General features: G+C 49.4%; 1 protein-coding gene and 1 long non-coding RNA gene across 4 annotated transcripts; one reads left to right on the forward strand and one right to left on the reverse strand.

The window, feature by feature from the left end:
• Positions 1-6,186: 6,186 nt before the first annotated feature.
• Positions 6,187-8,609, reverse strand: ID2 (inhibitor of DNA binding 2). 3 transcript variants are annotated; one of them, XM_061433376.1, is made up of 3 exons: positions 8,135-8,609; positions 7,750-7,813; positions 6,187-6,951 (listed from the first exon to the last, which is right to left on the reverse strand). In XM_061433376.1, the coding sequence occupies exons 1-2, from the start codon at positions 8,480-8,482 to the stop codon at positions 7,757-7,759; spliced, it is 405 nt and encodes a 134-aa protein (XP_061289360.1). In that variant the 5' UTR covers positions 8,483-8,609; the 3' UTR covers positions 6,187-6,951; positions 7,750-7,756. The 3 variants fall into 3 exon arrangements, 2 of the variants coding, with proteins under 2 accessions (XP_061289360.1, XP_061289361.1); XR_009739566.1 differs by having other exon boundaries at positions 7,750-8,606; XM_061433377.1 differs by having other exon boundaries at positions 6,187-7,813; positions 8,135-8,604.
• A 3,178-nt stretch (positions 8,610-11,787) lies between these two features.
• LOC133257474 (uncharacterized) lies at positions 11,788-31,174 on the forward strand. The gene is made up of 3 exons (XR_009739567.1): positions 11,788-12,049; positions 12,310-15,860; positions 30,476-31,174. It is a non-coding gene; the product is annotated as an uncharacterized LOC133257474 (long non-coding RNA).
• The last annotated feature ends 39,635 nt before the right edge of the window (positions 31,175-70,809 follow it).

Raw genomic sequence — 70,809 nt, forward strand, 5'->3', positions numbered from 1 at the left:
GGATGGACTGGTTGGATCTCCTTGCTGTCCAAAGGACTCTCAAGAGTCTTCTCCAACACCACAGTTCAAAAGCACCAATTCTTTAGCGCTCAGCTTTCTATATAGTCCAACTCTCACATCCATACACATCACTGCAGATGGTGACTGCTGCCATGAAATTAAAAGATGCTTGCTCCTAGGAAGAAAAGCTCTGACCAACCTAGACAGCATATTAAAAAGCACAGGCATTACTTTGCCAACAAAGGTCCATCTAGTCAAAGCTATGGTTTTCAAACTGCTAAGTTTTATTTATTAATTTTTGGCTGCACTGGGTCTTCATTTCGGCTTTCTCTGGGTGTGGTGGGCGGGGTCTCACTTCGGTGGCTTCTCTTGTTGCAGAGCACTGGCTGTAGAGCCCAGTCTCAGGAGTTGTGGGGCACAGGCTTAGTTGCCCCTTGACATGAGGACTCTTCCCTGACCAGGGACTGGATGCATGTCCCCTGCATTGGCAGGTGGATTCTTAACCACTGGACCACCAGGGAAATCCAAGCTGCTAGGTTTTAGAAAGCTTACTCACCCAGCAATATCGGATCAGTGTAGCAGTAAAATTCTATTTTGTTGTTTTGCTATTTATTTAGTTTTATTTTATATTGGAATATAGCTGATTAATCCTGTTGAGTTAATTTCAGGTGTAGAGCAAAATGATTCAGTTCTACGTATACAGGCAGGTATCCTTTTTCAAACTCTTTTCCCACTTAGGTTATTACAGAATATTAAGCACTATTCCCGGTACTATACAGGAGGTCCTTGTTGGTCATCTAATTTTAAACACAGCAGTGTGTACATGTCAATCCTAAATTTCCAATCTAGCTCACTCTCCCCCTTTGCCTTCCCTCGTGGCCCTAAGTTCATTATCTAAGTCTGAAGAAAATCTGCCTTTGCCCATTTTTGAATTGGGCTGGTTTTTTACTTTTTTGGTGGTGGTTGTTGAGTTTTAAAAGTCCTTTACATATTTTGGATATTAATCCTATGTCAGTTATATGACTTGCAAATAAATATTTTCTCCCATTCCATAGGTTGCATTTTCACTCTGTTGATAATGCGTAAATGGATGCACAAAGTTTTAAGTTTTCATGAAGTCCAATTTGTCTGTTTTTATTCATCTGTTTTGCCTGTGCCTTTGGTGTCGTGTCTGAGAAGCCATCGCTACATCCTGTGTTGTGAGGCTTGTGCCATGTAAGAGTCTTATAGTTTTAGGTCTTATATGCTGTTGCCTTTAGTGCAGTTTGAGTTAACATATTTGTATATGGTATTAGGTAAGGGTCCAACTTCATTCTTTTGCACGTGACTATCCAATTTTTCTAGTACCTTTTGTTGTAAAGCCTGGCCTTTCCTATTGAATGGTCTTGGTATTCTTGTTGATCATTTGACCACATATGTGAGGGTCTGTTTCTGGATTCTCTAGTCTGCTCCATTGATCACTCTGTTTGTGGTCATGCCAACACCACACTGCTTGGATGACTAGAGCTTTATAGTAAGTTTTGAAATCAGGAAACATTAGCTCTCCAATTTTGTTCTTTTTCTAGACTGTTTTAGCTTAAGGATCCCTTGAGATTCCATATGAACTTTAGGATGGATTTTTCTATTTCTGCAAAAAACATCATTTTGATTTGACATGGATTGGTCTCGAATCTAATAGACTGCTTTAGATGGCATTGTCATTTTAACAATATTACGTTCTCTAATTCATGAGTATGGGAAATCTTTCCATTTCTAAATGTCTTCTTTAATTTTTTCAGCAATGTTTTATACTTTTAATTGTGCGTGCCTTTTGCCTCTTTGGTTAATTCCTAAGTATTTTATTCTTTTTTGATGTTATTGTAAATTGAATTGTTTTCTTAATTTCCTTTTCAGATTGTTTGTTGTTAGTGTGTAGAAATGCTCCAGTGGTTTTTCATCTGGGTTTTAACTTTTGCATCGTTTTCAATTTCAATATCTTGGGATTGTCTTATGTTTTCAATTAGTTCTTTGATTTCTTTAATCATTTCAGTCATTCTCATTCTTTATAGTTCTTTGGTTCCTAATCTTTCTCTTCATTGTATCTATTGACTCTTTCGCTCATAGTAAATTGTTTTCCAGTGGTTTAAAAAAAATTTACTTTAAACTTTCAGCGAGCCATTAAATATGAGAATTGTATGCGGTCTATATGGAGGGCTTTTCCATCCAGAGAAGTTTTGCACTTGCTACTGCCAAACACCCCAGAAGCATCACTAGATGGGACCCCACTTTATATTAATTTATTCGCATTAGCACAGTGGGAAAGAAACTGCCTGCCAACACAGGAGGTGCAAGAGACACAGGTTTGATCCCTGGGTTGGAAAGATCCTCCAGAGGAGGGCAACTCGCTCCAGTAGTCTTACTTGGAGAACCCCATGGACAGAGGAGCTTGGAGGGCTACAGTCCACGGGGTCGCCAAGAGTAAGACACGACTGAATGTCTGAGCACACACACACTGGCAGTAGAATTTCTGAAACTAACTGGGTAGTATATATTTGAACCTGAGGACAGATCTACCTACATGAATTTTCAAGGGAGCTATTTCTTTCCCAGCCTGAGCTCAGGCTGACAAATAGACTTTCTCAGGATCTAGTGAGCAATGTATTTTTTTAGTCTATACTTCAGCTGAGGGGGCCTTCAAGGGTTCTGCATGGTGGTCACAGCCGCAGCGTCCTGCTTCCACATGGTTTCCAAACCTTGATCCCCATCCCCGTTGGGCCAGTGCCCCTACATTGCTGAGCCTGGCGCCCCCAGCCAGGACGGCCACAGCGCTGGGCACTCCCCTCCTCCCTCTACTCTGCTTCAGCTCTGTCTACACGTGTCCTCTGCAGCCTGCCCTGGCATTCTTGTGACCTTGGGCTGGTGCCACTCAGAGTGCCTGTGTCCGTGGTTGGCACTGAACACAGTATCTGCGCTGAGCTTCTCAACCCATCTCATGGCCCCTGTCCCAGATGATCTTTATGATGAACCAGAAAGACATCCGAAGTCTTGGCAGCGTCATCAACCAGAACAAAGACACTCAGAGCCTGGAGGCGCCTTCCCATCAGCACAAAAAGGGAGGGTGGGTGGCAAGTCAGGCTACTGACTCTCCGCGTGGTCCTGGAGCCGCATGCCCACACTGTGGAGAGCAAGCCCCATAAATAATTAACACTGAAATTTTTTTTTTTTTTAAAGAAAAGCTCCACAGTACAAGCATTCTTTTTATGGACAAGAATGCTATTTCCTTTTAAATTCAAAAGCCCCTTCTCCATTTCAGTAGAACACTGGGCCGAGTTGCTCTGTCTGTGAACGGCTGTGCATCTTTCCTCACTCAAGTCACATCTCTGAACCCAGTTTCTACAGGATGGAAGATTTACGTCTGCTTACCTAAGAGGATTTATCCATGACTTTGAGGACTAAGAGTAAATGTAAACTGACATTTATTGTTTGAGGTTAGTGTGACCTTGATTCCAAAATTAGATAAGGTCTGCACAAGATACCACAGCTCTATTTCATTCTCAAAAATTCCAAGCAAAATATTGGCTGACAGAACGCGACAGTGTCTATAAAAAGTAACAATACATCGTGTTCAGGTAGGATTTTTTTTTTTATCTCAGTTTTATTTATTTTACTTTACAATATTGTATTGGTTTTGCCATCAGGTAGGATTAATTGCAGAAATGAAAGGGTAGTTCACATCAGAAAAATCGGTATCATATACTAGAGAAATAATTTCAATAAATATGGTAAAAGTATTTTACCAAATTCACCCCCCAAATTATGATTTAGAATTCTCAAGAAATCCCTAACAATGGAAGGGTTCTTCCTCAAATGGATAAAGACTATATATTACAACAAAATCCTAGAGTCAGGTCATCCATAAGGGATGGAGGGTGACCTGTGCTCCAAGGGCCAGGATAGGACACGAATACCCACTCTCACTCACCCCTATTCCTTTAACACAGCATTGAAGATTCTGGCTAAAGTGCTTAAATAATTCAGAAAAATAAATAAATAAGTAACATTCAGTTAAACAGAAGCTTAAGGTAAGAGAAGGGAGAACGTTCAGGCTTTCGTTGGACTTGACAATCCATTTTTCTCCACAATCGCCTTATCATCTATTTGAGGCCAAGGATCACACCTGATACTTTTTTAAAAAATCCAGGACCCCACCTGGTGTCGAGTCGGTGGTAGATACTAGTTTGCAAAAGGGATCTTATCCAAGTTATGAAGTAGTAAAGATGAAATGAGTCGCATGTGGAAACCACTGTACATGTGCTAGAGAAGTAAGCTTGCAGGACATCATCCTTCGTTTTCAAAAGGCTGCATCTCCCTTCCACTTCTAAGCCTCAGAGCCCCCGCGCCCGCGAACTGCCCTCCTCGAGGCGGCCAGCAGGTGGCGCCCGGCCTCCACCGGCAGGACCCGGAAAGGCCCACTGGGCTCCGACGTCCCAAGTCCCCTCGGAAGGGCGCCCGTTTCCCGGACGCGGCTGCTCCCTTAGGTCTTCGATCGAAAGGCGCGAACGGCCCGCGGCTCCCAGCGACGGTGTGGGCCCGGCTCGCCCCACGCTTCCCTCGCAAAGTCAGGGAGCCCTCGCGCGAGGTCCCCTCCGTCCAAGACACTGTCTCGGTCCGAGCCGACCGCGGGCGGGGCACCGAGCCTGGGGTCTGTGCTCCCCTCCCCCCGGAGAGAAAGGCCGCAGGTGGGTAGAGACCTGGCCTGGCGCTTCCCGCCCTCGCCGCTCCCGGGTGCAGCCCCACGCGGGGTGGCCGGTCGTGCCGGGCGCTGGAGGGGCAGAGGACGAGTGGACCGACGGCCTAGGCCAGTCCTGAAGGGCGGCCACGGTCGGAATGACCGGCTCCGCACGGGGGCCGCCGCCGGAGCCCGCCTCCCCGGGGGTATGATGATCCCCGACAACGGCGACGGCCCCTGGATCCAAGGACAGGCCCACCTGTGGGCGAAGATGCGGTCCGGGGGCGGGGACGATGCGCAGCGCGCGGGTGATGCGCAAAGCTGGCCCGGCCGGCTGCACGGGCCCCCCCCCCCCCGCCCTGGAAGGGTGCAGGAGCCCGGCGAGGCTGGGACCACCGGTGCCCCCGCCCCCGCCCCGCGCTCGGGCGCGATGGATTCCGTGTCGGGCCCGGAAACGCCGCAGCCACCCGGGACAGACTCGCCGGCGCCACCCTTACACCTGCTCGGCTGGGCCTGAGACGGTAGCCCCAGGTGAGACCCTCCCCCCACCCCCCCACCTCACCCCCTATCCTCACCGACCCGTCCTCCCCGCTCCTTCTCCAGGTCCCGTCCACCCTGGATCGGCCTTACGAGCATCCCACCCCCACCCTCAAGCCACATGCCCTGGCGGAAGTGTCTTCCAACGTGAGAAGGTAGTATCAATATACGGGGATACAGATGATTTGTAAACACGTACCTACACTAGCTCTGCATTTTAAAGCCAAGTCCCAACGTTGCCACGTGAGGGATGCGGTGGACACAGCACTTGGATCCTTCCCTGTGGTTCCCTCTCTCTCCTTCCCTGCGCAGTCCAGGGTGAAGGGCGATTTAAAGATTTAAACAGAAACCTGTCTCGGAGCCCGGGCAGGGCCCAAGCCTCCTCCCCAGGCTGGGTGAGCTACAGGTGCAGGAGGGAGCTCGCGGCCATATTACAGCTTCATCCCCAGGGCGAAGTGGCCTTAGGAGTAGCATGGAGGGTTGTTTGTTTTTTTTTTTTGCCCCACCTCTAAATCTTAAAATCAGGTTCAGAAATTCTGTGGATTCTGTTCTTTCCTGATGAACAGCAGTTTCATTTGCTGCAGAAGTGTCTTATCCACTCGACAGGTCGTCATCCAGATTCCACATCTAAAGTGCTAGGAGTCCTCACCACAGTAACTCTTGGGTTGGAAACCCCACCCCAAGGCACAGAACTACTTTTTTCTTGGCAGACTAAGAGAAACTTCTGGGTCTATAGACTCCCCAGCACAGTCAGCTTCCCTAAAAAGCAGCAGCAGCCCTTTGCCCCAGAGTGCTAGCCCTGACCACACATCTATCTGATAAGGGCCTTCTCTGAACTGCAGATTCCAAGACTTAGGGGTGGTAGAAGTGATGAAGGAGGAGGGATTAAATAAAATGGCGAGACAGAGACAGAATCTTAAAAATCATTCAGAATTCAGGCATTGACTTCAGACATGTTTTATTATAATCTTATACAGTCTACATAAATTTGAACTTGTATTTATTTGGGTTCAGTTATAACATAGCATAATAAAAATCAAAGCACTGGTCCTCTGAAATAAAGCAGGCAATCACCATTCAATAAACACACTTGATTTATTTTGTATAAAAGGGTTAAGTTTACAACTAAACTTTTATAAAAAGTTTAGCATGAATAAGTACATTACACTTTGTATGCAGAAATGTACATTTCTGCCACTATACAAGAAAACTCTAATTAAAGAGTTCACAAGGTTTCACTCAATATATATATATATTTATATATAAATATATACACAGCATTCAGTAGGCTTGTGTCAAAAAAGGTAATTTCTGACCAAAAGACTTCATTTAAGTAACTGAATACTGATCCTTCTGGTATTCACGCTCCACCTTTGAAAAAAGGCAAAGTCTGCTTAAATTGGGCAATTCCTTGTGATTTTAACGTTTTCGCTCCCCATGGTGGGAATAGTATATAAAGAAAACCTTCCAACTGCAGAAAGGGCATTTAAAAGTCTTTTTCATAAATAACTAATATCACAGTCCAGGTCAGAAAACACCCTGGGGAAGTTGATCATTCTTAAGTTTTCCTTCCATTTTTTTTTTTAAAGGTCCATTTGACTTGTTGTCCTCCGTGTGAAATGGTTGAAAAATAAGTTCAGCGCCTTAAAAGAGCCTGTGGATTTGTTGTTGTTGTTGTGCAAAGGGAAAAAAAAAGTCATGAACACCTGCAAGAGATCGAGAGAGAAAGGACTGTTTAGGAGGTTTTACCCTAAGGGCAGAGTCAGGCAGACTGGCGCCAGGAGGAAGCCGCAGTTTGAACATTTAACCAAACACTCAAACATTGGGCAAACCCTGGCGTCCAGATGCAGCGCACACACTCGGCCTGGACAGCGCAAATTAAACATTAAAATAGCAGAGGCTCCGGGGAAAACTTCCCAACGCAATCTCCTATTTGGATCTCCAACGGCAGTGCTCACAGGCGCCAGTCTGCTTCTTGTAACAATTATTTGATTGAAAACAGCCCTTTAGTTAACAGATAGGGAAGTCGGAATCCCACATCACAGGGTCTGAGACACAGGGTAGCAATGCTCAGCTGGCCGATCCGAAGGGGCTGGAGTTTTGGGGAAGGAGGATCCCTATGGAATTTGCGGTGATAAGATTAATTATATGGAGGTTAGTACCTCATAGTACCAGAGCAATAGCAGAAAACAGCCGGGGCATGTTACAGGCGCACGAGAAGCCAGTAGGTATTCTCCTTCACCACCTTGGGAGTGAGTTACAGGCATTGATTTTTTTCTTTTTCTTTCTTTTTTTTTTTTAAGGAAAACGTTCTGGGATTTTGAGTAACAGGAGCTAGATGACTCTTCATGTCTAGGACGCGTAAACAATGTACTACGTGCAACCCAACGCAGTACACGTTCATTTACCAAACCCCCAAATTTTACAGATACGCAAGTACCCACGCGCGCACACACACTCTCCAAGCGCCAGTTCACCAACGGGGGACACAAGCAGACACTCACCATTTATTCAGCCACAGAGAGCTTTGCTGTCATTTGACATTAACTCAGAAGGGAATTCAGAAGCCTGCGAGAGAAAGGGGGGGGAAAGGCACAAGACGTTAGACAACCTTAAGGAGAAAGAACCTTAAAAAAAAAAAAAGTTTTATTTTGAACAGCAAGTTCCAATAACCCACGTTTATACTGAATTCAGACTCGGAGGCATTAATATGTCATAACTTAACAATTTCACGCACACGACTCTTTCCACAGCAGATTTGTTTTTGTTTTAAATGACAGTAACAGGGATAGTGATGATAAAGTTATTAGCCTATCTGTAAGTGAGCGACTAGGGCCCGCCGCCTGACAACGGCTCTACCCGAGCATCGCTGGGGGGAGCGGGTCTTACCTGCAAGGACAGGATGCTGATGTCGGTGTTCAGGGTGGTGAGCGGCGTCCTGGACGCCTGGCTCTGTCCGGGTCGCTGGTGGTGCAGGCTAACGATGGTGGGGTGCGAGTCCAGCGCGATCTGCAAGTCCAAGATGTAGTCGATGACGTGCTGCAGGATTTCCATCTTGCTCACCTTCTTGTTTTGCGGGATGCTGGGCACCAGCTCCTTGAGCTTGGAGTAGCAGTCGTTCATGTTGTACAGCAGGCTCATCGGGTCGTCCACCGGGGTTTTGCTCCGGGAGATGCCCAGGCCGTGGTCCGAAAGGCTGTTTTTCCTAACGGACCTCACTGGACTGAAGGCTTTCATGCTGACCGCGGGGAAGGGAAGCGAAGCGATTGGGAGGAGGGAAGCGGGCTGCCCCGAAGCTCAGGCCGCCGCCGTCGCTGCCGCCGCCTCCTGCGAAGCTCGCTACGCTCGGCACCGCGCTCGGCTCAGAATGAAGCGGGGAGCCCGGCCCGGCGGCTTTTATACGCGCTCGCCGGGGCCACACGACCCGGCTTCCCCGCGCCCCCATTGGTGGAAGGCGGTGCGTCCATCAGGCCGGGCGGGCGCGCCCATTGGCAGGCGCGGGCGCGAGGGGAGAGCTCCGTCCTTCCGCGTTCGCAGCCAATCGCCATGGGGGTGGGCGGAACGGGCGCCAGCCCAGCTGAGGTGGTAAATAGAGTACAGTGAGCGCCGGGCCCAGGGGGACCTGGGGGTGGGCAGGGGCCGGGAGAGGGCCGAACACCGGGAGCAGGGGGGCGCGGACGCGGTGGGGGCGGGGACACCCCGGGAACGTAAGCGTGCACCCCAATTCCAATCCCGATCACTAGGCGGGACCCTCCCCCTAAAGGTGCCCCCCGACGGAGGCTGCTACACCTCTAGGCTTTCAGCATCACTAAGATCACAGCACCCGCGACGGGATCTGCACGGCAGAGGGGGAAAGCCACCACGGTTCCCCGCGCCTCCCGGAAAGTCATCAAGACGTTATAGAAAGCATTTCCGAAAAAAGGGAAAACGCAAATAAGTTTGCCATCGACAACTGATGTTTGTAGATTGAGATCGGCCTCTTAAGATCAGGAAAAGCTTTGTAAAAACAAACCCCAAAACACCCACGCGCGCGCATTTCAACGACAGGTTTAAGTGTGGGATCGTGCAACCCAGAGCAACGTAGAAGGCAGTATTGTAAACTCTGTGAAATGAGTACTTACTGGATAACCGTGCTGATCGCTAAGGAGCTCCGAGACGCGCGGGACCCTTCCTGGGTTCCTTCTCTAGCACTGGGAAGGGCTATTATAATAAAGCTATTAATCGGAAATCATTAGGAGTATTTGCATATTGAAGCTGTATTTACATACACTACCCTTGAGAGGCTGCTGGTCCGCTCTGCAGTGTCGGTGGCAAAGGAAGGTGACTAGCTATGCACACATCATGATTTCTGGTGTCACATTTCAGCGCCTGCTGTATTTTTAAAGTTCTGTACAGGTAGGTGGCCCTAGCCATGGTCAATATCTTCACACTGTTTTAAAAAAAATCTATCAGGTACCAGGATGGGAATCTTCTCAGCACTAGTACTGGAGGCAGCTTCAGGTTGTGTCCCCGCCCTCAACTTTTTAAAACTTTTTCTTTCTAGAAATCTTTTAAGAACTCATTCCTGAGGTCTAAATAAAAAACGGTTTGCAGTTATTTACTCAAATCCTTTTCAGTGAATTCACACATAATTCTAACTTAAGGGAAGACTACAGTAAATTAGTTGTGTGTTTTGAAAATCATTTTTCTAGAATACAATAAACTAGGAAGTCTGAAAAAGCATTCTATTTTTAAGTGTCTTTTACTTTATCTCAATCTGCATCTCTTTGGCCTTTAAGAAGGAAAAGGAGGGCAGAACTGGAGAAAAAGTAAAGCTTAATAATGGGTAAACAGTATATTTTTCTTCAATTAATGATTAATTCCTCAGCTGGTGGACCAGCCGGTCTGGTCCTGGACAACAACTACAAACATGTGCCTGCACTACAGCTGCTCTCGAGGGAGGAAAAGTTGGTGGCGCTAGGGTAGATATCACCTACCGAAAATCCAGCCACCTCAGGTGGGAGGATGGAGGTGATGGTTTCCTGACCAGCAGAGACATCTGCTCAGGGCCTGCCCAGCAAATGCTGCCTGAGACTTCTTTGCGAACAGCAGTGGAGTCCCCACCTCTCCTCTGCTATTAAGTCTGGAAATGATTTCATCCTGAGTCCCCACAGTTCGAACCTTTTGATGTACTTTGCGTGCATGTGTTTCTGTCACATACGTGCCACAGTGGAACAGATTTTGTTTTGACACTATTTTGGTTCATGATGTTATACTTTGACTATTTTACAATAATAGCCAATGTAAACAAACATCTTTGGGATTCTCAAATTATTACTTGTGATTCTTGGACATTGCAGCTCTGAGATACTGACGCATTCCTAGCTTTTTCCAAGGACACCGTATGTTAACATCCGTGCCAGCCTCATTATCCCTCCAGCCGGGCTCCGGGCTGCTTCCTAATGAGCGTTGTGTGGGATTACTTTGCACACTCGCAAAGTTGATGAAGGCACTGCCTTCTCCCAGGCTCGTGTGTGTACCCTGATGCAGTAAAACTGCTAAATATGGTGAAAGTGTTCTGGTGTTTCTTCCTCTATCGGCCATGTCAGAGTCCAGTCAGCCTGGGTGAGTGGAATTCGATTCGACTGGCAGGCCAACCAGTTCTACATTCATTTAAAGATCAACTTAAGGGGACTATGAGGGTAAGTTCATGATTTTTTTTTTTAAAGGCCTGAGTTCCTAGTACGTTCTGTCTCAGCAAGCCCAATACGCCATTACCTTTAAAATTATGTTTTCATCGGGAAAACGGTGAGGTGAGTTACAAAAAAAAAAAAAAAAATCTGTCCATTGGTGTCTCCGTGGGCTTGAATTTGAGGCCTCTAAAGCTACAGATGGGCCCTGGTTCTGCTAGATCCGTGGGTGGTGGGAAGGTGTGAATGGTTTCCGGTGGGGGGGTGGGTGGAGATGCATGCCCCCCACCTCCCCCACTTAAAGTCACACGCCGGCCCGGGAAGGTCGCCTAACCTGGTTCCAGGGCTTCACTCCCTCGGTCTCCACCCCGGCCCGGCCGCCGCCGGCTCCCAGCGCGACTGGCCCCTCGCGGTAATGAGAAGCAGCTCCGGGCCGGGCGCGCCAGGCTGGCCGGACTGCCTTTGCAATTCCAACCCCCATCCCCCGCCCCGCGTGATGCAACTGGGGGCGGGAGGAGCCTGCGGAAAGGCGGAGGTGGGGTGCGGAGGAGGGGGTGTCTCAAGGTCCTCCCGGCACATCTGGCGCGCTGGGGAGCGCTCGCCTCTCTTCCCCCCGGTTTTGTTCTCCCAGCTGTGTCCATCCCGCCCGTGACCCCCCGAGCGAGCCCTGACAGGTGATGAATGCGCGGCGGCGGCGGCAGCGGCGCGCGGGCCGGGCCGCGGCGGGGCCGGGGCCGGAGCCCGGGAGCAGACTCTCTGGCGCCAGGCGCGTGACGCCGCCCATTCACGCCGCCCGGCCGCCTTGTCCTCGCGGCGCCGCTCAGGCGGCTGCCATGGCAACCGCGCCGTCACTCAGCGCGCGCGCCCAGCTGATCAATGCCTGCGAGGCCCGGCCGGCCCCGGCGCGCCCCAGCCCCGCCGCTCGGCCTGCGCGCACCTGCAGCCGCCGCGCGTCTTAAGTTTCCAGCGATTTGGGGCAAGGAAGGAGGACCGAGAAGAAAAGAAAAGGGGGGCTGGTTGGGAGAGAAGAAAAAAAAAAAAAAATACACACAATAAAAGCCAGGAGAGGGAGAAGAAAGAAATCTTCCTTGTGCAGAGGAGGCGTCATGTGGCTTAGAGGTTGCCAAAGCAAAAGGTTTTGCTTTATTTTGTTTTTGCAACCGAGACGCTCAGGGTGGGGCCGGCGCGAGGGGAGGGCGGATGGGGAGAAAGTGACTGTCTCAGTGGAGGGCAAAAGTGATTTATTCCTTGGGATCCTCACGAGGAGGAGCTGGACTCCCCCAAAATACCTTTGAAGGGCCCCCCTCCCTCCCGCCCCCACATACTGCCCATCCTCGGAACCTTGGGAGGTTGCCCTAAAGAAAAAAAAATCAGATTTTTTTTTTTTCCTCCCAGGACGGCCCCCTCCCCTCGCCCTCCGGGAGGCTGGAGGATGGGCAGCCGGTTCCCGCGGCTCCCAGTCTCTGCGCGCGGCCGACCCGCGTCTGCGTCCTCATTACCACTACAAAGCCGGGCAGACGTCGCCTCTTTGCAGAGCTGCGCTTTCAGCTGCGAACATCAAGAGGCCAGAAAACATCCAAGTGGGCCCGAGGACGCAGACGCCGCCTCGGTCCTGGCTTTATCTCTAGGGAAAGTTCCATTTTAAGAACCAGATGCCAACATTCCCGGACAGTTTATGGTATCCGGATCCCTCGGGGTGCGCATCCGCGGCTTAGAGTGTTAGCAGCAATTATTTATCGTCTGCCCTGGAGAGGAGGTCCTGAACACGACTGTCCTCGGCGGACCCTGGGGGTGGGGGTGGGGTGGGGACACACGACTGTTCCCGATCCGGTTATCTGGTTTAGCAGAGTTTGTTGTGGTTTTCGAGGAAACAGCATCTGGGTTACATAAGGATTCAAGTTTTTGCTTTGCTTGTTTATTTAATACCTTGGCAAGAGGGAGCCCTCACTCTGAAACCAGATAACCGAATTTGGGTTTAAAACAGCCTTAGATGAGGGGCAACGAGAGGGGAAGAAAATGAATCAAACCACGAAAAGCAAACAAGGGGATGTTTATTTTTCTCCCTTTGGGTAGTTTTGAAGACCTGCCTAACCTCTTACTTCTCGTCGCGCACAGCTAATAAATTGCATTAACAAAGCACTTCAGCTACTACCGTGGCTTAGCGGACATCCCTCCCCCGCGCCACCCCCACCCCGGCCCTAATTCCTTCTAGGATTCGCGCGCGGTCCTGTTTGCCCAGAGATCTCAAGAGCACCAGGAAAAACGGCGTGCTAAATCCAATTTCTTTCAACCGTCTGATCTCCTTGTAGGGAGATCACCTTTCAGCCCCGTTCAAAGAAAGCAAAGTTTGGAAAGTTTGGCGGAGGAGCCGATTTAACTACCAGCACGGCAAATATTTAGTTACAAACGCTGTGAAGTGCCCAGATTTGTGGCCGCGTTTGGCTTTCACAAAGGATTTTCCTGTGACTTTTGTTCCGGTCACCAAATTAAAAAAGAAAATTAACTTGAGCGAGAGATAAGGGCTTGGAAAACAACCCCGGGCCGCCCGCGAGCTGGCGGGCGCGGGACTGGCGTCGCCGAGTCTGCGCCGCCCCGAGGCGCGCGTCGCGGGGGTCCGGCCCCCGCGGGGAGCCCGGGTCACCGCTCGGACCCCGGGCCGCCGCCCACCGTGAGCCAACCCTCGCGGCATGCAGCGCCGCGGCCGCCGGGCTGCCTCCCGGCGTCCGTGGGAAACCGCGGTAACCCTCTCCAGCCAGCGACAAGGGCGGGCTTGTCCGGAATCAGGCTGCATCTTAATATTATAATACGGCCCTCAAAGCAAAACCCAAGGCCCCGCTTACGAGTCTCTTAACAAGAAACACATTGTGCGCTTTTTTTTCCCCCTCCTTTTTGGCCGAAGCCACATTGGCGCGCTGGCCACGGTACTGTGAGCCAAGTCCATGACTTCAGAGGGGAGGGACCCGCCTGCCCCGCACCACGTGCGCGCTCGGCCCGGATGGCCACCCCGCCGCGCCCTGCCGCCCTGTCCCGCCGACAGGTCAGGGGCTCCGGCCGGGGCCAGGGCGCGCTCGGCGGACACGCGTCCTGCGCCCGCGGCTCTTTGGCCGCTGCCTTTTCCCGACCCGGGGAGGTACCCAGGAGGCGCCAGTGCGGGTAACTGATCGCTGGCCGCTCTAGCCGGCTGGTGGAGACGCTTTATTTTAAAATACTTTGACAGCCTTCTGTGTCCCCCACCCCCAAGTCCTTGCCTTGGGGCTTTTACTTCCAGGTTCTACCATCCCTCTTCCCTAAAAAGGACCTTCTCTCAACTGGAAATAGCCCAAGGTTCTGCAAGCCCTCTGACCCCTGTCATGTGTCATTGCTGTCCCTGTCCAGAGGAGGTGACAGGATCTAGGGCTGCATTTTCAGGGAGGTGAGTGCTGGGAACCTGTAGGGGCGCCCCGGGAGGAGCAGTCCTGGGCATCCACCCTCAGCCCGGTGGTGATCACGCTGTCTTCCCAGTGCTGCTGATGTCAGGACCCTCATCTGTTTCGATGCCAATGCTGCCCATCATCCAGGTTGAATTAAGTGGTCCATTTCATCTTAACCATTTCTGCCTTTCCTGGAGTCTTTGGGAAGAGCACAGATACATTACATTTCAAAGCAAAAAGGGAACCGTGATGACCCTCTTTATTTTAAAATTTTTATTGGAGTACATTTGATTTATGGGGCTTCCCAGGTGGCTCAGTGGTAAAGAATCTGCCTGCTAATGCAGGAGAGTCAGGCAGGAGACCTGGTTAGATAGCTGGAGGACAAGATCTGGAAAAGGAAATGGCAACCCACTCCAGTATTCTTGCCTGGAGAGTCCCATGGACACAGGAGCCTGGTGGGCTACAGTCCATGAGGTTGCAAGAGTCAGACACCATTTAGCAACTGAGCTCCGGCATGCACACACACACACACACACACAACTGATTTACAATGCTGTGTGAGTTTCAAGTGTACAGCAAAGTGAATCAGTTATACATATGTATGTATCCACTCTTTTTTAAAGATTCTTTTCCATATAGGCCATTACCCAGTATTGAGTAGAGTTCCCTGTGCTATATAGTAGGTTTCTTTTAAGTCTTTATTTTCATTTTCTTCTGTTATGTATGTGTGTGTGCATGTATGTGTGTGTTAATCACTTAGTCCTGTATGTTTTTTTCGACCCCATGGACTGTAGCCCACCAAGCTTCTCTGTCCATGGGGATTCTCCAGGCAAGAATACTGGAGTGGGTTGCCATTTCCTTCTCCTACAGTAGGTTTTTTTTTTTTTTTTTTTTAGTTATCTAGTATATATATAGTACTGTGTATCTGTCAGTCCCAATCTCTCAGTTTTAGCCTTCTAACCCCCTTATCCCCTGGTAACCATGAGCTTGTTTTCTAGTGATAGCCCTCTCTAAGGGGAGGTTAATCATTCACACTGAGTAAGAACAATCGTTTACAAGCTCATCACAGCTTGCCTGTTTTGCTGTTCACTTTGCCCCCATGAGTTAGGAGAGGCAGATGCTGCCTCCATTTTACAGACGAAGCCGAGGCATAGAAGGAGGACAGACGCCTCTGTGAGCCCACACTCCCTAGAACAGTACCTATGATGATCCAGAGGTGTGTGACCTTGACCCCAGGTGGGATGTCAATTACTTCTTTAACCTTGAAATTGGTTCCAGTCCTGCAGGGAATTTATAAAACACTTTGCTTTCCCCTTCCTCAGGTATTAACACTGAGGGACTGAGCCTGACTCTCTACTGACAGAAGTTCACCTCAGGTCTGAGGACTTCACTTCTTAGTGCGGGTAACCTTTACAGGCAGAGTCCTGGGGCCCACATCTCTAGAGATTCTGCTTAACTGGGTTTGGTGAGCGGCCAAGGAAACGCTGAGGAGACATGGATGCAGGTGGTGCGGGTTCCACACTGATGGAATGACAGGTAATCTGTGAAATCAGTCCTGCGGCAGGTGCGGTTTGCCTCTTGAGGACCCGTGCGTTTGTTTTTGGAAAGCCGAAAAAGACAAGGAAGACAAGGGGTGTGTTGCATTTACCCCCATCTTTACTTTCTCCCTTGTTTGTTCTTCCTTCCTGATGTTCCAATATTCTTTCTTTTAGAAGGAAATTAAAAAAAATTTTTTTTTTTAAATTTATTTGTTGGCTGTGCTGGGTCTTCGTTGCAGCACGTGGACTTTCTTTAGCAGCTGCAAGTGCGGACTACTCTCCAGTTGCGGTGCATGGGCTTCTCACTGCAGTGGCTTTTCTTGGGCAGAGCATGGGCTTTAGGGGCATGTGCTTCAGTAGTTGTGGCACGTGGGCTCAGCTGCTCCGAGACATGTGGAGTCTTCCTGGACTAGGGATCAAACCTGTGCCCCCCACATTGGCAGGTGGACTCCCAACCACTGGACCGCCAAGGATGTCCTTTTTAAAATATTCATTTGGTCTTAGTCGTGGCACGTGGGATCTAACTCCCTGACCAGGGATCAAACCCAGGCCTCCTCCGTTGGGAGCATGGAGTCTTAGCCACTGGACCATCAGGGAAGTCCTTCCAATATGCTTTCTTTTATTATTTCCTTTCTTGTTCAAGGGCATCCTTAAGACATTGTTTAAGGGTAGGTCTGCTGGTGACAAGCTCTCTCAGTTTTCCTGCATCTGAGAAGGTCTTTTTATCTTCTTGATTCCTGATAGATGTTTTTGCTGGATCTAGACTTCTGGGCTAACCCACTCCAGTGTTCTTGCCTGGAGAATACCAGGGACGGGGGAGCCTGGTTGGCTGCTGTCTGTGGGGTCGCATAGAGTCGGACACGACTGAAGCGACTTAGCAGCAGCAGCAGACTTCTGGGATAGAATTCTTTCCGCATTTGACATGCTATGCCACTTTACTCTAGCCTCTGGTTTCTAATGAGAAATCTGCTGTTTCTCAAATTGTTTTTTCCTTTGTAAATAAGATGCTTTTTCTCCCTGTTCTTTATGTCTTCAGTTTTCAGAAACATGTCCGTGATGTATCTTGGCAAGGATTTCTTTGTTTTTCCATTCTATAGGTGTCTCAGCTTCTTGACTCTGTAGTTTAAGTCTTTTGCCAAATTAGAAAAATTTTCAGCCATTATTTCTTAACATACTTTATCAGCCCCTCCCTCCTTCTCCTCTCCTTCTGGGGCTCTGATGACAAGAATGTTAGATCATTTCTTATAGTCCCACAGGTTTGTGAGGCTGTCCTTGTGTGTGTTGGGGGGGGGGGGCGGTGGTCTACTTTTTCTAATGGTCAAATTGGATTATTTCTATTTTTCTATCATCAAGTTTTCTACTTTGGCCACCCGATGTGAAGAACTGACTTACTGGAAAAGACCTTGATGCTGGGAAAAATTGAAGGTGGGAGGAGAAGGGGGATGAGATGGTGGGATGGCATTACCAACTCGATGGACATGAATTTGAGCAAGCTCCAAGAGTTGGTAATGGACAGGGAGGCCTGGTGTGCTGCAGTCCATTGGGTCACAAAGAGTGACTGAGCAACTGAACTGACCTGATGTTCAAGTTCACCAATTCTTTTCACTGTTTTCTCCATTTTGCTTTTTGAACACATCCAGTGAATGTTTTAGAAGGCACTGGCAACCCACTCCAGTACTCTTGCCTGGAAAATCCCATGGACAGAGGAGCCTGGTAGGCTGCAGTCCACGGGGTCGCTGAGAGTCGGACACGACTGAGCGACTTCACTTTCACTTTTCACTTTCATGCATTGGAGAAGGAAATGGCAACCCACTCCAGTGTTCTTGCCTGGAGAATCCCAGGGACAGGGGAGCCTGGTGGGCTGCCGTTTACGGGGTTGCACAGAGTCGGACACGAATGAAGCGACTTAGCAGCAGCAGCAGTGAGTGTTTTTCTTTGGCTATTGTACTTTTCATTTTGGAATTTTCCATTTGGTTCTTGTCTATATCTTTTATTTCTTTACTGAGATTTTCTATTTCTTCCACTTTTTGGAGAGTATTCAGAATTGCTCCTTGAAAGACATTTTTTTGTGTGTGTGGCTGCTATAAAATCCTTAATAGTTAACTCCAACATCATGTCAACTCAGTGTTGGCAACTGTATTCTTTTCTCATTCAATTAAGCTTTTCCTGTTTCTTAGAAAGAAGAGTGATGTTTGTTTGAAACCTGGACTTTTTGGGTGTTATGAAACTCTGGATCTTATGTACATCTTCTGTGAGAGCAAGTCTCTGCTGCCACTACCCTGGCTGGGGGCAAAGGGGAAGGGTTGGGGGAGGGTGAAGTCCTCTTGCTTCCGGAAGGGTGTGAATGCCCCAGCTCCCCACCCAACTCCTGCTGAGACCAACCTGTGGGGAGGGGGAGCAGGGCCTGATTACTGCTGGGTGGGGGTGAGAGTCCAGGCTCCCATGTGATCTCTGTTGACACTCTTGAGGGGGCTGCTTGCCGAGGAACACCGCTACTCCCCACCCCACCATCTGTATTACCACCCTGTCGTGATGGGAGGCTGAGATGCAGGCTCTCCACTCGGCCTTTGTGATGGGGGTGGAGTTGGTGCCTCCCCTCTATCTGTGGTGCTTCTTTCGAGTCTCATAATTATTGTCTGAAGTTTGCTGTCTTACCAGGCTGCCTCGTTCCTGATCTGCTGCCTGAAAGTACAGGCTTTTCTTTTTCTTTTTCCATGTCCATTGATGCTTCTGGATACCTACTTCCCCAGCTCCTGATCCAGGATATAAGAAGCACAAAGAAAACCCAGGGAAAACATCACCATGTCCTTCCTTGGCCCCCAGAGTCAGCAGCTAGTCTGCCCTTCTCTTCGCCTCTCAGAGTCTCCCGATGTCTGTTTTATCGCTGATCTCCAGGGTTCTTAGCTCTCCTTGGCAGGAGGAATGAGGAGAAGTACATCTACTCCATCTTGCCTGGAATAGAAGTACCAAATGTTTATCATTTAATGAAATAGAGAACATGAAGCAGTGGTCTCTGTTTGAAGAAAACTATTCACATTTCTTTATTGTTTGGATTTGCAAGTGCTTTCCCAGGTACATTATTTCATCAAGTCCTGGATTTAAAAAAAAATAAAAAATATGATTTAACTGTTGTTTTCATCAAGCCCAGTCAGGCCCTGACAGCAGGTGTGTAGAGGCATCCTTACGTCTGATGGTTGTCGAGTCTCCAGTCTACATGAGTACTGTCCTCGCCCTTGGCTGTAAGAATTGCTTAGAATTCTTTTCAGTGGAGTCTGATTCGTTCCACTAGCACCGTCTGGGTCCTGGCTAGCTGGACAAGCTGGAGGGATCGTTCCCCTCCCATGCTGCTGTCACTCCGGCTCTATCATTTCTCCTTGGCAGATCCAGCCCCAGTTGCATGTCTGCTGGGCGCCTAGCTCAGGGGGGCCCCATGCCTGGGGGTTAATGTTCTGCAGGTGTTATCTTGGGAGTCTTAACAATTCTTTCAGTTGTGTTTTCTGAGTGGTACTTTTGATGGGAAAATGGAGTATGTACTGGGGGTTGGTGCCTGGACCATGTTGGGGTCCCATCTTCCTACCTCCCTGGGTTCTTGCCACTTGTTCCCTGCCTCTTGCTGACCCAACACTGCTCCTCTGTTCGCCGAAACCTAGGACTGGGGGCAGAAAGGCTCAGAATGGGTGAGTGTGGCCCGCATGCTGAGTTGAATACCAGGGCCCTGGGCACCTGTGTCTTTATTTGCCTAAGTATCCTTGTGACCAAGAGAATGCCATTAAATCACAAATGAACCTTGATGACAAGTAGAGAGAGATGTAGAAGACAAGAAGAAGTCTTTTTTCTGCTGTTTGAATGAGGTGGGGGTGCTGCACTTTTACTTTGCAGTGGTCCCTGAAAGTTATTTAGCTTGTCCTTCACCGATAGCTTTTGAGGTCACTACTTTCCACTTCAGTTCAGTTCAGTCGCTCAGTTGTGTCTGACTTTTGCAACCCCATGAATCGAAGCACGCCAGGCCTCCCTGTCCATCACCAACTCCCGGAGTTCACTCAGACTCATGTCCATCGAGTCAGTGATGCCATCCAGCCATCTCATCCTCTGTCATCCCCTTCTCCTCTTGCCCCCAATCCCTCCCAGCATCAGAGTCTTTTCCAAGGAGTCAACTCTTCGCATGAGGTGGCCAAAGTACTGGAGTTTCAGCTTTAGCATCATTCCTTCCAAAGAAATCCCAGGGCTGATCTCCTTCAGAATGGACCTGTTGGATCTCCTTGCAGTCCAAGGGACTCTCAAGAGTCTTCTCCAACACCACAGTTCAAAAGCATCAATTCTTCGGCACTCAGCCTTCTTCACAGTCCAACTCTCACATCCATACATGACCACTGGAAAAACCATAGCTTTGACTAGACGAACCTTTGTTGGCAGAGTAATGTCTCTGCTTTTCAATATGCTATCTAGGTTGGTCATAACTTTCCTTCCAAGGAGTAAGCATCTCTTAATTTCATGGCTGCAGTCACCATCTGCAGTGATTTTGGAGCCCAGAAAAATAAAGTCTGACACTGTTTCCACTGTTTCCCCATCTATTTCCCATGAAGTGATGGAACCGGGTGCCATGATCTTCACTTTCTGAATGTTGAGCTTTAAGCCAACTTTTTCACTCTCCACTTTCACTTTCATCAAGAGGCTTTTGAGTTCCTCTTCACTTTCTGCCATAAGGGTGGTGTCATCTGCATATCTGAGGTGATTGATATTTCTCCCGGCAATCTTGATTCCAGCTTATGTTTCTTCCAGTCCAGCGTTTCTCATGATGTACTCTGCATATAAGTTGAATAAGCAGGGTGACAATATACAGCCTTGATGTACTCCTTTTCCTATTTGGAACCAGTCTGTTGTTCCATGTCCAGTTCTAACTGTTGCTTCCTGACCTGCATACAGATTTCTCAAGAGGCAGATCAGGTGGTCTGGTATTCCCATCTCTTTCAGAATTTCCCACAGTTTATTGTGATCCACACAGTCAAAGGCTTTGGCATAGTCAATAAAGCAGAAATAGATGTTTTTCTGGAACTCTCTTGCTTTTTCCATGATCCAGCGGATGTTGGCAATTTGATCTCTGGTTCCTCTGCCTTTTCTAAAACCAGCTTGAACATCTGGAAGTTCACGGTTCATGTATTGCTGAAGCCTGGCTTGGAGAATTTCGAGCATTACTTTACTAGTGTGTGAGATGAGTGCAATTGTGCGGTAGTTTGAGCATTCTTTGGCATTGCCTTTCTTAGGGATTGGAATGAAAACTGACCTTTTCCAGTCCTGTGGCCACTGCTGAGTTTTCCAAATGTGCTGGCATATTGAGTGCAGCACTTTAACAGCATCATCTTTCAGGATTTGAAATAGCTCAACTGGAATTCCATCACCTCCACTAGCTTTGTTCGTAGTGATGCTTCCTAAGGCCCACTTGACTTCACATTCCAAGATGTCTGGCTCTAGGTCAGTGATCACACCATCGTGATTATCTGGGTCGTGAAGATCTTTTTTGTACAGTTCTTCTGTATATTCTTGCCATCTCTTCTTAATATCTTAAAGATGCCCCTTAATGAACTATGCTTCCAAGGGTTCAATGAGGGTGTCATCCTTCCCAGGCTGGACCTGGGGAGGCCCTGTGCACCCAGGAGAATGCAGTGGGTGTGGTCCTGTGTGACTTCCCAGGCTACAGTCGAGGATGCCTTCTAGTTTCCATTTTGCTTTCTTGGCTTTTCTCTTACAGTCTCCATGGAAGAAATCTGGGTCTCTTGAGCTCCAGCATGCTTTGGGGAATCCAAGCTCCCTGCAGGGAGAGGCCACACAGAAAGAGCTAACCAAGGGAAAGACCAGTCCTGGTCCCCACATCATCCCAGTTAAGCACACCACTGTGAGTTAAGGAGACACCTTAGATGTCCAACCTAGAAAAGCTTGAAGGTGACTTCACCCCAGCCGCTAACAGACCACATTCAGCTGAGAATCCAAGCCATAAGATTATGAGAGAAGGAACTATGGTCTGAAACCATTATGCTTTGGAGCAATTTGTTACACTGATGACTAAATTGCCACCAAAAGAGAAACTAGAGATGGGTGGGGGGCGCGGGGCTTGGTGGTGAATCAGGGTTTCTAAGTGTAATCTTACGTATGCCTTGTAGCTGTAATCATTGATGACTTATTTCGGCTTTCCCCCCCGAAAGTTTCACAACAGATGATTTACAATACACAAAATAAGTGTATCTCCACTTTTAACAAAAACGCCTTACTTTTAAAAAGTGTCTGATGTTTTATTTGACATCGTGGAGCATGTATTCAGGTATACAGTGTGAGTCTGGCTTCCCCAGTGGCTCAGTGGTAAAGAATCCACTTCCCAGTACAGGAGCTGCAGCAGACATGAGTTCGATATCTGTGTTGGGAAAAACCCTGGAGGAGGAAATGGCAACCCACTCCAGTACTCTTGCCTGGGAAATCCCACGGACAGAGGAGCCTGGCGGACAGGTCCATGGGGTTGGACACGGCTGAGTGTGCACACACATAGTGTGGGTCCATTTTTAACCAATCAGAATCCCTGATAACCTTCCCCTAATGTATAGAGTTTATCACCATAATGGATCACTATATGTTTTGAACCCAAACCAAGTAGGATAAATGGGCTGACTGACTCCAGGGCCCTGGAGAGGACGAAAAAGCTGAGCGGGAGAGGAAGGTGACCATCCGTGGACCCCTCCCCCCCAACCCCAGCCTTTTTGGGATGGGATTAAGAGCATCTGGGGCCCCCAGACATTCTAGAAACTGTATCATAGAAACATCTCATCACTTCTCAGCATCAAGATCTTAAGGTGATTTTGGTGTTTTCTTTACATGTCATGGATTTGAGTGTGGAGCCATCGGGCTTCCTAGTTGGGCCCAGGTTCTTCATCCCATTATCTCACTGATTTGACTTCCAGGGACCCCTGGGGATACTGTTTTCCCCCTGAAAGACCCTGTTGGCATGAGGACTTTAAGGTTGAGTACCAAGAAAGAGGCTGGAGCCCTCTGACAGTGGCTGTTGGCCATCTGTCCTCCTGTGATACCATCTCAGGGTGGTCATTTCTGGTCCTGAAACTGGAGTCAGGAGGGGGCTGGTGCAGCTACAGTTCATGAAGTCCTGCCCAGAAGCCCTGAGCCCTGCTTTCCCAGAGATCTTGGCCTGATCTCCATAAACCCTATAAGACCCTTTGGGTGGGACCAGCTCGCTCCGCTTTCCCAGAGATCTTGGCCTGATCTCTGTAAACCCTACAAGACCCTTCAGGTGGGACCAGCTCGCTCTTCATTTCACCTGGCAGGAAACTGCCCTGTCCTCCATCCTGCTGCTCCCACCAGCTTGTTGTTTCCGTTACAAATTGATTTCCACGGTAATACCCCCGGAGGCCTGTCTCCCACGTGAGATAGGAGTCTAGACTCCAGCATCCCCCCAGGTCACGTCTGCTGATCCAGGCCCAGCTCACGCACAGGTCAGAGTCTGTTTCTCTCTCCAAGTCCAGAGTGGGTGCCAGGGGTGGGAGGCATCTTTCAGGCACTTGGTCTCTGCTTGATTCAGTGGCTCAGCCTTACTCACCCTGCACTTCCAAGGCGTCTGGGCTCCTCTGCACAGAGCCAGAAGCGGGGAGAACTTGGAGAGCCCTGTGGGGAAGCGCTTGGCTGGATTTATGGATCAGGCCTGGACTTGGCTCCGAACACTGAACTTATCCCCTGGGCTGGACTGCGATCTTCCAGCGTCAGCACTGCTGACACTTGGGCTGACGGTTCTTTGTTGTGGGGGCCGTCCTGAACAGGATGTGCCCTGGCCTCTCCCCACTAGTAGCTGTTCAGTTGCTCGGTTGTATTCAACTCTTTGTGACCCCGTGGACTGCAGCCCACCAGGCTTCCCTGTCCTTCACCACCTCCCAGAGTTTGCTCAAACTCATGTCCATTGAGTCCATGTTGCTATCTAACCATCTCATGGTTAACCAGCCACTACTCCTTTTATCTTCAGTCTTCCCCAGCCAGCATCAGGGCCTTTTCCAATGAATTGGCTCTTTGCATCAGGTGGCCAAAGTATTGGAGTTTCAGTTTCAGCTTCAGTCCTTCCAATGAATATTCAGGGTTGATTTCCTTTAGGTTGGATTGGGTGGATCTCCTTGCGGTCCAAGGAACTCTCAAGAGTCTTCTCCAGCATCACCTCCCACTAGCTCCTCATAGAAATCCCTCTCTCTGCCAGTGGTGACAACCAAAGATGTCTCCAGACATTGCTAGATGTCTCCTGGGGACCGCGGAGCAAAGTCACCCTGGCTGAGAACCACTGTCTCATGGCCCCACCTGACTGCAGCGAGGCTGGGAAAGGTAGCCCAGACGTCTGATTGGGAAGAAAAGAAAGCTCATTTAGATCCTGCCAGCCAGTCTCTCTTTCTCAGTGACCTTCGACGGTTCTTCTGGTGCTGTGGGGACACTGGAGGGGCCCAGTGCAGAGCCATTTCTATGGGTGAGGGGGTGGGTAGCAGAGCCTGAGGGATGGGACAGGAGCTGCACAGGACAGGGGGGGCATCTGGAAACCAGCTGCCAGTGTGATCAACAGCCCTGAGTGTTTACTTGTGAGCAGATGAAGAGGAAATGACCAAATGAAGAGGAATATCCCCATCATTCTCAAACACTTACTTAAAAGATGTGACTGAGTTCCCAGGCTGCCCTGGGGTGGGAATGGAGGTGACAGGCTGCCGTGTCACAGGGAGGGTGCTTTGATGTCCTTGTCTTACTTGAGGACCCTTGAATCGTGCAGAAAGCAGAATGGATTGGGGTTCCCAGAGGTAAAAATCTGGGATTTGCTGTCTTCCCGGGAAGGGGCTGTCATCTGGAAGCCCGGTGAAAGGGTTATTCCACCGCCCACGTGGCTTGCTGCGTGTGCACGTGATTATGCCTGGAAGAGGAAACATGTAGGAAGTTGTTTTCATAGCTTCTTTTTATTAGCATTTATATGAGTTAATGAGCATGCAAACAGATCTGGCAAAAATGTCAGTAGTAAAACAACCAATATGGTCTTAAAGAGGGAAGTCACCAGCTTGTAAGTAATCAGATCTTACCTTAGCTGGAAAAGAAGACAGGTTTTCCAAGCTCAGATGTGCAGCCACTGTGAGTTGTGGTATAGTAAAATAGAGCTCAAAGACAGGTTCCCTCCCACCGACCCACCCATCCACCCACCCATTCACCCACCCATCCATCCATCCACCTATCCACCCACCCATTCACCCACCCATCCACCCATTGATCCACCCACTCACCCATCCATCCATACACCCACCTATCCACCCACCCACCCATCCACCCACCCATTCACCCACCCATCCACCCATTGATCCACCCACTCACCCATCCATCCATACACCCACCCATCCACCCACCCACCCACCCATTCACCCATCCACCCACCCACCCATCCATCTATCTATCCATCCATTCACCCACCCATTCACCCATCCTTCCACCTATCCACTCACCCATCCATCCACCCAATAATTCATCCACCTATCCACCCGCACATTCACCCACCTACCCATCCATCCACTCACTTATTCACCCACTCACCCATTCACCCATCCATCCACTCACCCATTCACCCATCCATCCACTCACCCATCCATCCATCCACCCACCCACCCACCCATCCACCCACCCATCTATACCACAGATCCATCCAGTATTTACTGAACACCTACTTCAGTAAAGTAAAGTATCAGGTACTTTTCCAAGAACTTGAGTATCATCAGTGAACAAAATTGATAACCATCCTGACCACCAGGATGTTACATCCTATTGGGGAGAGATAAAGAAACAAAATTGTTGAGTAAATCACAGAGGTTATTAGAAGATGATGAAGATTGGCAATAAAGCAGGGATGGGAATGTGCAGTGCCAGTAGCAAGGTACAAAAGTGACCATTTCAGATAAGGTGGTCCTGGTAGGCTGCATGGAGAAGGTGACATTTGAACAGAGCCTTGAAGAAAGCGGTCTCCCCAGTCACATTGCTAGAACTTGAGTACAGTAAAGGAGGAGAGGGCCGGGCACTCATTAGCCTGTACCTGATCCCAACAACAACCCAACAGAAACAGCTACAGATTTAGGGGCTCTGCTTTGGTGTGAGTCAGAAGCTGAGACTCAGAGAGGTTAAGTAACAAGTCTAAGGTCACAGAGCCACTGAGTATCAGGGTTAGGGAGTAAAGCCCAGGATGACAGATACACTTTCTGTGCACTTTTCAGACAAGTATGGGGAAAATAGTGAGGAAAGTTATTCTCAAGTGGAAGAGGGTAACAAAACTCATAGGCCACATTTCCACGTCTGCTCAGAAACTGAGGGTCGTCTAGGCACTGGTGGGACTTGGCTGTTTTGTTCTTGATAGCAGAGCTGGAGAAAAGCCAACTTGAATGATTTGGAGGCGTCTGGAATCTATGGATTTGTAGATCCCCCTCACCCTGCCTCTACCTAACCTGAGGGTAGTGAGAAGATTAGGGCTGAGAGTACTTTACACTTTTTCACAAGATTCCTAGGCAATCCTGGGATCATGTTTTAGGGAACACTCCTGGGATCCCCAGCTTCTTAGCAGAGGTAGAAAGATGATCACAGAACCTGCATGTTAGGTAAGATCTCCCAGGTGATTCTTATGGCCAAAAAGTGACTAGAAGTGGCCATTTTGTTATCCCATGAAGGTTCCGACTTTGGGGACATTGAAGGAACTATAGGTACTAACCACTCAGACTTACCCATTTCCATTTAAATACACAGCTACTCATAATCAAAGTCAATTAGTTTATTGACTCTTGAATGTACGGCATACAATAGTCACACAATGTCACAGTGCTTAGTCACTCAGTCGTGTCTGACTCTGTGTGACCCCATGGACTGTAGCCCACCAGGCTCTGTCCATGGGATTTCCCAGACAGGAATATTGGAGTGCATTGCCGTCCCCTTCTCCAGGGGATCTTCCCAACCCAGGGTTCGAATCTGGGTCTCCTGTATTGCAGGCAGATTCTTTACTCTCTGAGCCACCAGGGAAGCCCTCATACAATATTGGACAGGACAAATTAAAAAAAAAAAAAATATATATATATGTATATATATATAAGCAATGCTTATGTTTTGCTAGTGATAAAATTCTGGTTTTTATTTTTTATTTTTATCTAACACTGTTTCTGTCTACGCATGTCTTTAGTCCTGCTTATTGCTCTGGCTTCATCTCAGGCAAAGTTCTAGAAATCCAGTATTAACAGGACTTTACTATTTGGTGACAGCCATGCTGCTTTGGCCCATTGTGGAACCTTGACCTGATTCGTCCAGCTCTGCCGTCCCCTCCCCGTCCCTCCAGGGAGGCCTGGCCACGGCTGCCTCAGCTGTTTTGGTTGCCCTCTCTCCGGATTTCTCCGGGCGAGTGACTCAGCATGACTCAGCATTTAGGGGAGCCAGAATATTCTGCCATGCAGCCAGCATATGGTGAACATTCACACTGCTTAGAAAAATCATTGTAAATGAAACACACAGGAGAAAAAAAAAAGGCCCAGATTTCGTCACACCCAAATGAGAGATTGGGTCAAGGAGGAGGAGGAGAAGTTGAGAAAGGGCCTTCCGGCTGGGGCTGCAGAGCAGAGCGGCTGCCTCAGAGGTGAGCTGGGGAGAAAGAAGCAATGACACCTGGTCTTCCAGGTGGAGAGGGGCCCAAGTGGCCCTCCCGTGAACAAGAAGACAGCTGGCCACAAAAAAACCAGTGCAAATGCATTCATTTATTGTGGGGGAAAGTACCCTTTATTCCCAACTTTTAAGCTCAGTGAATCTTTAGCTTCTCTTCGTCCCTTTTTCTTTCTCAGTGGCATGAAGGCACGGCTCTTTAAAAGGGCCACCGAGCCGCTGACACTTGGCAGTCTCTCCAAGTGGGATTTTGAGGCTGTGAATCCTGCCGGGAGGGCCCTTCTGACACCCCTCCTTGGAAAGCTGGCGCAAGCTCTCAGACGGTTTCTAGGGTCATTGTGTTAAGCCTCTGGTTAAAGAACAGCCTCTTTGAAGCAGCTGGTTTGGGCTGGCCTCCTCGTCCCGGGATGGTTTCTCGGTATTTGGTGCTCACGTGACTGAGAACATACACTGGATTCCTCGCCTTTTAGAGTCTGCTGTTTTCTTCGTCTGAAGTAGCTTGTTATGCTTCAGAAAAATTTTGCTTTTTAGGTCATAAAGTGGAGCTTGAAAACTGGAAGAGGCTTTTTTTTTTTTTTTTTTGCATGTGTATTTTTTGTTTTAATGTCTTGACTCTGTGCTGAATGCTTGAAGGGTCTTGGAGCAAGAGATGGGAATTTGAAGCTGGCGTGGAGAGGTTCTGTAGGATGTCCAGCTCATGCTAAGGGAGCAGCATTGAAGGGTCAGTCATTGAAGGGTCAGTCTTGGGCTCGGGGTTAAGCCCTGAGGCAGATGGACTGGATGGCTTTCAGGTAATCACTCTCTCTCCTGCCAACCTGGTTTGGTTCTTTGAACAACAGCTAATGCCCTTGGAAGATTCTCACAGAATAAGCTCCCTGAGAGCAGGGCCTGGTTCATCCTTTATACCCCGGTACCCCAATACCAATGGAGAAGGAAATGGCAACCCACTCCAGTGTTCTTGCCTGGAGAATCCCAGGGATGGGAGGGGAGCCTGCTGGGCTGCCATCTATGGGGTCACACAGAGTCGGACATGACTGAAGCGACTTAGCAGCAGCAGCAGCATCCCAATACCAATAAAGAAGGAAATGGCAACCCACTCCAGTATTCTTGCCTGGAGAGTCCCATGGACAGAGAAGCCTGGCGGGTTACAGTCTGTGGGGTCACAAGGTTGGACACGACTGAGCACGTATGCACCTCTGTGTAATATATAAATAGATAACCAACAGAGACCTACTGTATAGCACAGGGAACTCTACTCAACATTTTGTAACAACTCATAAGGTAAAAGAATATGAAAAAAAATACACCCACGTACTGAATCACTTTGCCGTGCACCTGATCAGATCAGACCAGTCACTCAGTCGTGTCCGACTCTTTGCGACCCTATGAATCGAAGCACGCCAAGCCTCCCTGTCCATCACCACCTCCCGGAGTTCACTCAGACTCATGTCCATCGAGTCAGTGATGCCATCCAGCCATCTCATCCTCTGTCATCCCCTTCTCCTCCTGCCCCCAATCCCTCCCAGCATCAGAGTCTTTTCCAATGAGTCAACTCTTCGCATGAGGTGGCCAAAGTACTGGAGTTTCAGCTTAAGCATCATTCCTTCCAAAGAAATCCCAGGGCTGATCTCCTTCAGAATGGACTGGTTGGATCTCCTTGCAGTCCAAGGGACACTCAAGAGTCTTCTCCAACACCACAGTTCAAAAGCACCAATTCTTCGGTGCTCAGCCTTCTTCACAGTCCAACTCTCACATCCATACATGACCACTGGAAAAACCATAGCCTTGACTAGACGAACCTTTGTTGGCAGAGTAATGTCTCTGCTTTTCAATATGCTATCTAGGTTGGTCATAACTTTCCTTCCAAGGAGTAAGCGTCTTTTAATTTCATGGTTGCAGTCACCATCTGCAGTGATTTTGGAGCCCCCAAAAATAAAGTCGGACACTATTTCCACTGTTTCCCCATCTATTTCCCATGAAGTGATGGAACCGGGTGCCATGATCTTCGTTTTCTGAATGTTGAGCTTTAAGCCAACTTTTTCACTCTCCACTTTCATCAAGAGGCTTTTGAGTTCCTCTTCACTTTCTGCCATAAGGGTGGTGTCATCTGCATATCTGAGGTGATTGATATTTTTCCCGGCAATCTTGATTCAAGCTTGTGTTTCTTCCAGTCCAGCGTTTCTCATGATGTACTCTGCATATAAGTTAAATAAACAGGGTGACAATATACAGCCTCGATGTACTGCTTTTCCTATTTGGAACCAGTCTGTTGTTCCATGTCCAGTTCTAACTGTTGCTTCCTGACCTGCATACAGATTTCTCAAGAGGCAGATCAGGTGGTCTGGTATTCCCATCTCTTTCAGAATTTCCCACAGTTTATTGTGATCCACACAGTCAAAGGCTTTGGCATAGTCAATAAAGCAGAAGTAGATGTTTTTCTGGAACTCTCTTGCTTTATTGATGATCCAGTGGATGTTGGCAATTTGATCTCTGGTTCCTCTGCCTTTTCTAAAACCAGCTTGAACATCAGGAAGTTCACAGTTCACATATTGCTGAAGCCCAGCTTGGAGAATTTTGAGCATTACTTTAAATTACTGTAAAGTACACCTGAAACTAACATAATATTTAAAATTAGCTACACTTCCATTTAAAAAAAAAAGTTTTCTACATCAAAAAGCATTCACCGATTCTTCCTCTGAAACAAGGGATCAAGGACTACCCTGGTGGTCCAGTGGCTAAGACTTTGTGTTCCCAATGAAGGGGGCCTGCGTTCCGGCCTGGGTTCGATCCCTACCGCCAGGGAACTAGATCCCTTGTGCCATAGCTAAGATCTGTTGCAGCCGAATAAAAAGTAAATAGTAAAAAAATCATAGGATGCCATTTGAAAAAAAAAAAAAAAATCAGTGTTTCCACTTCCTCCCAAATCAGCGGGAATGTGGCAATGAGAAGACCTGCATGTGTACTGAAAAATGTTTGCTGAGCAAGGGGTCCCAGGGAGAAGCAAGAGCTGAAGAACACGGCGCTGAACGGAAGTGCCGACATCCACCGCTGAGCAAGGACTGTGAAATCATTGACGGATGGATCTTGACCGTTAGGGAAGAGATACCAAGTGTTTTTTGATCCTGTCAGGATCAAGAGAAAAAACCAGTAATTGAGTGATTACTTAAAACAAAAATTAATTTATTTTAATTGGAAGCTAATTACTTTACAGTATTGTAGTGGTTTTGCCATACATTGGCATGTGTACATGTGTACATGTGTACATGTGTCAGTGATTGCTTTTTAAAAACATGTGACAGTCACATGGCCTGAGTTTCATTTTGTTGTTTAATTTTTAACCGATAGTACTTCCTTCCAGCTTGCTACTGAAAGAAAAATGTATTTAGAGGTGACCTGCTGTTTACTAGAGTAGAGGGAAGACAGCATGGGACTTCTAAAAAGCTGTCCCAGTTTTTCTTACATTGCACTGTTCCCCTGCCCCTACCATGTAAAGCCTTTTGGAAATTTGAGTAAATGTCAGCTCTGGTGTTTGTCCCATTCCCCTTCCCTCCACTACTATGGACTGAGTGTTTGTGTCCCCCACAAATTCATTATGTTGAAGCCCTACACCCCAATGTGATGGTCTTTGCACGTGGTCCTTTGGGAGGTGGTCAGGATTAGATGAGGTCATGCAGGTAGGGCCCTCATGGTGGGCTCAGTGTCCTTCTAGCTAGTGGGTAAAGAACCCACATGCAGTGTGGGAGATGTGGGTTCAATCCCTGGGTCAGGAAGATCCCCTGGAGAAGGAAATGGCAACCCACTCCAGTATTCCTGCCTGGAGAATCCCATGGACAGAGGAGCCTGGCGAGCCACAGTCCAGGTGGGTCAAGAAAGAGTTGGACACGATTGAGGCAATTAAATAACAACAGCGATGACAAAGAGGAGGCACCAGGGAGCCCGAGGCCCCCACCCCACGTGAAGAGTGGCTGCAACCCTGAGGAGGGCAGAGGGCTCCTGCCAGACCCTGCACCCGCTGACGTCATCATCTAGGACTTCCAGCTTCCAGAACTGTGAGAAGAAATGTTTGTCTTTTAAGCCCCAGACTGTGCTGTGTTTTGACACCAGCCTGAGCTGCTGCTGCTGCTAAGTCGAGTCAGTTGTGTCCGACTCTGTGCGACCCCATAAACGGCAGCCCACCAGACTCCCCTGTCCCTGGGATTCTCCAAGCAAGAACACTGGAGTGGGTTGCCATTTCCTTCTCCAATGCATGGAAGTGAAAAGTGAAAGTGAAGTTGTGTCCGACTCTTAGCGACCCCATGGATTGCAGCCCACCAGGCTCCTCCATCCATGGGATTTTCCAGGCAAGAGTACTGGAGTGGGGTGCCATTGCCTTCTCCCAGCCTGATCTACTACCCCACAAACACTCCCCACCTCAGTCCTGGGTCCCAGCCCTCCCAGGGCCTTTCCGTCTGGGAAGTCGTGGCTGCCCAGGGTCCAGGACCAGACATCTGACCCCTCACCACTGCCCCTGCCTCCTGGGTCGTGTCCCGACTCTGACCCACAGGTCATGCCCTGGCCTGTTGTCCAGCCTGAGCTCCTGTCCTGCTTACTTGCTGCCCCTGGGACACCGGTTTACTCTCGTGCTGGGTGGGGGTTTGCTGGCGTCCATCCAGTTCTCTGGAGCTCCCTTCACACCCCCTGAGGGTGGCCCCATGTGTGGCCTCTCAAATGTCACTTTCTCTGGAATCTTCTGTGGCCCACTGGGGCCCCCTCCCTCAGGGCCGTCTGCACTGGACTGGGCTGCTTCCTGCTCGAGTGCCGTGAGCTCTTCAGCAGAGGGTCTGCCGTGGCCTGTGACCCCGATGGGGAGCTCTGACCACAGACCCTTCGGGCAGAGCGGTGTCCAGGGGACAGGACTGCCCTGTCTCCACCGGGGCACTAGGGCTAAGGCTCGAAGTGTGGCCTTGACCTCAGCGCTGCTGGGGTTATCAGGGATGCCAATGATCAGACCTCACTCCAGAGATGAATCAGAGGCCCTGGAGAGGGGCCAGAGGGTTTGTGCTGATCGTCCCCCTCCCCGGAGGGACTAGAGGAGAATGTGAAGTCCAGAGGATCTGGCAGTCTCCTCCTCCCCCTCCCCCATCCCGTGCCCACTTGGGTTTCAGCAGAAGCCTCCAGACCCACCGGGTGAGACCCCCGTGTCCTAAAGGAACCCTCAGAGGAGGTAGATTGTCACCCATCACTTAAAACCAAGGGTCCACCAGCCCACTGGAGATGAGGCCAGACCAAATTTTGGCAGAAAGGGAGCTGAGTGTCCATCAGTGGTTCCAGCTAAAGGCTGATCAGCGACTGCCTTGGGTCCTGGGCTGCTGGCCAAGTGCACCTGATTGGACTGGGAGGCTGCGCTAATGAGGGCTGGTGGGGAAAGAAAAGGAGGCGGAAATGCCAGGTGAAAGTCCGAGACTCGAGTGGAGGACGCTGCCTGGAATCCTGGTGATGCTGGCTGCTTTGTCAGGCCTGGACATTTAATTTGTTGTGTTCGTGGACTCGCAAAGTGTTCCTGCCAGAAACGAACCCTGAAGGTCATTTTGTGCTGTTCCTAAAATTACAGTTGAGAACAGAAGTCTCGGCCACTCTTGTCTCCCTGCAGCCTCCGTTCACCCTGGGCACTGGATGCTCTCAGAGCCTGGAGGGGAGGGGGGCCTCTTCTCCCCTAGGCTGCTAGGGGGTGGGGGTGAAGATCCAGGGGTGCCTGGAAGTCATCAGAGTGGTTATGCCAGTTCCAGTAAGTCTACCCTGGTTGTTGGAGGCTTTCAAAGAACTGAGGATACGTAACTCCTTTATACTCCTGATTTTTGCCCATTTCTTGGGCCAAAGGGAAATTTGCACTCAGTGCCCACTCTATCCAGCATTTGCTGTGCTGAGAAACCAAAAACGTCACGGGGCTCCATCTCTGCCTTCCTCCAGGGAGCTCACAGGCAGGGCCACTCAGGGGGCAGACGTGCATAACCCAGCCTCCTCCTCAGCCTTGATGTACCAAGCAGCAGTGTCAGGACTGGGGTCACCACGTGAGTCACTCTCCAAAGCAGGAGGTTTGTGACCAGAGCCGGGGATACCATACACAGCCAAGGACGACCCCACAAGCAGGCGTGAACTCAGACCCTCCTGGGCAAGTGAGGGGCAGGCTCGCCTCCCTGGGAACTGGTCGAGGGTAGTCATGAGGTATTGCCGCTGTCGTGTTGCAACCAAGCAAAGACACAGCACACAGCAGCTGCCAAACGCTGTGCTGACCCCTGTCTGTGTTCAGCAGAGAGGTGACGGCCACGGCCTTGTGGTTAAGGGCAGGTAGGATTTGATGTAAGAAAAAGCAGAGAAATTACTTTGCCAATAAAGGTCCATCTACTGAAGGCTATGGTTTTTCCAGTAATCACGTAGGGATGTGAGAGTTGGACTATATAGAAAGCTGAGCGCCCAAGAATTGATGCTTTTGAACTGTGGTGTTGGAGAAGACTCTTGAGAGTCCCTTGGACTGCAAGGAGATCCAACCAGTCCATCCTAAAGGAGATCAGTTCTGAGTGTTCATTGGAAAGACTGATGTTGAAGCTGAAACTCCAATATTTTGGCCACCTGATGTGACTCATTTGAAAAGACCCTGACTCTAGGAAAGATTGAGGGCAGGAGGAGAAGGGGACGACAGAGGATGAAGTGGTTGGATGGCATCAATGACTCAATGGACATGAGTTTGGGTAAATTCCGGGAGTTGGTGATGGACAGGGAGGAGGCTTGGTGTGTTGCGGTCCATGGGGTCGAAAAGAGTCGGACATGACTGATCGACTGAACTGAACTGAACTGACAGATTGGCATGGAAGGTGGCGGTTGGCTAGGTGAGGATGCAGTGGAGTAGCTGAGTCCTGGAGCGTGCCTGGTCTCCTCCCATCCTGCCTGCTTCTGCACAGATGAGGCCACAGCCATTTTCTCCCAGCAAAACTGGGACCCTACTGTTCCCCTGCTCCCAGCTGCTCACAGTTGGCAAAACAGCAGGACCTCTGTGCCCAGGGCCCCCTCTGTGGGTCCCCATCCTGGAGGCTCAGCCTCCCCCCAGGTGGCCCCCTGCTTTTTCTCCCTCAGCCTCTGCTCAGGGGCCCTGAGATGCCGTTCACCCACAGCTTCTGGGGAGGTTTTATGGCCTGCTGCCCCATCCCCTCTTCAGAAAGGACTTCTTGGCTGCCCTCTGGCAGCTGCAGGCCCCGCTGGCACCCTCTTGGCCACGCTCTGTTCTGTGTCAGACCCTGACTGGGGGTGGGGGCCGTCTCTCACACCTCAATTCCCCTGCAGTGACGAGCTGCAGGATCTCCCTGCAGGAGATCAGCTGCATTTTCTTTCTAATCGCTTGTCCCCCACAGTGACCATGACAGCGTAGACAGCTCTCAGATAGCTGCTGAGTCAGTTGGCTTCAGTCTCCTGATGCATCTCCAGGAAAGGAGATCCCTCTATCCACCTGGTGCCACCTCCAGCATCTTCTAGGGACACGGAGCATTGGTGCTAGGGAATCTCAGGGTTCGGCGGGATCCGGGGATGGCCTGTCCACCCCGAGCCTAGTGACCGCTCCAGGGCGCACGGGTGGCCCTTGTGTCTGCCCTGGGATCCAGGGTCTCAGTTCAGTTCAGTTGCTCAGTCATGAGCATGAGCATGCTCAGTTGCTCTTTGCAACCCCATAGACTGTAGCATGTCAGGCCTCCCTGTCCATCACCAACTCCTGGAGTTTACTCACACTCATGTCCATCGAGTCAGTGATGCCATCCAACTATCTCATCCTCTGTTTAACCCTTCTTCTCCTGCCTTCAATCTTTCCCAACATCAGGGTCTTTTCCAATGAGTAAGTTCTTTGCATCAGGTGGCCAAAGTATTGGAGTTCCAGCTTAAGCGTCAGTCCTTCTAATGAATATTCAGGACTGATTTCCTTTGGGATGGACTGGTTGGATCTCCTTGCTGTCCAAAGGACTCTCAGAGTCTTCTCCAACACCACAGTTCAGAAGCGGGGTCTCATACTCAGGCTTTGAAGATGGTAGGTGTGGTGGGCGATTAATGTAATGCTGATGACAGGCGAGAAGAACGCTCACCATGGGGGAAATGCCTTAGACGGTCTGTCTTTGGGTTCCTTCCCCCTGAGGCCGTACCACTGCTCTCTCTTTAGGAATTAGCTCAGGGCAGGGAGGAGCCCCGCTGTGTGTCCCACAGCAGGACCTCAGGCCAGGCCACGTCCCTGGGTTGGGGTGGGGGGGCACTTGAAAGTGTGAGCTGATCCTGTGGGCAGCGGTGCTCCTTGCAGGTAAATGCTGGACATGGGTGGTCAGGGGCATTCTGAAGCAGGTGGGTAACCAGGTATGACTCAGTGTTCACAGGGATCCCGAGAGCCAGCATGAAGGGTTTCCACAGGGAGTGGAAGAGGAGGAACTGGTCAGGGAACAGGACTGGAGTGAGAAGGAGTGCGAGGGAGGGCACATCAGCCCTCCATCAGCCCCAGCCCTTGTCTCATGAGGACACGGAGGGTCAGGGTGGACCTCAGAAATACAGCAGGCATGTCGTAGGCTTCCAGGGGAGCTCTCTTGGCTCCGAGGTGAGCTGGCTTTCCACCACACCAGAGAAACCCCGTGTGACCTTTTATCCTCCGCGTTCTGTGATTTTTTTGGTCTAAGTCTTTCCATCCAGCCCTGCAGGCTACAATTGGGTCTCTTTCAGGGTCACAGGAAGGTGAAACCCTTTCCTCTGAGCTTTTCCCTTCCTGTTCTGCTCCAGTGGACACTTATATGCTCTGAATGGAGACCCTGGGCTCCTGGCTCACACGGGCTGGCAGGTGGTTCTGAAAGCAAAGCAGCTCCCACGTGCGGCTGGCCATGCTGACCGGGCGGCAGACCCCGGAGAACACTTGGTCCGGGGCAGGCGGGCCGCCCCCTCCTCACTCCCTTCTCGGAGGTGCAGCTTTCCGCAACCCTCACGCTCCCCTGTGTTGTGCTATCTGGCCCTTGAGACTTATCGGATTCACTTTTACTGAAATAACACATTGCAAATATTTCATGGCTTCTGGTAAAGTTCGGTTAAAATGAGTTGAAATTGGAACTTAACAAGAGAAGTTTGAAAATCTTACTTAAACTCTGAAAAGAAGTTCACTTGGCTAGCATCCAAGAGGAAGAAACTTCATCCCCAGTGATAATTCTCTTGAGAAGCTGAGGAGTCACTAATGGCAGAAGAGAAAGGGTCTTGAGCAAACAAGCATCTGTAAGGAGGGTGTAAAGGCAGAGAGGGGCTTCTCCGGTGACTCAGTCAGCAGAGAATCTGCCTGTGATGCAGAAGCCTTGGGTTTGATCCCTGGGTCAGGAAGATCCCCTGGAGAAGGAAATGGCTACCCACTCCAGTATTCTTGCCTGGGAAACCCCATGGATAGAGAGCCTGGTGGGCTACAGTCTAGGGGGTCATAAAAGAGTCAGACACGACTCAGTGACTAAACCACCACCATCCCCAAAGGAGGAGAGAGCCTGCCTGCCCACCCCACTGCTGGCCATGCTCCATCCCACCTCAGGGACCCCTCTGGACCTGCCCCGAGGCTGCTTATCCTGTTTCTATCTGTGCCTTTAGGAAACGTGCTGGGCGCCACAAAGCTGGCCTGGCTTCCTCCCTTTTCCTTTGAAACCTGCAATCCTATTAATTACCAGATTCACTGCCATACACCTTCTTTTGATAAGCCCGGGTTTATTCAGGCCAGCCCCGCTGGGCGTCTGCATAAGCCCTGCCCGCTCCGTAATTGCAACTTCCTGCCAGGTTTGGCTGCTTCCGGCAGGATGCACACGCTTCCGCAGGCTCCCAGGCCAGCTTTGGGCCTTTGGCTGCACATTTGGCTTGCTCGTTGGGTTAACAGAGGAAAAGGGTGTTGAACAGGATTCAGTGGGAGGGAAAGCTTCCAGCTCCTGGACTCTCAAGTATTTAGCTAAACATGTTTTGATTTTCCAAAAGAAGGAGGGAATTTGTAGACAGAAGAGTTTGCTGAAGACCAAGACAGGAATGCATGAGCTTTTGGTTCAGACTGTCTTCGTGTATTTTTTTTTTTCTCCCTCTCATTTTCCCTGGAAATAAAGGGAATTCCAGATAAAGACAAGGGCAAAAATACCCATAGTGAAAATGAGCCAGAAACAAAAGAAAAAATCAGTAATAGTGATCTTGTTTTCATTTAAAAGTGTAGTATTTTGTTAGCCATGGATTATGCATTAATTTTGATTCCTTAGGTACTGCATTAAAAAAAAAAGATGTATCGTGAGCACTGATTTTTTTGTTGACATCTCCAGTTTTACACTCAAAGCCTCACTGTTCTGTGTCCCTTCACCCACTCCTGGCCTGGCGCTGACCCCTGTGTCACAGGCCATGGGTATCACTTTAGCATAGATTCACTGATGGAGGTAAAGAAATGGACTCACTCATGCCTCCCTGGCCCCGTGCCTGGGTCTCTCTTCTCCCTTCTCTGTCTGGCAAACTCTCACCCTTGGAGCACCTGCTCCATGTGCCCTTCTTTTTAACCCTTTTTTGTTCCTCTGACGCTTGGAGAACCCCCCTTGTCCATGCTACTACACCACTTGTGCCCATCTGTGCTCTAGCCCTGACTTCCCTGCATGTAAAGTTCCCCCATCCGGGTCTGCTTCTGTGTTCCTCAGCAGACGTCAAGGTTGGGTGCAAGCTTTATTTATTTATGCCTTGCTTGGTTTTCTTAGTATATGGTTGGTGGGCATTCACTGAGCGATTGAAATGCAGTTACCTGGTGCTGAGATGGGTTTTTTTCAGTATCAATAAACTATTAGTCTGAAAAAAGGAGCTGGTCTGTGTGAGTCCTTGGCCTTGTTCCTGCAACCATGGGGCCCATCCACTGGTCTAGTGATCAACGGTCTCTGGTCAGCGGCTTGTGGACCAGGATGAAGAAGGTAGGAATTTGAAAGTGGGGGAATGACCCAACAGGAAGCCCAGTGGCTGGATGGAGAGGGAAGGGGAAGGGGTAGGGAAGATATTGGAGACACCCACTACCTGAGGCTCATTAGTCAATATTTGCTGACAAATTTGATTGACTAAGAGATAAATGAGTTATGCTTTAAACCACAGGTGTAATTGGATACGGGATGGTGGGGGGGGGGTGGGCTGGCAGGAAAGGTGGGGGACCCTGCAGACAGGGGACTCAGGGAATGAGTCCTTGGGGCACCAAAGGGCCCAGTGCATGGATGATACTGACAGAAGGAAGCGATTAGGTGATGCCTTTCCAAAATATAGATCTTCGGAGGGATCTGCACATGTATTTTTTCCTTTAAACTCAGGTCAGGGAAACGAGGAAGCTAAATGCTGTGGAAAGGCTATTGGTAACTCCTGCCAAAATAACTTGATAATATTTTTAGTTTTACTGCTCTGGGATATTTAAGGAAGATAAATAGGTTTTGTAATGAGATGACAGTGCACAGACTGGCTGTTATAAGCTGGACTTCTGGAGAAATGGTGGGTGATGATTTAGGAAGGTCGTAAAACGGAAAAGCAGAAAACGAAAACAAAAACAGTGGTATGTCAGAATCCCAGAAGAGACTCAGGCCTGAATGGAGACAGTTTAGTTCTCCGCTGCTGCTGCTAAGTCGCTTCTGTCGTGTCCGACTCTGTGCGACCCCACTAGGACTATATGATAAAGTACCCCTACGTAACCGCCTGAAATGACAGCCATCGTATCGGGTCTGGTTCTGTGGGCCCGGAACGGGGGCTTGGGCACCTGGATGCCCACCCTGGGGCACTAGGGAGAGGACTCTTTCTCACCATCTGGTCATCTCCCTGGAATTTCTTTCCATGGACCCCCATCCTCCTTGGCGGCAGCTAATCTCGTTGGTTGGTGACGGTGTACATATGGTGGGTGGGCTTCTGCCTGCGGAAACACAAGCTATGAGATTTGGAGGCAGGGGTAGGTACTGATATTAGGTGTTAGATGGCTTCCCAGGTGGCGCTAGTGGTAAAGAACCCACCTATCAGTACAAGAGTCACAAGAGATGCGGGTTCGATTCCTGGGTTGGGGAGATCCCCTGGAGGAGGGCACGGCAACCCACTCTAGTATTCTTGCCTGGAGAATCCCATGGACAGAGGAGCCTGGTGGGCTACAGTACATGGGATCACAAAGAGTGGGGCACAACTTTGCCCCAAGCACTCATGGGGCGAAGAGAGGCGGGATCTGGGCATAGGGGACCGACTGCTGACTCATGGAGAGGGGCTTGGGGCACTGGGAGATCCCTGTCATGAAGGCCCTTTAGCTACCCCTCTGGAAATGTCTGTCTAGTCAAAGCTATGGTTTTTCCAGTAGTCACATATGGATGTGAGAGTTGGACTGTAAAGAAAGCTGAGCGCCAAAGAATAGATGCTTTTGTGCTGTGGTGTTGGAGAAAACCCTTGAGAGTCCCTTGGACTGCAAGGAGGTCCATCCAGTCCATCCTAAAGGAGATCAGTCCTGAATATTCATTGGAAGAACTGATGCTGAAGCTGAAATTCCAATACTTTGGCCACCTGTTGCAAAGAACTGACTCATTTGAAAAGACCCTGATGCTGGGAAAGATTGAAGGTGGGAGGAGAAGGGGACGACAGAGGATGAGGTGGTTGGATGGCATCACTGACTCAATGGACATGAGTTTGAGTAAACTTTGGGAGTTGGTGATGGACAGGGAGGTCTGGTGTGCTGCAGTCCATGGGGTCACGAAGAGTTGGACATGACTGAGCGACTGAACTGAGCTGGAAATGTCAGGGGTTCCTTCATGCTACGATTTCTGCAGATCCTGCCAGTCAGGTGTGTGTGTGGGGGGCATGATTCCAGCCAGGGTAGGGGGTTCTAGCCTGAAAGAGTCCCAGATTGGCTGAAGCCCAAGGGCCCTGTGACCTCAGAGGGGGCGTCTGCCCTATATCACCTGCCATGTCAGATGGTCTTGGCCGGGGTGGAGGGTCCTAGGGAAGAGAGTGATGCCTGCAGACCCTGTGGGAGCACTAGGGGCATCCCTGCCAGGGGCTTGCCTCGAAGGACACATGGCTTTGAAGGCTCTGTGTGGGGCAGAGGCTGGGGCCCCCCACGGGGGCAGCGTGGCTCCTGACTGGACAGCCCAGCAGTGCTCAGAGGTTCTTAATGGTGCCTGGAATCAGCACGAGTCGCTTTGCAAGGACTGTTTGCCCGAGGGTGCGGCCACTGCAAGAGAGTGGGTCTTGATTAACTGATAAACCAGGGGCCAGATTGTTGGGAAAATAAAGGAATGGGGATGTTCTCTTAGATCCACAGTGTCCTGTCTTCCAGAAAGAACCCCTGAGGTCTGAGTCAGGGCCCCCTCTGGCCCTCTCTGCTCCCCACAACCCTCTGGCCCAGAGGAGGAGGGTGAAGGGGGCGGGCTCACTGCTGATAGTCAGGGGTCCCAGGACGGGGGTGGGGCAGGGGTCCCCTCTCCAGCCTTCCCTTCTGCATCCCACTCCCTAGTCCGTCCAGCATCGTGAAGGGTACCACCAGTGGTCTGTGGACGCTCCAGGTCTAGAACCCAAGCTCCTTCCCACACCCCCCAGAAAGCGGATCCTCAGACCTGGGGTGTTCACAGCAGGGTGCGGTCCCTCCTGGGAGGACACCCAGCCCACTGCCTGCTTTTTCTCTGAGCCTGTGGCCCCCAGATGTCAGCAGGCAGAGGGCTTCTTTTTCAAGGATGATAAGTGTTTGCCAGGGACACGTTTCCACGTCCTGTGATGGCAAGACATTTCAGTCTTGACCTAGAAGCTTTGGAAAGATTCTGAAGAGGGATCGGGTCGCTGGCAGAAGCCTGGGGCCACGCTGGCCTGTCTCCCTGCTGCTCTGTATGGAGAGCCTGGTTTCTTGGCTGCCGCTCTGGGTGTCCCTGTTGGCAGCCAAAAATCCATCTCGTATGTGGTCAAGAACATTTTATGCAAACCATCACTTGAAGCTGGACGCAGGGAAACAAAACAAAACAAGCCTGAGTGCTCAGAGGCCAAAGGGGCCCCCAGATATTCCATGGGAACAGCCCTGATCTGCCCCTCCTGGGCAACCCCCTCTCCAGGAAGCCTCAATGGGGTGCCATGAATGTGACCTTTATTCTTCTTGGCCTTGTGCAGAGTCAGGTGAGGTTATTGCAAGTAGAATATAGAAATATTCCTTTTTCATTCCAAAAAGGGCTCTTAAATGTCAAATCAAATGAAATGAAATCATTGTATCGGGGCAGAACGCATATAAGTTGCAGATGGCGTGGTCTTTCTATAAATTCCCCCAGCCTCACTGCCTCCCCTTGGGTTTTATTGACCTGGGCCAGTTTAAATAAAGTTCAAACACACTTATTAGTTGAGCAAATGTCATCTGCTAGAGTCTGAGCAAAATTCATTAGCTCACTTCTCCCTCCCCCCACCTCCCCACTCCCCCGCCCACCCCAACCCCCCAGTGTTCCTCTGGCTTCCTTGCCAGGCTAATTATAAGGTTCTCTGACAGCAAGTTCATATGACATAGTTTAACTCTTTGGTCCACCTTTAACACCTGAAAGTGAGCAAATAAAATGCCAGGTGCTCAGCATCCCAGCGGAGAAGGCAATGGCAACCCACGCCAGTACTCTTGCCTGGAAAATCCCATGGACGGAGGAGCCTGGTGGGCTGCGGTCTATGGGGTCACACAGAGTCAGGCACGACTGAAGTGATGCAGCAGCAGCAGCAGCAGCATCCCGGGGGCCTCAGCACCTCTGGGTGCAGCCCCTTTAGAGCAGGGAGGCTGCAGGGGAAGAGGGTGTTTGGGGTGGGGGGCGGTGGTGTGGTGGAGGTGAGAGGAAGGGACCCACCCGGAGAGGGAAGGCCGGGTCACGTGATAAACATGCCCGGCTCCAAAGACGGGAGCCCTCTGCACAGATGTTGCAGTGTTATGAGATAATTTGGGGGCCTCCGCGGGGTGAAAGGGTGGATTTGTCAGAAAGGGCACATACCTAGGGCGGTCTTTTCAGGAGCCGCACGGGCACTTCATTACCATGTCAATCCTGGGAGAAGGCCCTGCTTTAGCACAGCAGTTGGCGGAATGCATATGGAGTGCAGGGACCCCTGAATGAATAGTGAATGGAGAACCAGCTGAGATCTGCCTCCAGCTTTGTTCGCGGATGACCAGGGTAAGGGACCCCGGAGCCTGCAGCCCAGATGGTAGGAGGAAGCTGTGACCTGGCGGGTTTCTCTCCTTTTCCTCGCTATCCTATCGCTTGTGGGGCTTTTTCTTCCCTACTTGTATAGATTCTGTGTTGTGTTAGTGACAAAGTCGTGTCCGACTCTGCAACCCCATGGAGTGCAGCCCTCCAGGCTCCTCTGTCCCTGAGATTCTCCAGGCAAGAATACTGGATTGACTTATCATACCCTCCTCCAGGGGATCTTCCCAACCCAGGGATCCCACTTGGTTCTCCTGCATTGCAGACAGATTCTTTACCATCTGAGCCTCTAAGGAAGCCCAATATGTATTCATACTGCGGTGGCCTAATCGTGTCTGCTTTGATTTCCTCACTTCACTCATGCGAACTTCTCTTTGGGGGACTCGGAGATGAAACGCAAGAGGATCTGAAGCAATAAACATTTACAATTTCTCCCCCCCAAAATAGAAGTTTAAGACACTCAAGTCTGTGAGTTGTAGAAGTCGTTGAACATGTAATTAAGAAATCATGGAAAAGACAGAGTATTTGAATGGTGAGTTCAGAATTACTTCTGGGTTCTCCTGAGTGAGCTGGGCGACATCCTGAGGAGGAGTGCTGTAAATCAAAGGACTGGCATTATCTAGTTTCCTTTCTGGCTTTAAAAGTTAGAACAGATGTCACCAGAGAGGACAAAATGGATTTTACCCACCAAGAGGGGCTTTTCTTGCCTCCGTAATAGGAAGCGCCTTGAAATGCTAATATCCGCAGTCTGTGTTGCCGGGGTTTGCATAGAGATGGTGGGAAACAGCTCTGATCCCAACAAAACCTTTTGTTATTAATCAAGAAAATCTGGTCTTCTGAAGCAGCAAAGAACTGGAAATTAGCGAGGCCACTGGCAATGAGGCCAGGGAGCAAAAACGAGGGAGAAGATTCCAGCACCCTACTAAGACATGCTGCGGGGGGGTGGGGAGGGGGCACGCTGGACGGCGGGCGCCCCCCAGCCTTCTCTGCTCTCCCGGAGCCTTCAGATTTGGAGGGGGAGGGATGACAGCTCTTGTCTCTTGTGCGTTAAAGCCGTGTGTTTTCTTTTTCGGCAATTTCAAGAAGCTGGCTGGAAGAGTCTCCGTTAAAAGCACGCTAATGAAGTAGTGCTAAGAAAAGAAAGCTAAACACCACAAAATCAAAGTGGAGCATTTTGCTCAGCTAATGGGCTTGATTATGAGATTTTACAGGCCCTTTTATAAACTTGAATTTTATTTTGTGCTGGGGAACAGGAAATTTCTGTTTGGTTTTAAACATACATGATCACACCACCAAATATTCCTAATTTAAGCCTGTGAGAGTCGAACAAGATTTTTATGTCTAAGAAAGGGGTGGAATCAGCTCCACCAATGCTAGTTAATAAAAGCACAAACTTTAAGCCTCATATTTTACAAAAATGGAAGTGGGGGCTGCAGCCCCCCTGGTGGCCTGTCTTCATTTCCTCCGCCCCTTGGGGTGCTCAGAATCTCCCTGCCCCGTTCCCTTCCCTGTCAGGTGTGTCCATCTGGCCATACCTCCTCAACTAGAGCAGGGCCAGCCACTGCCTCGGAGGGTGTACAGCATCCCTGGCCTGCTCCCACTAGATGCCAACAGTGACCCCCCAAATGTCTCCAGACTTCACCAAGAGAGTCCCTGCTTGAGAACCCCTGAGCTTGTTCAACCAGCTGCCCCAGGGTGATAACAACCATGCTTGGAACTTTCTAACTGCTCAGAGTCCAGCCTGGCGTGGGACACAGAGTCGCGGGTGAACCCATGCTGGGGCAGTGATGTCACTGAGAACTTGGTAAAGGACGGACTGTGAAAAGTCAAAGTCACTCAGTCGTGTCCAACTTTTGCGACCCCATGGACTATACAGTCCATGGAATTCTCCAGGCCAGAAGACTGGAGTGGGTAGCCTTTCCCGTCTCCTGGGGATCTTCCCAACCCAGGGATCGAACTCAGGTCTCCCACATTGCAGGCGGATTCTTTACCAGCTGAGTCACAAGGGAAGCCCAAAAATACTGGAGAGGGTAGCCTATCCCTTCTCCAGCAGATCTTCCCCACCCAGGAATTGAACCAGGATCTCCTGCATTGCAGGCAGATTCTTTACCAACTGAGCTATCAAAGGACAGACAAGCCAACACCACCAGCAGGCTGCATGCCCTCATTCTCCTTCCCTACCGGATGGACAGCTTTGGATTTTCCCTTCTAGGAAGTCAGCTGGAGGGGAGAAAATAGAAGGAAGCAAGAAGTCCCAACAATCCACAGCCCCGATGAGCAACTCCATGTTGGGTGTGCTAATCTAAGGTCTGCATATTGGCCCCGTGAGCCGATGGCATCCAGGAGGAATAGAAATGGGGCTGCCATTGGGTTCTCGGTCCAGCAAGATTTCAAGTGAGGCCTTGCTACTCTTTCAATGATGCTACATTATCCTTGTAGGGACACCTTGCTTTTTGGAACGAGTTATTAAAAAGTTACTTGTAGGTACGATGAGAAGTGTTCACCTATGAAAAATGTATGCATTTTTCTACTGAAAGTGAACTTAGAGAAAACTTGTTATAAAGAATTTAATTATATCATCATTGACTAAATCTGTACCTTCACTCAATTAATTTCTGAGAGTTTGATATTGAAACTCTAAAAATCTTAATTTATCTACTTAAACAGTTATAATATATAGTGGCACTATACGTAACTTTGTTCTATATTTTCCAAGTCTCCTATAATGCATTATCATATTTTCATAATTCAAAAAATAAAAAGGAAAGATAAAAATAAATAAATATAAACAAATTTAATTATACCATCATTGATGGTATCATCAGCCTCTTCCCCGTCCTGGGTTTGCCAAAACTATGGTGCGTGCATCTCTAGAGAAACACTGGAAGTTCCCATGGCCTCTTGGGGGTTCCATAGCCATATTGTGATTGCTTTATGCGTAGCCTGCTCACAAGAGCTTCATGAGAGAATGGAGGTAAGATAATACATGGAGAGATCAAGGGTACCCACAGGCAGAGGCCAGTCTGTGTTACACTTAATTCCTGACCTGTGGATCAGTGGCACTGCTCATTTGGGGCGGGGAGGAGGGCCCAGGGGGCATGCTTCCAGCTGTGTGCAGACGTGGGCTCCCAGGACAAAGGAGGTCCCAGCTTCACCAAAACGTGGGTTCGTAAAAGACCACTTGCCTTCTCTGCCAAGGGAGCACTGCTCTCTTTGACCTAGAGCCATCAGGGAAAGCTTGGGGCTTTGGGGAAGGGAAGGTCCTGAAAGTCAAGGCCAGCCGAGGAGAGGGGATTGGCGGGGCAGGGGGCTTCAAACTAGCTTCTTCTGAACTGTCCCTGCTCTCATTTCATGTCTCGATGCTGCGTGCAAGTCTTCAGCCAGCTGTGTGGGGCTGTGGCTGCTGCTCACGGGAGGGTGCTCACCTGGGGACCTGCCTCCAGACCTGCAGGGATCAAGGAGGGCCCTGGGCTTGGCACTGGGAGCAGGGATTAGCATGCAGGGGGAGTGGAGGCCTGGGGATGGAGGGGTGGACAGGCTTGTCTGGCCTCATCTTCTCCAGAGGACAGGGTGTTGTAGACTGCACGCTTTGGAATCAGAGCTCAGGACTGGTACCCAGGGAGAGAGGGCCCAGAGATGGATGGGTGAGGCATCACAGAGGACAAACGCTACCCACTCTGCACTTCGCCATCATCACCTTGCCTGGAGAGCGGCGGGGGTTTTGGGTTGAGCCCTCTCAGGCTCTCCTTCCGCTGGAGCTGCCTCTCCCATCCGCCCCCTCCCCGCCAGACTCAAAACACAGTGTCATCATTAGTGTGAAAGACCAGAAACCAGGGAGGGAATCCAATTTTGTGGGCTGGCTGGGGCCCCTGGGACGGCTGAAACATTGCTTCTGAGGACGAAAGGACTGACTACTAGTCTACCTAGGAGCTGTTTAACTTTCCAATGATTTTTATTTTGGAGACCAGCTGGTGGGTAGGGGCCAGAGGGAGAAACGGGCACCAGCAAAGTGCCTTTCTCAGCCTTGTTCCCACGAAGCTTTCCAGTTGCTTGGTCAGTACCCAGAGCACACCCCGCCCCCACCCCCACCCCCTTGCTCAAAAGCAGCCTAGCTTATTCCCAGGCATTAAGAAAAGAGCATGTGTGACTGGAAAGCAGCGGAATAGCCTTCCAGACTGAGATTTCACCTATTGGGGGGGTGAGCGTGGAGCAGAAAAAAGACTCCATTATAAGCACCTTAAAAACAGACCACAAAGGAAATGCTGACACGGCCGGGGCCCCCAGGGCCGGCTCCAGCGGGCAGTTAGGGGAGGGAGGGTTTTGTGCGGAGTTCAAAGCCCCACTGAAAGCGACCGAGGACCATTGTGTTTGGGCAAAAGACAGTGCTTATCAGAAAGGAGTGTTAGGTTACCCCGCCTCTGGGCTCCGGGGAGTTTTAAAAGGCAGGCTTTGGAGCCCTTGGAGGCTTCCGGAGCTGTTTTCTAGGGGACCCTGTGTGGGGACAGTTCCTGAGACACACTGGCTGTGCTGGCTGAAACCACTGCAAAGGGGCCGATGGAGGGTGGGGGGAAAGGACCCAGCGATCACTTTCCTGAGTCCAGGAGAGTCAATATTTCTGGGGAGTCTTAGTAGTTTTAGGGATGAGAGAGGTTGCAGCTTTGGGTGAGTGGAAAAACCAAGAGCTGAGATGCCTTTTCTGAAGGATCTTGAGGCAGTATCCTCAGTTCAGGCGTGAGTCCGTGCGTGTGTGCTACGTGGCTTCAGCCGTGTCCGACTCTCGGGGACCCTACGGATCGTAGCCCTCCAGGCTTCTCTGTCCGTGGGATTCTTCAGGCAGGAATACTGGAGCAGGTAGCCGTTTCCTACTCCAGAGGATCTTTCTGACCCAGGGATCAAACCCACATCTCCTGTGTCTCCTGCACGGGCAGGTGTGTTTTTTACCTCTAGCACCCCCTGGAAAGCCCAGTTCAGGCACATCGGACAAAAAATCAGCTGCACTTATGGTTGCTGGGGGAAAAGGGGAGGGAAAGGGATGTTTAGGGAGTTTTGACAGGTACATGGTTCTGTGTTTAAAATGGATAACCAACAAGGACCTACGATATTGTGACCCCATGGACTGTAGTCCAACAGGCTCCTCTGTGCATGGAATTCTCTGGGCAGGAATACTTAACCATCTGAGCCACCAGGGAAGCCCAGGGAACTCTGCTCAGTGTTATGTGGCAGCCTGGACAGGAGAGGAGTTTGTGGAAGAAGGGATATATGTGTTTGTATGGCTGAGTTCCTTTGCTGTCCACTTGAAACTATCACAGCATTGTTAATCAACTATACCCCAAAACGGATGAAAAGTTAAAAAAAAATTTTTTTTAAAAACTTCAAAAATCAGCTGCTCCCATTTAACACTGACCAACGAGTGAGTCTTAGTGGACGGTCCTTTCCCAGAGTCAGCCCTGGTCCTGAGAAAATGTCTCATTACTGCTAGGGACCTGGGCTGATAGGGGACCCACACCCAACTTAGGGGGCCCAGAGATGTCCTGAGAGGAAGGTCTTTCTGTGCATTTAGGGGGCCCCGTGCCACCTCCTAGTCGCTGAGCAGAGATGAGCTGTCCTCCTGGGAGGACTCAGTTCACCATGCCCACCCCTGTCATGTGCCACCCTAGGAACACCTTTCTCTAAATCTGCTCCAGAGTCACTCACGTTAAGAAATCTTCTTTCACTTTGTCCTTTCACTTCCCCATCTATGGAATGAGAAAAACAACAGTTTTTACGTAAAAAGCAAACCAACCCACTCACCGACAAGACAAAACAAACCCAGCCATGCCCACTTGGGGAAAATTACACACTACTATTAAAGTGGACGAGGAAGAAGCCTGAAAAATTATAACATGAATGATGCTGAATGAATGATAATGAAAGAAAAATGGAAAATAATTATGCAGCAGTGTTTCTGAGAAAATCTGCCTGGCCCTTCAGTAAGAATTCCCATTGGCCGAGTGTTAACGTCTAATTAAGATGTTAGCTCCTCTTTCCTCCCAGTGTTTCATTCTTATCAGTTCTTCCAAAAGTCTCCAATTTCGTGCAATGTAAACAGAAATAAGAGAGGCCAGCCACACAGGACTGCAGGGGTGGGGGAGAGAGTTTTAGGAATGCGAGGGAGGAAAGTGCAAGGAAGGGAAAAGAGATTTTAACAGCCTTGTCTCTGTCATGCGTTAAGAACAGAGATTCTGGCCAGAGGAGCCCTGGGGGCAGGGAGACAGTTTGAGACCAACTTCCCTGCCTGGACCAGACCCTGGAGGGTGAGGTGAGACAGTCTGGGGGGCCTCATAAGGACAGGCAGCCTGCAGCCTGAGCACAGAATTCCCAACCTGCCAGGAGTCTTCAAGCCACCGGGGACATTTTCAGAACAACAGGAAATTTTTTTTTCTTTTTATTGAAATATAATTGTTTTCCAGTGTTGTATTAATTTGTGCTGTACAGCAAAGTGATCCAGTTTTATATATATGTGTGTGTGTGTGTGTGTATATATATATATACATATTACTTTTTCATATTCTTTTCCATTATGGTTTATCACAGGATATTGAATAGAGTTCCCTGTGCTCCACAGTAGGACCTTGTTGTTCATTCATTCTATATGTAATAGTCTGCATCCGCTAATCCCAAGCTCCCAGTCCTTCCCTCCTCCACCCACCACCCCCTTGGCAACCACAAGTCTGTTCTCTGTGTCTGTGAGTTTGTAGGTAAGTTCATTCGCGTCATATTTTAGATTCCACATATAAGTGCTATCGTATGGTATTTGTCTTTCTCTTTCTGACTTACTTCACTTAGAATGATAATCTCTAGTTGCATCCATGTTACTGCAAATGGCATTATTCCACTCTTCTTCATGGCTGACTAGTATTCCATTGTATATACGGACCACATCTTCTTTATCCAGTCGTCTGTTGATGGACATTTAGGTTGCTTCCGTGTCTTGGCTGCTGTGAAAAGTACTGCTGTGATTATTGGGTTCGTGTAAATGTCTTTGTGAATTGTAGTTTTGTCTGGATATGCCCAGAAGTGGGATTGCTGGGTCATATGGAAACTCTAGTTTGAATTTAGAACAAAATTAATTTTAATTCCCTGGAGTTAGAAATATGTTTGCTGTCAGCGGTCTAACTAGATATCCTAGGCTGGGTCGCCACTGAGACAGAGAGGAAGAGAGATGTCTAGGAGAGGTGGAAGCAGTGGGGAAAGAGTCTCTCTGTGGGACTGGACATCAGCTCTGTGCACCCCGGGGGCCGTTTGAGTCATTCTCCCTCCAGGAGCTCCTGACTGCCAGCTCTGAGTGTAGAGAAGCTCTAAGTGAAGTGGCTTATGGGACCTCAAAGGGAGGACTCTGATGAGGCTCAGCAAATAGCTTCTTATTGAATTTAGGAAGGTGTTCTTGCCTGGAGAATCCCCATGGACAGAGGAGTCTGGTGGGCTACAGTCCATGGAGTCACAAAGAGTCGGACATGACTGAAGCGACTTAGCATGTATGCAAGCAGGCTCAGAAAAGAATCTGTCTGCAATACAGGGGACGCAGGTTCAATCCCTAGGTTGGGAAGATCCCCTGGAGAAGGAAAGAACAACACACTTCAGTTTTTTCGCCTGGTAAATCCCATGGACAGAGGAGCCTGGTGGGCTACAGCCCATGGGGTCACCGAGAGTCAGACACGACTCAGCAACTGACATGGTCACTTTCAAGTTTGGAAGAGAAGCACCTCTGGCCTTGCTCTCTGGTTCATGGAGGAGACTCTCCTCGCCCAGGAGAAGTGTTGGCACAGAGACTGGAACAGCTCACAGGTCCTGAGCCCTCGGGATCTGCCAGGTACCTGCTGTGTCACGAGAATATTCCACCCACCTTCACAGCCCGCCCATGAGGGGCACGCTAGTATTTCATGGATGAGAAATGGAGGGGGTTCAGATTGCTGGAAGGACTTGTCCACGGCTGTGCAGCTAGTGAGGTGAGCTGGGATTCGGGCTCTCAAGGAAGTGACAGCTGCCCTGGGCTGTGGGGAAGGGTGAAGAACAGAGGCTCTCTAAGAACTCAGAAACTCTGTGCTGGATCGAAACGGATGGCTCTTATTTGTTTAAGAACAATTGATGCTTCAAGAATTGATCTTTGGGGATGTCCCTGGTTGGTGGTCCAGTGGCTAAGACTGTACATTCCCAGTGCAAAGGAGTAGACCCCAGGTCAGGGAACTAGATCCCAGAGGCTGCAACTAAGAGTTCGAATGCTGAAGATCCCGCACGCCTCAATGAAGATGGAAGATCCCATGTGCTGCGGCTAAGACCCAGAGCAGCCAAAGAGTAAAAAAAATATTAAAAAAAAACAAAACAAAAAACCAACCAAAACAACCCTCCCCCAAACCCAAAGTTGATCTTAGTAATAATGTGGCAAAGTTGTAATTAAAACTTAATTAAAAAGAAAAAAAGCTGTGCAGATTTCACGTTTGGTCCCTGGGATCATCACTCTCTCTCTGAGGTTTTTGAGAGAGGAAGAAAGAAAGGAGAAGCAGCGGCAGGTGGGCCCAGAGTCACACCTGCAAGGACCTCTTGTGGGTCTTGACAGAAAGGGTTGAGCAATGAGTGCTGGGAAGTGGCCAGTCTCCACCTGCGTTATTTCATCACATCCTCACAACCTCCCCGAGGGAGCGGGTGCTGTTACCTTGAAGATAAGAAAACTGAGGCTCAGGCAGATACAAGATCAATGTTGACAGAAATATTATGTACCCCCAAAAGGCGTGTTCATGTCCTAAGCCCTGGTGCTTGTGAATGTGACTTTATTTGGTGAAAGTGTTAGTCGCTCAGTCGTGCCCAACTCCTTGTGACCCCATGGAAAATAGCCCATTAGGTTTCTCTGTCCAGGGGATTCTCCAGGCAAGAATACTGGAGTGGGTAGACATTCCCTTCTCCAGGGGATCTTCCCGACCCAGGGATCAAACCCGCATCTCCTGTGTCTCCTGCACTGAAGGTGGATTCTTTATCATTTGAGACACCAGGAAAGGCCTTTATTTGGACACAGGGCTTTTGTAGATGTACTCTAATTAAGAAGAAGTCCATGGGTGGGCCTAACTCAATGACTGGGGTCTTTATAAGTGGGGCGTTTGGGCAAATATGCAGAGAGGACACAGGGAGGAGCCATGGATGATGGAGCCAGAGCTGGAGTGATGCAAGCCAAGGATCGCTGAGGGCTGCTGGCGACACTGGAAACTGGGAAGAGGCAAGGAAGGGTCTGGGCCTTGAGTTGTCAGAGAGAGCGTGGCCCAGCCGATGCCTTCATTTTGGACTTTCAGTCTCCAGAGACGAGACAGAAAAGCTTTCGGTAGTTTTCAGCCACCCACTTTGTAGCAGTTGGTCACAGTGGCCGCAGGAAATGAACACAGCAAGCACTCACCTTGCTTCCATTGTGTGGTTTAGGCGCTCAGTCCTGTCCGATTCTTTGCAACCCCGTGGACTGCAGCACACCAGGCTTCCTTGTCCTTCACTGTTTCTGGACCAGGCTTCCCTGTTCTTCACTGTCTCCCAGAGTGTGCTCAAACTCATGTCCTTTGAGTTGGTGATGCCATCCAACCATCTCATCCTCAACACTTCTCCTCCTGCCTTCAGTCTTTCCCAGCATCAGGGTCTTTTCCAATGAGTCAGCTCTTTGAATCAGATGGCCAAAGTATTGGAGCTTCAGCTTTAACATGCCGAGGGGCACGGCCACAAAAAAAGAGAGAAGACTGTGGAGAGTTCCCTAAGGACATGGGGGTGTTTGAGAGCAGATGGCGGCGGGCAGGAAGGGGATATGAAAGTGGCTGGGGTCCTGGAGGTGGGGTTTCCATGGAGACCATGGTCAAGGAGGGGTCAGGGTGCCAGGAGGAGCAGACGGACCCCGGGGTGCCTGCGGGGAGCAGTGGAGACAGGAAGATGGAGAGGGGGCTGGAGGCAGAGAGCCGCCCTGGGGAGGCCAGGGAAGTCAGGGTGGCTGTGAGAAGTTGCCATGAAGAGCCGACGTGACTCCTGACGACAAATAACCCTGTCCAGGCATTGACCATGGTGCTGGAGAGTGACTCAGAGCCCAAGCATGCTGGTCCCCTTGTCCTGTGGGCGGCAAGCTATGCTGGACCAGATGAGGGTGAATATCTCATGAATGCGCGTGGGAGGCCGACCGCATTGGAGAAAGAGTTAATAGTTAAACCATTTGCACCACCACAATGGGCCAGGCGGGCCCAGGGTCCTTGGGGCTGACCCTGCTCCTGCCCACCCCGTCATCAGCGTCAGTATGTAGTCCACACGGAGACACCACAGGAAGCTCAGCCCAAGAGCCCCCAACAACAAGGCATTTTAGTTTTGGAAGCTGCCAGGACAGGAAATTAGTGAGAAATTACTGATTAGGAAAAATCAATTTGGCCTGACTTGAATTGGTAGGAGGGGGATAAAGGGTGAGGTGGGGGCTGCATCTGACAATGCTCTCCTCCTGGGGGGGCTCTGAGCCCCTCTTTTCTGGGGAACCTGGAGCTCCAAGGGGTTAAACAGTTGCCAAAGGCTCTGTTGGCTCCTTTGGCTCCCAGGTCCCCCCAACCTGAGCCCCCCATGGTGGTGCTGGTGCCGGCAGACTCCCGAAGCTTCGAGAAGAGGCTCTGAGACTGCAACAGGAACCAGGGGCCTGGACCTCCTCTGACTCTGCCCTGTCTTATGTGGTCATGGGGGGAGAAGCCAGAACAGGGCGGCCGGCCTCATGCCACCATCACCTGCTTGGTGACCCTGGGCGACCTCAGGGCTCCTGCAGAAGGCTTGACAGAGCCTTTCTCTGGCAGATGAGGCTGACCAGGTGACTTTCTAGGGTGCTGTCTAGTCCTAAGATTGCAGGGTTGGTGATTTCTGGAGATTCGAAGGGATAAAGATTGTCTTTGTGCTCAAACGAGCTGGGCTCTGGGGCAGAAAGTCACTCCCTCGGGGCAGTGACTGGAGATCAGTGTCCCCCTGAGCACCCCCTGCCAGCCTTCTTTGCTCTGGACTGCCAGGGGCCACCCTGCAGCCCCTATTCCTTTCCCATCACCCGTGCCTGGGGCATAGCGGGGCATAGGCCTCTCGTGTCCCTTGGCTGGGTGGTCCTGCTTGTTTTCCATGCTGTCTGGCTGCCCACTCTCAGGGCCTGCCCCACCACCACTTAGATGAAGTCCCTGCGTCTTGTCGTCCCTCCTGGGCTCCCCAAGCTCTGCATGTCACATGGCAGGCTTCACCCCTGCTTCTGAGCTCCCCAAGGGTTCCCCAGGATGGCCCAATTGCCTGAGGGGTTCCTTGGTCAGAGCTGCCCAGAGTCTTGGGGCTCCTCTTTCTTCCAGGGGGCCCCGACCACTCCCCGTGGACCCAGCCTTTCCAGCTCTTTCCAAAGCAGGAGAAAGGCTGCTTCCTGGAGGAGATGTCCCACAGAAGGCACATCCTCTGTCTCCTGCCTGCTCACAAGGGTACTTGGGTCCCGGAGACGGTCCTTCCCCAGGGCTGTGAGCACACAGGGGCCCCAGCAGATGTGGCTTTCTGATTACAAAGACCACATGTGGGTGCCACCCAAGGGCTATCTAGTGCCCCCCGATGCTGATCCAGGGGCATGTGTCTATTCGCAGTGTGTCCTGGGGAAAGCACCCTCCTTTGACTGCGGTGGGCAGAATAACTCCCCTCCTCCCCACAGATGAACACATTCTCAGCCCGAGAAACTGTGAAAGGAAGAGGCACTTGGCAGATATGGTTCAGCCAAGGGCACTGAGGTGGGGAGATTGCCCTGGATTACCCAAGTGGGCCCAGTGTGGAAGCGTTACTCGCTCAGTTGTGTCCGACTCTTTGCGGGCCTATGAACTGTGGCCCACCAGGCTCCTCTGTCCATGGGATTCCCCAGGCAAGATGGCTGGAGTGGGTGCCATGCCCCTCTCCAGGGGATCTTCCCAACCCAGGGATCGAACCTGGGTCTCCCGCATTGCAGGCAGATTCTTCACTGTCTGAGACACCAGGGAAGCCCCAGTGTGGAAGGGGGAGGTGTCCCAGCGATGCTGTGTGGAAAGACCCAGCTGGCCAGTGCTGACCATTAAGGTGGAGGGTCCACAAGCCAAGGAATGCAGGCAGCCTCTGGAAGCTGGAAAGGACAAGGAAGCAGGCTATCCCTGGGAGGCTCCAGGAAGGACACAGCCCGGCTAAAACCTTGGTTTTAGCCCTGTGAAACCTACTTTGGACTTCTGGCCTCCAGAAGTGGAAAAAAATAAATGTGTGTTGTTTCAAGCCACCGAGTTTGTGGTAATTTGTGGGGTAATTTCTGTTTGTGGCAATAGAAAAACTAACAAATCCAGTGACATCTTCTCTCGTGACCTGTCTCAGGGAGCAGCTCTCCATGCACACGTGTCCAGGGTGGAAATGGACCACAGGGAGGGGGCCTGTGTGATCTGGCAGGCCCTGGGGCTTCTTGCCTGTGTCCCCCAGCTGGACAGCCCCATGGATGCCACGCTCAGAGAGCTGTACTTTCTCACCCGCCTCCTTCTCATTGACCTCAGAACATTTCCTTAGAGGCTGCGGTGGGGGCAGGGGGTGGGGAGATAACAGGCGACTCTTTGGTCTGTTCGGCTGGACAGATGGGCCTGCAGCCCCTGGGAGGAGAGCCTTGAGGTTGGAAGAGGGAGGCCCTGACTTGGCTTTCAGTTCAGAGAAGATCCCCAAACAGGGCTGCACTCAGGCCATAATCAGAGAACACTGGGAGGGCATTGGAGGTCACAGGGCATTTGCTCCCACTCTCAGTGGAGGCCAGGTCCATAGGAGTGTTTACAGCAGCCTGAGAGCTGGGCAGGGACCCAGGATCTAGGCAGATGATGGAAGCTCTGCAGGCACGGATCCAGACGCAGAACTGGGGTGTTGTGACCCAGATTCCTCCTCTTCCCGGGCACTTGGATCCTTGCCAGCCTCCCCACTCTTGGCCCCTTCGGCCTTTGGGCTGTGAGCAGTGTTGATGTGTGCTAATCAGTCGCTTGACTCAGCAGACCCGGAAACCACGTGTTCATGAGTCCAGGTCCCCAGACATGGAGCCCATGGGCCCCAAGCACTCAAGTGAGCAAGGTGTGACCTTGGTTCCTGAAGCCCTAGAGACTCCTGGGTGAGCCCCTCACCCCAGCATGGTCTGCCTATCTAGGAGGATTAACTAGGTTTAGAAAGAGCCCCCGGGTCTTGTGAAGGGCGTGTTGTGTGCGAGGAAAACAGGAACACAATGAGCTGATAGGATGGAGGCTGGAGGCCTGAGAGACAATTGCAGGGAGGTGGTGGGATGGTGGGAGCAGGGGGATGGGCAAGATAGAGCCGAGGCTGTGGAGGGACAAAGGCCACCTTGGAAGAAAGCCTTGGATTCTCGCTTCCAAGCAAAGGATCTGATTTTCAAGATTGCTCTCAAGTCTTCTCTGTTCCAAGTGTGGGAGTGTTCTTAACTGTTTTCTGGGAGACCTGTACAGCGGGCCCCAGGTACCCGTAGGTGTTGGAACGATGAGTAAGTCATTTTGAAATAAGGCAACCCTATTTAGACATAGCCAGAATAGGAACTTTTAAAAGTGAATGTTTTTGGAAAATAAACTTTTGAGACATTTCAATTGAGATGTCAATGAAACCCATTGAAGTAGTACATCCATTGGCATTTAGTCTATGATTTTATGGAGTAAAAATTTTGTTCCCTGAATCCTTAAAGGTGAGTATATCCCTCCTGTAAGACTACTGATACGTAATAAGGATCGGCCAGTGCCCTTTAAAATAAATTTTAAATCCAAGTATCAGCTCAGTTCAGTTGTGTCTGACTCTCTGAGACCCCATGGTGCAGCACACCATGCCTCCCTGTCCATCACCAACTCCTGGAGCTTGCTCAAACTCATGTCCATCTCACCAGTGATGCCATCCAACCATCTCATCCTCTGTCATCCCCTTCTCCCACCTTCAATCTTTCCCAGCATCAGGGTCTTTTCAAATGAGTCAGTTATTCGAATCAGGTGGCCAAAGTATTGGAGCTTCAGCTTCCCAGCATCAGTCCTTCCAATGAATATTCAGGAATGATTTCCTTTAGGATGGACTGGTTGGATCGCCTTATAGTCCAAGGAACTCTCAAGAGTCTTCTCCAACACCACAGTTAAAAAGCATCAATTCTTCGACCTTCAGCTTTCTTTATAGTCCAACTCTCACATCCATACATGACTACTGGAAAAACCATAGCCTTGACTAGATGGACCTTTGTTAGCAAAGTAATGTCTCTACTTTTTAATATGCTGTCTAGGTTGGTCATAGCTTTTCTTCCAAGCAGTAAGCGTCTTTTAATTTCATGGCTGTAATCACCATCTGCAGTGATTTTTGGAGCCCAAGAAAAGAAAGTCTCTCACTGTTTCCATTGTTTCTCCATCTATTTGCCATGAAGTGATGGGACCAGATGCCATGATCTTCGTTTTCTGAATGTTGAGTTTTAAGTCAGCTTTTTCACTCTCCTCTTTCATTTTCATCTAGAGGCTCTTTAGTTCCTCTTCACTTTCTGCCATAAGGGTGGTATCATCTGCATATGTGAGGTTATTGATATTTCTCCCGAAAATCTTGATTCCAGTTTGTGCTTCATCCAGCCTGGCAGTTTGCATGATGTACTCTGCATATAAGTTAAACAAGCAGGGTGACAATGTACAGCCTTGATGTACTCCTTTTCCTATTTGGAACCGATCTGTTGTTTCATGTCCAGTTCTAACTGTTGCTTCTTGATCTCCACACAGATTTCTCTGGAGGCAGGTCACATGGTCTTGTATTCCCATCTCTTGAAGAATTTTCCAGTTTGTAGTGATCCACACAAAGGCTTTGGCGTAGTCAATTAAGCAGAAGTACATGTTTTTCTGGAACTCTCTTGCTTTTTTGATGATCCAATGGATGTTGGCAATCTGATCTCTGGTTCCTCTGCCTTTTCGAAATCCAGCCTGAACATCTGCAAGTTCACAGTTCACATACTGTTGAAGCCTGGCTTGGAGAATTTTGAGCATTACTTTATTAGTATGTGAGATGAGTGCAATTGTGTGGTAGTTTGAACATTCTTTGGCATTGCCTTTCTTTGGGGTTGGAATGAAAACTGACCTTTTCCAGTCCAGTGACCACTGCTGAATTTTCCAGATTTGTTGGCATATTGAGGGCAGCAATTTCACAGCATCATCTTTTAGGGTTTGAAATAGCTCAACTGGAATTCCATCACCTCCACTAACTTAGTTCATATAGATGCTTCCTAAGGCCACTTGACTTCACATTCCAGGATGTCTGGCTCTAGGTGAGTGATCACACCATCGTGATTATCTGGGTCATGAAGATTTTTTTTGAATAGTTCTTCCGTGTATTCTTGCCACCTCTTCTTAATATCTTCTGCTTCTTTTAGGTCCATAACTTTTCTGTCTTTTATTGTGCCCATTTTTGTATGAAATGTTCCCTTGGTATCTCTAATTTTCTTGAAGAGATCTCTAGTCTTTCCCATTCTATTGTTTTCCTCTGTTTCTTTGCATTGATCTGAGAAAGGCTTTCTTATCTCTCCTCGCTATTCTTTGGAACTCTGCATTTAAATGGGTATATCTTTCCTTTTCTCCTTTGCCTTTGCTTCTCTTCTATTCATAGCTGTTTGTAAGCCTTCCTCAGACAACCATTTTGCCTTTTTGCATTTCTTTTTCTTGGGGATGGTCTTGATCACTGCCTCCTGTACAATGTCACGAACCTCCGTCCATAGTTCTTCAGGCACTCTGTCTATCAGATCTAATCCCTTGAATCTATTTGTCACTTCCACTGTATAATCATAAGAGATTTGATTTAGGTCATACCTGAATGGTCTAGTGCTTTTCCCTACTTTATTCAACTTAGGTCTGAATTTGGCCATAAGGAGTTCATGATCTGAGCCACAGTCAGCTCCCTGTCTTGTTTTTGCTGACTGTATAGAGCTTCTCCATCTTTGGCTGCAAAGAATATAATCAATCTGATTTCGGTGTTGACCATCTGGTGATGTCCATGTCTACGTAGAGTCTTCTCCTGTGCTGTTGGGAGAGGGTGTTTGCTATGACCAGTGTGTTCTCTTGGCAAAACTCTGTTAGCCTTTGACACGCTGTGTTTTGTACTCCAGGGCCAAATTTGCTGGCATATCAAGTGTAGTAATCCAAGTACAGTGAGCATAGATACTTGCTATGTTTCACTCAGTGAATGATCATATCCACTGCTGTTGTATTTCCATAAAATGATCATTAAGGTGAAATAAATAACACCAAAAATTTTTTAAAGTTTTTAAAAAAACTTCGTTTATTTGTGGCTGCCCTGGGTCTCTGTTGGTGTGGGCAGACTCTCTAGTTGCGGCGAGCAGGCGCTACTCTCCAGCTGTGGGGCACGGGCTTCTCCCTGCAGTGGCTTCTCTTGTTGCAGACCTCGGCCTCTAGAGCACGGGCTCAGTGGTTGTGACACACAGGCCTAGTTATCCCTTGGCATGTGGAATCTTCCCGGACCAGGGATTGAATCCAGGTCCCCTGCATTGACAAGCCAATTCTTAACCCATGGACCACCAGGGAAATCCTAGAGCCAGAGTTTTGGGATCAGTGGCATTCTTCTTTCCCTTTAGATTTTCTATTAATTAATTTGACTACTCCAAGTAACTTGCTGAGCACCATGACTTTTTGTTGTAAGCCTGGCTAAAGTTTGTGATCTGCTGGGGCACACGTGTTACTTTAATGAATCCTCACAAGGATCTAAGTTGATGGCTTCTATCGTGATCTCTGGGCTTCCCTCATAGCTCAGTTGGTAGAGAATCTGCCTGCAATGCAGGAGACCCCGGTTTGATTCCTGGGTCGGGAAGATCCACTGCAGAAGGGATAGGTTACCCAGTCCAGTATTCTTGGGCTTCCCTTGTGGCTCAGCTGGTAAAGAATCCACCTGCAATGCGGGAGACCTGGATTTGATCCCTGGGTTGTGACGATCCCCTGAAGAAGGGAAAGGCTACCCACTCCAGTATTGTGGCCTGGAGAATTCCATTATACAGTCCATGGGGTTGCAAAGAGTTGGACATGACTGAGCAACTTTTACTTTCACTATGGTGATCCCTAATTCAGAGACAAGGAAACTGGGGCCCAGAAGGATCAGGTAGGGGCCAAGAGTCACACAGCAAGTGTTGAAATTAAAGGTCCAAGTTGACCCTCTCACCCTAGGGTGTCACCTCTCCGTAGGGTGGCCAGGATGGCAGGGGTATGATGCAGTTCACCCCAGGCCAAGGCAGGCTCTCTTTCTGTAAACATTTATCAGACAACTCCTGCTCAGGCACTGGCTTTGAGACTGGATGGGTAGGCTGTCTTGGCACCTCCCCATTTTTGCCAGAGATAGAGGGAGAGGCAGGTGATATTGGGGCCACTGGCAGTCAGCGGGGAGGCTGAGGGCAGAATGGGAAGCTTGAAGTTGACACATTTTTCATTTTAAAGTTTGCTACACTGACTTGACAAGTAGGAATTAGAAAAGGTGCTGATTTCTGGAAGTTCACAAGCCTAAAATAATCTAGAGGTGATAGGCAGCATGCCTTAACCTCTTGAGGTGCGTGTTCATTAGTTGGTCACATCTTAAAGGCTCGGAGCGCATGACTGAGACCGAAGGTGTTCATCTGGCCTTTATATAAAATTCCTTAAAAAAAAAACAACAAAAAAAAAACAAACAGAGAGAAGTTCTTTCTCTCAAATCAGATGAGAACCATCAGCCTGAGGACTTTAAAAAGAAGAGCATGACTGTGGCACCCCAAACGTCCCCTCCGGAGGTGACAGTTCTCTGGGAGGTGAACTCACTGCTCTCAGGACGAGTGCCGGCCGCCACCCTTACCCTCGGGGCTCCCGAGGCCAGTGTGTGCCCGAGTCCCGTGGCCTCATTCGGGGCCTTGAAGGGATCAAGTGCCTGAGTTACTCACATCCCAATTCCCCGTGGGGCAGGTGATGGTGACCACCCACGGCTGGGGACACGGGCTGAGGCCTGGGCAGCAGATGTCAACCAGGGCTGGGGAAAGGCATAAAACCTTCTCCATAAAACCCATAAAACCTGTTCCTGGTGAAGAGAAACCCCCTCAGGGCTCCCCAGGCCATCTTCTGCACAGAAGCAACAACCCAGACTTATACTCCTCTGACTCCCCCACTGCAAGCACCCCCGCTCTGAGAACCTGGGTCAGGTGGTCTTGGGGTGAGTCTGTCATTTGTCCTGTTTGTGGACTTGAGTGGACGATACGGACCCTGTTCCTGGTGGCCGAGCACCTGCTGGGACTGCCGGGCCCAGTGCCCTGGCCTTTCCTGCTCCTCGCTCTGTGGCTGAGGGGCCCTGGGGTCTGCACACCCTGTCTGCATGTGGATGGGTGAGGTGGAGGGGGTCGAGCATGGTCGACTGAGAGCACTCAGTGAACTCATGGCCACACAGGGACAGCAGGAAAGCCGTGGGCTGTGAGCACTTCGCTGGAGACAGTGTGTTATCAGGGCGAAGGGCCACTGTGGCCGGCCTGAGCAACAGCACCCTGACGCCTGGGCCCTGGGTCTGGCCTGCTGTGCTTCACCGTCTTGCTCTGCTGAGCGAGGCCAAGACCCCCACCTATGTAGCAGGACGCCAAGGCCACGAAGTGCAGGACCCTGTCACCCCTTGCCGGCCTCCCCGCTCCCAGCTGGTCCTCTGATTCTGTCTCCGTGGGTTCATACCTGGCTTGGACGCTTGTTAGCTGCGTGACTATGGGTGAGTGTCTTAACCTCTCTGAGTCTCAGTTCCTTCGTCCATCAAATGGATACACTGATTCTGACTTTGGAAGACTCTGTTGAAGGTGCTAGGCATTGGACATAGGGCACGGCATTGCAGATGCTTAAAAGAATGTCACTGCCGTCCGCGCTTCTGCTGTCTTTTAAGTGGGCATTCTCTTCCCTCCGGCTTCATCCTGTCCAGTCTCGTGCAGCTCTCTGCTCTCTGTGGGTCTCCTCTGCTGCACTTCCACGGGCTCCCCCTGACTGTCTGACGGCCCTGGCTGGTCCTGGCCACTTGGGCAGCACGGAGCCAGAAGGAAGGAGTGGCAATGAGAGCCCTGGGTGAGACCCTCTTCACGCTGATTGGGGGAGAAGCCCCCCTCTCCCTTTCTCAGAGCAATGCCAGCCACAGGATCCTAAGTTTGAGGCCTTCCTTTTTTGGAAAAAAGGAGAAAAACAGTGTTTCACATGACTGTTCAGTTGTAGAGAACAGTTCCTCTTGGGAGCTGAGGAGTGCAGACCTGGATTTGGGGGACGGGGCCCCTGGGAACTGGGCATCCCGCCTTGGGGGAAAGATGGTCCCTGAGCAGGTTGTTTGGACAGCAGGCATCAAAAAGCATGTGTGTGCATACACGCTTGTATGTGTGCATGAATGTATGTATCTGTGTGCATGCATGTGTGTATGTGTGTGCACATGTGCGTATATATGTATATGCGTATATGTGTGTTGTGGGGAGAACTGGACCCCGTCCTTGCCGAGTGTGTCCCCTCGTCCCGGTCGCTATCATGGGGGAGGCAAGCCCGGTTCCCAGGAGGGGTCGTGGGGACCTGCCCTCGACCCAGGCTCTCAGCCTTGGAGAAGGTTTTATGGGTTTTATGAGAAGGTTTTATGCCGGAGAGAAATGGGGCCTTGTCTGTTTGTCCACTCCACCCGGGTCATTGCAAGTTTGACCTGGTTCAGATAGTGCTTTATCACACCACTCCCTACCCAGAAAAATCCCTGCCATTTAGGGATTCCCTATTTATCTTGCAGTTTTATGGCCACTTGGCAAAATGGCCATGACTGTGGCCTGTGTGTTTAACTATAGAGTCAAATTATATATTGATTGAGATCTCTCTTTGTGTTTCTCTCTCTGTGTGTCTCTCCATGTTGCTCACACACTGACACACACACACACATTTTCACACAGACACACAAGCACACCCCTTACAGGCACAGCTAGGCACAGAGGCACCTGGGGTGGGTGAGGGTTGGCCCTCCAGCCAAGCTCCTTTTTGGAAGTGTAGTCAGACCAGCTGCATCCCTGGGAAGAGATGTGTTTCACTGGGGTGCCTGGTGGCCCTGATCCCTGCTATTTAATGGTGTCTGTGAGGGTCAGTGAGGGGGATGGAGGGACAGGAAGCCACAGAGCCTGGGGGCTGTCGGAGGCCTGTGTGCAGGACACCCGGCGCCCAGCCCCTGGGCAGGTGCACACTTCTGGCCTCAGCCCCACAGACATTCAGAGCCTCGTGGTCAGATTGAAGGCTTACCAGTTTTCACTGGTTTCTCTCCATTCCAGTCCTACAGATGGGGCTGATTGCTGTGTTTTCAGAGGCCGACTGGATTGCAGGGTGGCATGCTGGACACAGGGCCCTGCCGGAGTAGCCCTCTGTGGCTAGTACTCTTGGCACGTTAGCCAGTATGGCCCTGGGTCCACAGGTCACATCTGGCTCTTCATGGGTGGTTGGTTTGCAGTACTGCCTGTGTGGCTGTGGGTTTGAGGCCCGGGTTCTGCCCTGGTGCCAGGGCTGTCTCGGCCCGTCAGGCCCCTGTGCCTCGGGTCTCGGGAAGATGGTGGCCCCTCCCCGGGACAAGCGGCAGACAGCACAGACAGCTCTCTGGCAATGGGGGCACATGTGGCCTGGGTCACCTGGACGCCCACTGCAGCCAGGATGCAGGGCTTCTGCTGAGGTCAGCAGTTTGAGCTTGTCTCCCTGTGACCATGCGTGGTTGGCCTGAAACGCTTTCCCAGATCCCATGGAGATCATTCCATGGGATGGCAGGAAGGGGGCGGTTAATGCAGGGAGCCACCCCAGAAGGGCAGAGAGCCAGAGACCAGGGCATGTATGCTGTTCTCTAAGATGAGAGGCATCAGTGTTGAAAATTGATTGCAGGAAGCTGGTGGAGAGAGAAAGAACAGGAGAGAGAGAGATGGCCCATCCATGCGACAGGGGCCTCGGGAAGCTGGAAAGGAGTTGGTCAGGAGCCCAGCTGGAGATGGGCTTTGAGGCGAGGGAGGGACCAGACGGGGCAGAGATCGGCCTGGCTGGATGCGGGGAGAGCTCCTGCCTGCAGGTGGCCTCTGAAGTGCTGACACGAAAGGAGGAGGCAGCTCTGAGTTTTCAGGAGGGGGCACATTTCCGGAAGTTATCACATGGCTAGAAGCAGTGCTGGGGGTCAGGGCAGGGGTTACAGGTGGCGGCAGGGAACAGGGCCCTGTGGGACTGGGGCTTCTCCTCGTGGGGCCCGTGCAGGTAAAGCCAGGGGCAAGGTCACACTCTGGTCCCTGCTGCACCTCTGACCTTGTGTGACCCTTAGTAGGATGCTATCTCCCTGGGCCTCGACTTTATCCATGTGATGAGGAGGCCAGACTAGAAAAGCAGTAAGGCCCCTAGAGACCTGGGAGTAGACTGAAGGCCAGAGGTTGAAGATGGAAGATCTTTCTCACTCCTGATTAGTGCTAGAGAGGAGGAAGTGAAAGTCACTCTGTTGTGTCCAACTCTTTGCGACCCCATGGACTATACAGGCCATGGAATTCTCCAGGCCAGAATACTGGAGTGGGTAGCCTTTCCCTTCTCCAGGGGATCTGCCCAACCCAGGATTAAACCCAGGTCTCCTGCACTGCAGGAAGATTCTTTACCAGCTGAGCCACCAGGGAAGCCCTGGAGTTAATGTGTGGCAGGCCTGAAGTATGAAACCAAGAAGCAGGATTTGATTACTGCCTTGGGATTTTGCACTGGGTTCTTTTGCACAGAATTTAGGTTTGTAGGTTAATTACAAAAATGTTACCAGAAAAAAAGAAAACCCTCCTGATTTTTCATGGGTGATTGATCTAGATGTTGAGTTCCCTTCTGTCCCTTTGATGTCTGCAAGCAGAGGATTCTGCGGCTCTTTGGCATCAACAGTTGGCAGTGGGGAAGGAAGAAAGGAGGTGAAAGCGTTCAGCATTTTTATGTGTTGGTTTAGTTGTTGTTTAGTCACTATGGCATGTCCGACTCTTTGAGACCCCATGGACTGCAGCATGCCAGGCTCTTCTGTCCTCCGCTATCTCCCAGAGTTTGCTCAGAATCATGTACATTGAATCAATGATGTCATCCAACCATCTCATCCTCTGTCGTCCCCTTCTCCTCCTGCCTTTAATCTTTCCCAGCACCAGGGTCTTTTCCAGTGAGTTGGCTCTTCACATCAAGTGGCCAAAGTATTGGAGTTTCATCATCAGTCCTTCCAATGAATATTCAGGGTTGATTTCCTTTAGGATTGACTTATTTGATCTCCTTTCTGTCCAAGGGACTCTCAAGAGTCTTCTCCAGTACCACAGTTTGAAAGCATCAATTCTTGGGCACTCAGCCTTCATTATGGTCCAGCTCTCACATCCATATATGACTACTGGAAAAACCATAGCTTTGACCATATAGACCTTTGCTGGCAAAGTGATGTCCTTGCTTTTCAATACACTGTCTAGGTTGGTCACAGCTTTTCTTCCAAGGAGCAAGTGTCTTTTAATTTTTTGGCTGCAGTCACTATCTGCAGTGATTTTGAGATATAAGAAAATAAAATCTGTCACTGCTTCTACTTTTTCCGATTCTATTTGCTGCGAAGTGATGGAACTGGATGTCATGATTTTTTGTTTTTTAATGTTGAGTTTCAAGTTGGTTTTTTCATTCTTCTCTTTGATCCTCATCAAGAGGCTCTTTAATTCTTCTTCACTTTTTGCCATTAGAGTGGTATCATCTGCATACCTGAGATTGTTGATATTTCTCCCAGCGATCTTGATACCAATTTCTGATTCACCCAGCCCGGCATGTCACAAGATGCACTCTGCATATAAGTTAAGCAAGTTGACAGTAATACAGCCTTGTTATACTCCTTTCCCAGTTTTGAATCAGTCTATTGTTCCATGTCCGGTTCTAACTGTTGCTTCTTGACATGCATACAGGTTTCTCAGGGGACAGGTAAAGTGGTCTGTTACTTCTGTCTCTAAGCATTTTCCGCAGTTTGATGTGACCCACACAAAGACTTTAGTGTAGTCCAATGCAGGGGGAGTGGATTCAATCCCTGGTGGAGGAGCTAAGATCCCATATACCTCTGGTCAAAAAATAAAAAAAATAAAACAGAAGCAACATTGTAGCATGTTGAATAAAGACTTAAAAATGGTCCATATCAAAAAATTTTAAAAAGTGAGAGAAAGGGTATGGTGAGATCATTTAATAACTTTACTTCTCTCTGCTTTCTTGGCCTCTGCCTGTTATAATGAACAATTAAGGAAATTGAAAATAAGCCATTTATTAGGTCCAAGAGGGGAAAAAAGCATAGATAAAACAAGCCGGTTAGGAGCGCATTTCATTTTGTGTGTACAGTGTGATGCTCAGTCATTTCCAGCTCTTTTGTAACCCCATGGACTGTACCCCACCAAGCTCCTCTGTCCATAGGATTCTCCAGGCAAGAATACTGGGTTGGGTTTCCATTTCCTCCTCCAGGGGATCTTCCAGGCCCAGGGATCAAACTTTCATCTCCTGAGTCTCCTGTGTTGCAGGCAAATTCTTTACCACTGAGCCACTGGGGAAACCCCGTTTCACTTTGTCCTGAAACTAAAACTGGAATTTACACCCGTCTCAAGGAATCTGACAAATTTGAATGGGTCATTGTTCTTGCTCATAAAACAATCGCCACCGAGTCACATGACGATACACAGAACGCATCCACTCAGAAGGAAGTATGTTAAACAAGAAAACAGTATTTCTGTTTCTTCAGACTCCATTCTGCCTGTTTGCTAGGACATCAAGGAGCACTAGGGGCTCTGCTTATTTCAGCTTAAGCCGCTGAATCTTGATCAAAGTCATCAAATCACCTATCTGCCCCTCTTTCTTCCTCTGTGAGAGAAGAAAGTTCTTTGGGAGAATCTGTACCTTCGAGGCGTCTATGCAGATACGGTTCCACCTCTCTTGCCCCTGGGTTCTCTCCTCTTTCCCCCCAGCTTCTGGATGTTTGGGAGCAGGTCACTTTCCTCCTCCCAAAGTGACCTACTCTAGAATTTCCTGAGATGCTCCAAGCTGCATCTCAGCGGCAGCTCTTTGGAAACTGTGCGGACTGTCCTACAGGCAACTCTGTTATTTCCAGGCATCCCTTTGCTTCCATGTCTTTAAAAAAATTAACTTACTTGAAACATAATAAGCACACGAGAAGTGCACAAAGCATAAATGCATGTCTTGATGAATTATCCTAACGTTCACATGCAACTGTCACAAGCTAGAACTTTGCTAGGAGCCTCATGCACCGCCCAGGTGCCCTCTTATCCTACTCCCCAAAGCTAACCAGTATCCTGACATCTAACAACAGATTCGTTTTGCTGTTTTCACCTTTATGTATACTGAGTTATATTCTCTGAGAAGACAATGTTTGTGCTGTGGGATAGAATATTCTCTAAAGGTCAAGTAGACTGCATTGACTATCCAGGTCATCTCTATCTTCACAGATTTTCTGCCTCTTGTATCTACCAGTTGCTGATAGAAAGGTATTGGAGCTTTCAGCTATAACAGTTGATGTGCTTACTTCTCCTTGAAGTTCTATCAGTTTTTGCCTCTCATATTTTGATCTCCATTATTAGGTATTCATGTATTAGGGCTTTTATGTCCTCTTGGAGAACTGACCCCTTTATCATTATGTAAGTCCCCTCTTTATCCCTGATAATCTTCCATATTTTGAAGTCTGCTTTGTCTGAGATTAATGTAACTACTCCACCTTTCTTTTGACTAGTGTTCAGTCCAGTTCAGTTGCGCAGTCGTGTCCGACTCTTTGCAACCCCATGAACTGCAGCACGCCAGGCCTCCCTGTCCATCACCAACTCCCAGAGTTCACTCAAACTCACGTCCATCGAGTCAGTGATGCCATCCAGCCATCTCATCCTCTGTCATCCCCTTCTCTTCCTGCCCCCAATCCCTCCCAGCATCAGAGTCTTTTCCAATCAGTCAACTCTTCACATGAGGTGGCCAAAGTACTGGAGTTTCGGCTTTAGTATCAGTCCTTCCAAAGAATACCCAGGACTGATCTCCTTTAGAATGGACTGGTTGGAGCTCCTTGCAGTCCAAGGGACTCTCAAGAGTCTTCTCCAACACCACAGTTCAAAAGCATAAATTCTTCGGCGCTCAGCTTTCTTTGTAGTACACCTCTCGCATCCCTAGATGACCACTGGAAAAACCACAGCCTTGACTAGACGGACCTTTGTTGGCAAAGTAATGTCTCTGCTTTTGAATATGCTATCTAGGTTGGTCATAACTTTCCTTCCAAGGAGTAAGCATCTTTTAATTCTATGGCTGTAATCACCATCTGCAGTGATTTTATAGCCTCAAAAAATAAAGTCTGACACTGTTTCCACTGTTTCCCCCATCTATTTCCCATGAAGTGATGGGACCAGATGCCATGATCTTCATTTTCTGAATGTGGAGCTCTAAGCCAACTTTTTCTTTTTCTTTTTTTTTTTTTAAGGTTTTTAAATAACATTTATTTCTTAAAAGTTAATATGTTAAGCCAACTTTTTCACTCTCCTCTTTCACTTTCATCAAGAGGCTTTTTAGTTCCTCTTCACTTTCTGCCATAAGGGTGGTGTCATCTGCATATCTGAGGTGATTGATATTTTTCCCGGCAATCTTGATTCCAGCTTGTGTTTCTTCCAGTCCAGCGTTTCTCATGATGTACTCTGCATATAAGTTAAATAAGCAGGGTGACAATATACAACCTTGACATACTCCTTTTCCTATTTGGAACCAGTCTGTTATTCCATGTCCAGTTCTAACTGTTGCTTCCTGACCTGCATACAGGTTTCTCAAGAGGCAGGTCAGGTGGTCTGGTATTCCCATCTCTTGAAGAATTTTCCACAGTTTATTGTGATCCACACAGTCAAAGGCTTTGGCATAGTCAATAAAGCAGAAATAGATGTTTTTCTGGAACTCTCTTGCTTTATTGATGATCCAGCAGATGTTGGCAATTTGATCTCTGGTTCCTCTGCCTTTTTGAAATCCAGCTTGAACATCTGGAAGTTTACGGTTCACGTATTGCTGAAGCCTGGCTTGGAGAATTTTGAGCATTACTTTACCAGTGTGTGAGATGAGTGCAATTGTGTGGTAGTTTGAGCATTCTTTGGCATTGCCTTTCTTTGGGATTGGAATGAAAACTGACCTTTTCCAGTCCTGTGTCCACTGCTGAGTTTTCCAAATGTGCTGGCATATTGAGTGCAGCACTTTCATAGCATCATCCTTCAGGATTTGAAAGAGCTCAACTGGAATTCCATCACCTCCACTAGCTTTGTTCGTAGTGATGCTTTCTAAGGCCCACTTGACTTCGCATTCCAGTATGTCTGGCCCTAGGTGAGTGATCACACGATCATGATTATCTGGGTCGTGAAGATCTTTTTTGTACAGTTTTTCTGTGTATTCTTGCCACCTTAATATCTTTTGCTTCTGTTAGGTCCATATCATTTCTGTCCTTTATTGAGCCAATCTTTGCATGACACGTTCCCTTGATATTGTTAATTTTCTTGAGATCGCTAGTCTTTCCCATTCTGTTGTTTTCCTCTATCCTTGCATTGATTGCTGAGGAAGGCTTTTTTAATCTCTCCTGGCTATTCTTTGGAATTCTGCATTCAGATGCTTATATCTTTCCTTTTCTCCTTTGCTTTTTGCTTCTCTTCTTTTCACAGCTATTTGTAAGGCCTCCCCAGACAGCCATTTTGCTTTTTTGCATTTCTTTTCCATGGGGATGGTCTTGATCCCTATCTCCTGTACAATGTCATGAACCTCCATCCATAGTTCATCAGGCATTCTATCTATCAGATCTAGTCCCTTAAATCTATTTCTCATTTCCACTGTATAATCATAAGGGATATGATTTATGTCATATCTGAATGGTCTAGTGGTTTCCCCTACTTTATTCAATTTAGGTCTGAATCTGGCAATAAGGAGTTCATGATCTGAGCCACAGTCAGCTCCCGGTCTTATTTTTGCTGACTGTATAGAGCTTCTCCATCTTTGGCTGCAAAGAATATAATCAATCTGATTTTGGAGTTGACCATCTGGTGTTGTCCATGTGTAGAGTCTTCTCTTGTGTTGTTGGAAGAGGGTGTTTGCTATGACCAGTGCGTTCTCTTGGCAAAACTCTATTGCCTTTGCTTTGCTTCAAAATTAGAGATACCTAGGGAACATGTCATGCAAAGACGGGCTCGATAAAGGACAGCAATGGTATGGACCTAATGGAAGCAGAAGATATTAAGAAGAGGTGGCAAGAATACACAGAAGAACTGTACAAAAAAGATCTGCACGACCAGATAATCACGATCGTGTGATCACTCACCTAGAGCCAGACATCCTGGAATGTGAAGTCAAGTGGGCCTTAGAAAGCATCACTACGAACAAAGCTAGTGGAGGTGATGGAATTCCAGTTGAGCTCTTTCAAATCCTGAAAGATGATGCCGTGAAAGTGCTGCACTCAATATGCCAGCACATTTGGAAAACTCAGCAGTGGACACAGGACTGGAAAAGGTCAGTTTTCATTCCAATCCCAAAGAAAGGCAATGCCAAAGAATGCTCAAACTACCACACAATTGCACTCATCTCACACACTGGTAAAGTAATGCTCAAAATTCTCCAAGCCAGGCTTCAGCAATACGTGAACCGTAAACTTCCAGATGTTCAAGCTGGATTTCAAAAGGGCAGAGGAACCAGAGATCAAATTGCCGACATCTGCTGGATCATCAATAAAGCAAGAGAGTTCCAGAAAAACATCTATTTCTGCTTTATTGACTATGCCAAAGCCTTTGTGTGGATCACAATAAACTGTGGAAAATTCTTCAAGAGATGGGAATACCAGACCACCTGACCTGCCTCTTGAGAAACCTGTATGCAGGTCAGGAAGCAACAGTTAGAACTGGACAAGGAACAACAGACTGGTTCCAAATAGGAAAAGGAGTATGTCAAGGCTGTATATTGTCACCCTGCTTATTTAACTTATATGCAGAGTACATCATGAGAAACGCTGGACTGGAAGAAACACAAGCTGGAATCAAGA

This window comes from Bos javanicus, chromosome 11 (assembly GCF_032452875.1).
Source record: "Bos javanicus breed banteng chromosome 11, ARS-OSU_banteng_1.0, whole genome shotgun sequence".
Taxonomy (NCBI): Eukaryota; Metazoa; Chordata; class Mammalia; order Artiodactyla; family Bovidae; genus Bos; species Bos javanicus.

Excerpts from the sequence above, each read along its gene's own strand:
- ID2 (XM_061433376.1), bottom strand. The coding sequence starts at position 8,482 with ATGAAAGCCTTCAGTCCAGTGAGGTCCGTTAGGAAAAACAGCCTTTCG. Across the intron at positions 7,814-8,134 it reads TCAGCATCCTGTCCTTGCAG|GCTTCTGAATTCCCTTCTGA; the intron begins GTAAGACCCGCT and ends TTTCTCTCGCAG.